This window comes from Colossoma macropomum, unplaced genomic scaffold, assembly GCF_904425465.1.
Source record: "Colossoma macropomum unplaced genomic scaffold, Colossoma_macropomum, whole genome shotgun sequence".
NCBI classification, from domain to species: domain Eukaryota; kingdom Metazoa; phylum Chordata; class Actinopteri; order Characiformes; family Serrasalmidae; genus Colossoma; species Colossoma macropomum.
In genome coordinates, this window is record NW_023494797.1 from 16,986,924 (window position 1) to 17,044,512 (window position 57,589).

At 38.2% G+C, this 57,589-nt stretch overlaps 3 protein-coding genes across 4 annotated transcripts; 1 reads left to right on the top strand and 2 right to left on the bottom strand.

Moving 5' to 3' along the window:
- Positions 1-460: 460 nt before the first annotated feature.
- On the bottom strand, positions 461-20,719 carry LOC118817614 (pancreatic secretory granule membrane major glycoprotein GP2-like). Of its 2 annotated transcripts, none has more exons than XM_036584443.1 (12): positions 20,476-20,719; positions 18,675-18,768; positions 17,717-18,240; positions 12,752-13,019; positions 11,441-11,527; positions 9,065-9,373; positions 7,986-8,191; positions 7,438-7,589; positions 6,013-6,261; positions 5,677-5,836; positions 776-842; positions 461-608 (listed from the first exon to the last, which is right to left on the bottom strand). In XM_036584443.1, exons 2-12 carry the CDS (start codon positions 18,736-18,738, stop codon positions 589-591), a joined length of 2,106 nt encoding a protein of 701 aa, XP_036440336.1. In that variant the 5' UTR covers positions 18,739-18,768; positions 20,476-20,719; the 3' UTR covers positions 461-588. The 2 variants fall into 2 exon arrangements, with proteins under 2 accessions (XP_036440336.1, XP_036440335.1); XM_036584442.1 differs by lacking the exon at positions 20,476-20,719 and adding an exon at positions 18,964-19,009.
- Positions 20,720-29,948: 9,229 nt separating this feature from the next.
- On the top strand, positions 29,949-35,216 carry ciao2b (cytosolic iron-sulfur assembly component 2B). Its single transcript, XM_036584445.1, has 5 exons — positions 29,949-30,260; positions 31,271-31,350; positions 31,489-31,614; positions 31,968-32,013; positions 33,827-35,216. The coding sequence occupies exons 1-5, from the start codon at positions 30,131-30,133 to the stop codon at positions 33,925-33,927; spliced, it is 483 nt and encodes a 160-aa protein (XP_036440338.1). The 5' UTR covers positions 29,949-30,130; the 3' UTR covers positions 33,928-35,216.
- Positions 35,217-36,835: 1,619 nt separating this feature from the next.
- Positions 36,836-45,609, bottom strand: LOC118817616 (B-cadherin-like). The gene is made up of 11 exons (XM_036584446.1): positions 45,396-45,609; positions 44,586-44,667; positions 41,443-41,552; positions 41,200-41,355; positions 40,929-41,073; positions 40,645-40,817; positions 39,456-39,593; positions 39,077-39,262; positions 38,720-38,964; positions 37,509-37,651; positions 36,836-37,425 (listed from the first exon to the last, which is right to left on the bottom strand). The coding sequence occupies exons 1-11, from the start codon at positions 45,444-45,446 to the stop codon at positions 37,223-37,225; spliced, it is 1,632 nt and encodes a 543-aa protein (XP_036440339.1). The 5' UTR covers positions 45,447-45,609; the 3' UTR covers positions 36,836-37,222.
- Positions 45,610-57,589: the final 11,980 nt, after the last annotated feature.

Below are 57,589 nucleotides of genomic sequence, written 5' to 3' on the forward strand. Positions count from 1 at the left end.
ACTAACTGCGATACCCTTGAAGGTGAATTCCATCATTTTTTTTTTATTTCTGTATAATTCAGTGGTTTAGATGTAAACAAATTTATTCAGAGTGGTTTGTGTGAAATGGTTCATAGAGAAACTTACCGACTCTTTACAGTGGTGGCTATAGGAACCGGGGTCGCTATATTTCACATTTGTTGCTTTTGTCTCCCCCTAGTGACCAACAGACATACCTACAGTCTCTTATTGCACAGTGTCGGTGTTTGGTAAAATTATTGTTAGACAATGACATCAGGCAGTGAATTCATAACCATCTCATGTAATAACTTTCTGTGAGGGAGCTTTCTAGAGGTGGAGGTCTGGTTCCTATCACCACCACTGTGAACAATTCCGACTCTTAAGTTTCTCTAGAACAGAGCATTTCACACCAAACGTTATATACATTTTCACCATTTAATAATGCAGAACGTATGAAAAATCAGTGGAATTCTACTTTAATGAGTTACAGTTGCATCTCTCCAGAAAATTCAGCATGATTTATGTCATATAATCATGTGCTGAGCTCATGACTGTTGAACATTTGAAGGCGGTCTGATGTAAATCACATTAGTGTCCTTCTTTGGTCCCTGAAAGAAAAAAAATGACAAAAATGATATCGGTGCTCAACTCTCAAAAATAGGCCCTAACAAGCTAAACACTGTACCTATCTGTCCATCAAAGAAATGCCACTGAAACACTTAGATCAAAGCAGGACGTTGTCACTGAGGAGGAAATGTAATTTTCCTTGACTTACATGAAATTGGTCCAATGGTGAGAGATCTGTGGCTGGAGATGGAACGAGATGTTCTGGTCTGACACTTCTGAGGAGAGAGAGAGGACAGGATGGTCTATCATCAGCAGAGGAAAACAAGAAGTGATGACAAGCTCTTATAATGGAACACCTGTCTGACCACATGCAGGGTCAATTAAAGGAGAAAACATGCTGTAGTACGGAGCCCTGCTGGTGACATCCCATATAAATAAAAATAATGCGTGGCCACACCTTATTAACATGTGGGAATGAGATCCTAATGTGTGGCCACAACTTAGTAAGGCATGGGAATGAGATAATTAAGTTGTGCCCACCACTTAGTAAGGCGTGGGAACGACATCATGCCTTACTAAGTCGTGGCCACGCATTATTTTTATTTGTACAAGACGGGGCCACCAGCAGGGCTCTGTACTTTAAGCCAATTATGGTAAAATTATTGACGTCAGGCAGTGAACTCATAACCATTTCATGTAATAACTTTCTGTGAGGGAGCTTTTAGAGTGGACATCTGGTTCCTATCACCACCACTGTGAACAATTCTGACTCTTAAGTTTCTCTAGAACGGGGCGTTTCACACCAAACCACTCTGAATGACTTTGTTTACATATTATTTTAAAAAAAAATTCTGCTCAAATAAATGGTGGAAACAAGGTCAGAGTGGTGTGAAATGCTCTGTTCTAGTAAAACACCTCATATGTACATCTCCTGAGCTCCTTTCACGCTGGCTGTTTTTTATTATTATTCTTCATTCTATATTCTATTTATTGTATTTTATTTTAATTTTCCCTTAGTTCAACACTTGTTAATAGCCTGTGTGCTGTCTGATCTGTTTAGTATGTTACATGTCATACATGCACTTGCCAAGACAAATCCCTTGTATGTGTAACATACAAATTAAGCGATTCTGATTCAGATTGTGAAACTGAGTCAGAATTGTTCACAGTGGTGGTGATAGGAACCAAACATCTGAAGAGTTCCAAGGGCCATTTATCTTATATTTTTCTTGTATTTTATTATTTTCCCCACTGAGGTCCACTTATAATGTTTGTGTAGGTTCACATACCAAAAACAGTCATAATGTATTTTATATGACCATTTGACAACTTCACCTTACCCCTTAGAATTAAACAGGCTGTTTTGTTACTGTGCCTTTAAGCCTAACACATGGAAACGAGCTCTCTTCTGATTGTCTGCCCTTTGGAAGCAGTCAGGGCTGAAACACTCCTTATAACTTCAATTATAAATAGTGTTTCAAACCAAATGTGTTGGTTTTTGTGACATGACAACAACAGTGAATTCAAAATGGGGTATTTTTGCAGCTTAGTATGCACAGTAGGGATGATTTGGACTGGGGAACAAATGGTGTGTTTTGAAATATTAATGTACTACATTAACCCCTTAAAATCCCAGAATTATTACACACTAAGGCTTATTATTCATTAATTACAGGGACTTCAACGCAAACTGGCTGAACTGGTCTTAGATTATATAAGTGTGTAATAAAACTTTGGGCCTGTGAGGAAAAAAGCAAGGAAAATTCAGGTTTTCATGATATGGCCCTTTCAAATACATTAATCTTTACACAATAGGCACCAAATAAAACACATTTCTTTCGATTTATCACTATTTTACCTTTATCAACATCACATATACAACTCAGAAAACTCGTGTAGGTTCACTGGTGGTTTTGGATAGTGAATAAAATGGCTGTATTTGTGTTGTAGTCATGGCAACCCATGGTTCCTACCAAACCACTCTGAATGACTTTATTTATATCTCAGTGAATGGATTATTAAATTTTGAAAAAAGACCATTTACTTTAATAAGCAAATGGTCAGCATGCAGTAGTAGGTGCACTTCCTCCTTTGGACTGCTTATAACTAAACACATGATGAATAATATACACTATAGCTACCCCAGCTCAAGAACTTTAATCAGTGGGTCAGTTTGATAAGCCGTCTGTCCAGCTTTTGTTGCCTTTGTTGTATCAGCCGTGTAATGTTACTCTACATTACGCAATACTTGACTTGCTTTCTGAAAGCCTTTGATTTGTACTGTCCTCCAAAGCAGACATCATTCAAGATGGTATGTGCTGAAAGTTTGCACAAAACTGCAAAAGGTCTAACATGTTTTAAATATTTACTGAGGTTATCTGAACATCAGAACTTTGGTTTTGACCAACAAACCCTGCGTTTCATCAACTGTGTGTTCAGAGAGAGAGAGTGTGACATCATGTTGGATATGATGTATTGTTATGTACAATTATATGAATTTATCTGCTTTTCCATTTCTTCTCTTTAACATGTGCTGCTCTCACAGTACATACTACCTACGTTTGTACACTCTCCACTCACTCTGCACACCGATCAGGCATAACATTCTGACCACCTCCTTGTTTCTATGCTCATTGTCCATTTTATCAGCTCCACTTACTATATAGGTGCACTTTGTAGTTCTACAGTTACAGACTGTAGTCCATCTGTTACTCTGCATACTTTGTTAGCCCCCTTTTACCCTGTTCTTCAGTGCTCAGGACCCCCACGGACCCTCACAGAGCAGGTACTATTTGGGTGGTGGATCATTCCCAGTGTGTGTTGCACTGGTCCGAGTGGATCAGACACAGCAGTGCTGCTGGAACTTTTAAACACTGTGTCCACTCACTGTCCACTCTATTAGACACTCCTACCTTGTCAGTCCACCTTGTAGATGTAAAGTCAGAGACGATAGCTCATCTGCTGCTGTACAGTTTGTGTTGGTCATCCTCTATTCCTTCATCAGTGGTCACAGGACGCTGCCCACAGGACGCTGTTGGCTGGATATTTCTGGTTGGTGGACTATTCTCAGTCCAGCAGTGACACTGAGGTGTTTAAAAACTCCAGCAGCACTGCTGTGTCTGATCCACTCAGACCAGCACAACACACACTAACACACCACCACCACGTCAGTGTCACTGCAGTGCTGAGAATGATCCACCGCCTAAATAGTACCTGCTCTGTGAGGGTCCATGGGGGTCCTGAGCACTGAAGAACAGGGTGAAAGGGGGCTAACAAAGTATGCAGAGAGACAGATGGACTACAGTCTGTAGAAACAAGGAGGTGGTCATAATTTTATGCCTGATCGATATAAATATGTTTATTATATTTATACTTGCATATCTATATATTTTACCACTCCTTTACCGTCCTTCTGCATTTTATATGTAAATAATACTGTATTTTGCACTTCTGGTTAGATGCTGACTGCTTTTCATTGGCTCTGTACCTGTACTCCGCACAATTACAATGAAGTAGAATCTAATCTAATCTAATCTAATCTAATCTTTTGTTTGGAACAACGCTAACATTGCTAACAATCATTAGAAGTCAGCAGTCACCAAAATCTTTTCTGCACATAAACTTATCTTAACCCACTCAAAGTGCACCCAGCTCTTCATTAAGGTTTTGCAGACTTACTGATATGGTTTAGGACACAGTATGACTTACTGTGAGCTATAAAAATAAATAAATAAAAACCTTCATGGTGTAGCAGATTTTTTGCACTAAATGACAGAAATCGTGCACGTAATCCAGTGTCTATGTGACTGTTTCACATGCGTGCACACAGAGGGGAGTCAGATTGTGCAGGGGAGTGAAAATTCAACCCCTGTAGTCTAAAACGACTGCCCACAGCGTCCAGCTACCCAGTGACGTTAGGTCCAGCTCACAGTAAGTCACACTGTGTCCTAAACCAGCAAGTCTGCACCACCTTAATGAAAAGCTGGATGCAGCGTAGATTTGGGTGACTATTGACTTCTAGTGTTGGTTAGCATCTTTAGCCTCGTAGCTCCAGCGCTAAACTAAAGAAGCAACATTTGGACACTAAACATGTCTTGGCTGATCAACTACATCTATCCCTTTTGGGAATGCACATGGTGACCAGTGCTTTTCTGTGGAGATTATACAAGCTGTGTGTGCACAACTGAACACCTGTATCAGCAGTGGGTGCAGCTAAATAGCTGAATTCACTTATTAGACGGGCCGTCTGGGTCCACATGGTGTATGTATGAAAAGGATCCTTAATCAACTGAGTTGTAAGTGATCCTAGATGTTTTGCAGTAAACCTGGGCTACAATGATTAGAGAGATCAGCAAGATATTTACGCCTTTAAAGGGCAATTCCACCCATTTTTTAAAAAGAAATTCTGCATAATTAAATGGTTTAGATGTAAACAAGGTCATTGAGTGGTTTAGTGAGAAATGCTCAGTTCGAGAGAAACTTACTGAGTCAGAATTGTTCACAGTGGTGGTAAATAAAATGACTATTTGTGTTGTAGACATTGTGACCCCTGGTTCCTATCACCACCACTGTAAAGACATCTGAGTCAGTTAGTCTCTCTACAGTAAACAATTTCACATCAAACTGCTTTAAATTACTTTATATATACATACATACATCATCTAAACCGCTTAACCGTCTGGGTCGCGGTGGGGTGCTGGAGCCTATCCCAGCTGTCATTGGGCGGAAGGCAGGATACACCCTGGACAGGTCGCCAGTCCATCGCAGGGCAGACATACACAGTCACACACTCACTCACACCTAGGGGCAATTTTTAGCATGTCCAATCGGCCTGACTGCATGTTTTTGGACTGTGGGAGGAAACCGGAGTACCCGGAGGAAACCCACGCAGACATGGGGAGAACATGCAACCTCCACACAGAAATGACCCTGGTCACCCGGCCGGGAATCGAACCCAGGCCATTCTTGTTGTGAGGCGACAGTGCTACCCAGAACACCAGTCTAACGTGATAAGAATGGAATAATATGCTCTGATGTCCTTTTCCTGCCACATTCTAATCTAGTTGGAGCCTAACTGGATTAGTGCATTAGTGAAGTATCTGACCATACCGTGCTGCAGGACTCAGTGGTGCGGTCACACAGGCTGAGACGGCAGTGGAGGAACATGTCGTTATAGTTTCCTTCATAGAGGAAGAGCAGAGCAGTGAAGCGTGCTTGCAGAGACACCCCATTCTCAATCACCAGCACATCACGCGGGTCACTGGGACAACTGAAAAAACATGAATATTTTAAAATATTTAAAAAAAAAATGCCAGTAAAGCTGGTCTGTCCTGAGAACCAACAGACTAAAAGCTGTACTACAACAGATATCAAAGATATTATAATCAGATTATGAAATCCAGACTGTATGTAGTCTGTTATGACCCAATACTAAACAGGGCTTACCGGTTCTGAATAAGCAGATATCTCTCTGAGTTATCAGGGTTAGGCGTGTCTGTAATGGAGCACTCGTCCACAATCACAGCAAAGCGAGAAGCCTCCACCTCCTCTACGTTCACTCCCACATAGAGCGGAGCACCAACCGGCAGGACCACAGGCCCAGGGGGGTACACAGCCGTGAAGTTAGCATTTCGGTACAGGGACATAGAGGCACGGGCACCAGGGCCAACACCAACCAGACCCATCTCCTGCATTCTGCATAGCACAGAGCATAAGAGAATGTATTTTAATGGCACTGTACATTCACTGGCCACTTTATTTGAAACGTCTACCTTGTATTTCCACTGCTTGGCCACTTTATTACAAACACTTACTTTGTACTTCCACTCACTGACCACTGTATTAGAAACACCAACCTTGCACTATGAGTCTATGACACTATGACTGGCCACTTTATTAGAAACACCTACCTTGTACTTCGACTCACGGGCCACTTTATTAGAAACATAAATCTTACAGATTCACAACAAAGGTGTACAATTACAGAAACCTATACAATGCTGGGTTGAGAGTGGATCCCCACTCAAAAAAATCCAGCCAAGAGCTGCTCTGTGGTCAGAAACTGACCACTGGTGAAAGGCTACAGGAAGCCTAACACAAACTGTACATCAACAGATCTAACTGTGTACATCTAACTGCGCACCAACAAGGTAGAGCCACAAGGGAGGGGCTCTAATAAAGTTATGAAAATAAGCACTTAAAGGGGAATTCCACCATTTTTTCGTTGCTAAATGAAGTCACTCAGAGTCGTCTGGTGTGAATTCGTTCATTGTAGAGAAAATTACAGACTCAGCTTTCTTTACAGTGGTGGTCATAGGATGTCCTTAACACAAATTTAGCCATTTTATTTGCTATCCAAAACCACCAGGACTCCACATGTGTCTTCTGAGTGTTTATATGTAATGTTGATGATGGTCTAATAGTGATATATTGGAAATGAACTGGTCATTCAGAGTGGTTTGGTGTGAAATGCTCTGTTTTAGAGAAACTGCGATGTTGTTCGCAGTGGTGGTGATGGGAACCAGCTGTCTAAAGAGTTTAATGCCTCTAAAAACTCCCTCTCAGAAAGTTATTAAATTAAATGGTTATGAATACACTGCCTGCTGCCTGAGACATTGTTTTATAATAGTTTTGAGATAATCTTTTTGGCTAAAACATGAACAGTAAATTTCTGTACTACAAACTATTTCACATCAAAACACTCTGAATCACTTTATTAACATCTTGACGATGGAATTTCCCTTCTAGTATTTAACACAGTGAGACATATATGGGTTAAAATATTCAAAAGATAAATAGCTAAATTAACTTAGTATTAGAAAATAATATCACAGCACAAACTAATGGAGAGAAGGTGGGAAATGGACGTACGAGAGGTAGGGTCTCACTGCGATGTCCATGCTAATGCGGGAGTCCAGGGGGTAAACACAGGAGAAGGGAAAGCCCGTGGGCAGTGAGAATACGCTGTTGTTTGCAGGGTAGAGGAACAGGGTGTTGGAGTAGACAGCGTGTGTACTGTTGATCTGTGGAAGGAAAACAATAAAAAAATTGTTTCATCTTATAGTCAAGAAAACACATGCACATTCTGTTGCTCTCAGTTTGGTTGCAGTTGTTGCTGCAAAGGGTAACACAACCAGTTAAGTTTAGGGGGTCAATTGCTTTTTATTTCTTCGTTCAATAAATGAAATTCTCATGTCTTGTGCTACATTTTGTATGATGATCTGGAACCATTTAATGGGACAAATATGCAAAGACAGAGGAAATCAGGAAATCAAATTCTTTTTCACAGCACTGTATCTGGTAGTTTTCCTGCTCTCACACCTAATTCGACTCATCGGGTAATTATTAATCTCATTGTGACCGCAGTCAGATGTGTCAGAGGGGGGCAAACAGAGAGAAAAGGAAGCCGGAGTTCTGACCTTCAGCACGTTTCCGCACACGGCTGCTCGGCTCTGCACCTCGTACCACACGGTGCCGTTCACCAGCCGCTGGGCCATGCAGGTGGGGTCCGCCAGGTGACCCGAGGTCATGTTGAGAGCATTGGGGCCTCTGTGGACAGCTGGCACACCAATTCTCATCATGGTCCTGTTACAAACCAGCTGAGGGACAACAGCCGTAGGCGGCTCTGAGAAGGAAACAGCAGAGGGAAGTATTAATGTTGAGTAGTTCTCAGATCTGTAATGTGACGCGCAAAGCGGAGCATAAACAAACACGGGGTAACATTAAATGGAAGTTCATAAATAGGTTCATCTTGTATCCGCATGGTATCTTCATCTGTGAATTTCGACTGCAATATGACAGTTTTCCAGATGCACCTGTTTTTTTAATTGTAAGTGTTTTCAGTTACTGGGTTGTGTGTATGAGTCATAGAATTTACTTTTGTTTTACTTACCCTCTGGTAAAATTGTAGTTATTCTGTAATATATATATATATCATATATCATAGAAGTAACTCACAGTGAGAGCTAGCCAGGCTAAAGTACAGCCTCCACACAGTGGCGTTAGTTTAACATAGTGTTACAAATTATACTCAACAATAATAGAAAACAATGAGAGATGTCTGATAAATTAAAAACAGTTAACTTTTTGAAAGTTTATGCATGGATTGATCAAAAAGGTGCTATACATACTATAATCCTACAATTATATGTAAAATATAGTTATATAATATAACATACATCCACATAAATATATATATATATATATGTATATATATATATATATATATATATATATATATATGTGTGTGTGTGTGTGTGTGTGTGTGTGTGTATGTGTGTGTGTGTGTATATATTTATATATGTATGTGACATATATATATAGAATGTGACAAATGGAATTTGTAGAAAAACAAAGGATCAGAAGTTTTGCAGCGTTATATAGTGGACCTATAAGGTAGACAGAGCTCATAAAGTGGACAGTGAGTGCAGATTAGATATAGTCTATGTTATGTTAGATTGTTATGCTAGATTATACACAGAGTAAACAAACTGTTTACCTTCACAGATCACTCCAGCGTCCTCATAGTGACCGCAGTTGTGATTCTCAAAGCCGTTGTGTTTGCACTGGACCAGGTAGGCCTCTGTGCCTTGGCACTGCGTGTTGTCCATCCAGATGGGGCCACTCCCGGGACCGAAGCGCCCGTTGACAGGAGCAGCCAGAGCCTTCCCGCACCCCAGCTGCCGACACACCACCGCTGCAGCGTTCATGTTCCAGTCATCATCACAGATCGTGCCCCAGCGACCGCTGTGGTACAGCTCCACCCTGCCCTCACACCTGTTACTGCCTCCGGACAGACGGACAGGGTCTGAAGACAGGGAGGTTCAGAAAGGTCAGTACTGTATTTAAAATAATGTAGTTAAAGAAGTGCTGGGCAACAGGCCTGCACAATTTAGCGATTTACTTTCTGATTCAACTTGTAATGACCCGCTACGGGGAACTCTGGGGAACTGACTCTGGAAGTGTGGCTATGCAGATGGCCACATGCAAAGGCTCATGGTAAGCATGCAACTATTTGTGTTGTTTAACTGTTGTCTGTTAGTTTAAGTTATATGTAGGTGTTATTTGTGATATTCTGTGTCGGGGTATTTGTGTTGGGGGTTGGTCACCGTTAGGGTAAAGCATGTGGCTAATGGTGCCTTCCCTCATTGTTCTAGTGCTCTGTATGTGCCTTTCTGCTGCTGGGTTTGATAAAGAGCATTTGACAGAACAGAATCATGCCCCCCTCTGTGTCTTACTGTCCGACAAAGTCACAAAGCAGGACAACACCAAACTATTCTGGTCTCTGGGCCACCACAACCAGAGTTGTCCACCTCTGCTTTAAAGGAATAGCTTAGCAAAGACTCAAATTTATGCTAATTTGCATGTGTAGCTTCTCTCTTCACTCCAAATGCAGTTGATCAGTCAACACATGTAGCTAACAAGTAACGGAAGTTTAAAATAACCAAAGCATCATATAAGTCAGTGAACACTCCTGATGTTGCTTAACCCCTTAACGTCCCAGGCTTATTACATACTAAGTAACTATTATTCAGTAACTACGGCGTAATATGACTTTTTAGCTATGTGACGTGCTTCGATACACAAGTCCTATAATATTCTGCATTGTTGTCTTTGAGATAACAAATTATTGTGTGAAAGTAAGTAACTTGTTATCTGAAGATAACAACTTTTGTTATCTCGAGATAACAAGTTACTTATTTTGTGATCTCAAGATAATAACTTTGTTATCTCGAGATAACAAGGTAATTAACACATTACTTCAAGATAACAACTTTGTTATCTTGAGATAACAAGATAATTAACTCGTTCTGTCAAAATAACAATCCAGAAAATTATAACAACCTTATGGTCTCTTTAGACTTCCATAATTTGACCCAACTGACTGAAATATTGTCTTGACAAAGTTGTTATCTTGAGATCACAAGATAGGTTACTTGTTATCTCATGATAATAACTTTTGTTGTCTCAAGATAACAAGATAATTAACTCATTTTCTCAACATAACATTGTTTGGCCCAACTGACTGAAATATTGTCTTGTCTGATTAATTATATTTGAGGTAAGAAATTGATCATTTATTTTCTGAACTGCGGCTTTAAAGGCTTCTTTTATAGACATTCAGTCTGAAAAATGATTCTGCATGATCAGTGTTTCTTAAAAAAATTATATTTTTAAATTCTACACTAGATCTTTCAACATAAATTGTATTTTGACTAAAATGCTTAATTCATTGTCCAGTCAGAGTGAGACTTTACTTAAACTCTTTATATAGAGAATGTAATGTCTGCCTGTTGTGGTTGTTCCTCAGTTGAACTACGCGTTGTTTTCTTCAATAACATTGATGACATATATTTTGATGGAAATGTGTGTGAAGTGAACAGGATTTTTGTCCTTGTAGGTGACTGAGCAAGTCCACATTTTAAATTAATATGGTTAGTATAGTCTTCTATATTAGTGTAGTCACATTTATAAGTTAGTGTAGTTATTGTATTTAAAGGCTGTTGTTTATTGTATCAGTTGTACAGAACTATTTGATATGGAAAAAAAACTACAGCCATCTGTTTTATCTCAGCATGGCCATATTTGTGGAGAGGTATGAGCTGTTTTTCACAGCAGGGGGTTCTCTCCCCTCCACTTTCACCTCTCATTGCTCACTAGCAGCTCAACCCAGAGTCTTAACATTTCACACACAGAGAAAGGGTGGTGTCCTAGTTCATCTGATAACAGAGTTACAGGAAGAAATGTTTTATTTGTTAATATTAATGAAAAATATCCAAGTCGATTCCTGGATTTGTAAATGATTAAATGTGAGACTAAATATTATCTTGTGTTGTTCACAGTACAGGAACTTTGGGATGTGCTAAAAGCTCACCTTGAGTCTGGCATGTCCAGGTGATCTTGTCAGCGCTCACACAGGAAGTTCCCTCTCTGCATGTTGCACACACCTTGGTGTTGGCATCTAACCAAAGACAACAACAAGGACTTGGTGAACTTGAGCGGCTCATGAATGTAAACATTTACTCTTTTTTAATCATTATTTATTCAGGATACAGCTGCTGAGAATGTGTAACTTGGTGTTAAGGGCAGGAACCTCAGAGCTGTCAATGCATACGGTTCAGATTAGGTTTGAACCACCAGCCCACTGACCCCCAAACAGCCAAACAGATCATTACTGAGTATGTGCACTACTGTACAAAATGTACTTTTCACATAAATAACTTTTGAATATAAAATACTAATGTATCGCAACTGTTGCGACAAAACCTCATATCTGTTTTTTTGTTGTTTTCTGTTTTTGAGAGTTGCTCTTTGCATTGTATTAAAATTGCATGATGAACGGACCAATAGAAATGCTCCAAAATGACTTGGATTAAATTAATTCTCCATTAACTTCCATTAAAAGTTAAGCAAGTTTTTTACTTCTCCTATAAGTTATAGTTACCTTTTTGGAAGTATAAAAAAGTTTTGTTACAGAAACTAAAAATTTCAATAACATATATGAGGTGGACTGGTGGCCTGTCCAGGGTCTTCCGCCCTATGACCGCTGAGATAGGCTCCAGCTCCCCCCCACGACCCAGAAGGATAAGCGACTTGGAAAATGTGCGTGTGCGTGTGTGTGTGTGTGTGTGTATGAGGTGAAAGTTTGTTGTTTAAAATTATCATAATCAAACAAACTGATCTGATAAAACTGTCCGGTTTGTATAACTAGACACGTTTACAAGTTAATTGCTTCTGAGCTATTAATTCAATGATATTATTGTGCTAATAACTATCATAAACAGTAATATATATCTCTACATATACTGTTATAAATATGATGTGATATGTACATTATTTAATATACATGTGCCAGAAATGGTTCTTTGTACGGTGTTATAGAAGAACCACTTTTGGTTATCTAAAGAATCGATGTGAATGGATCTTTGGAAAACCATTTTTGCAATTGAGATGTGTGAAAGTGAAGAAGCTTTTTAAACCAACATCTACATTGTTAAATTGAAATGTGAGGCAGTCTGGATATTAACTTTGTCATAACTCAATGTAATACAGCTTTCTCAGTTATCCTACAGCTCTATTTATTATTCTGGACACATTTCTTCATCTTTCCTACTTACTCGTTTATCTAGTTTTAAATGATTGAGAACATTGACTTTTGAACGGCAGTGTCAGTTCAGAAGCTCACCGGCGGCGTAGGCTAGGAAGCACAGGGGCGGCTTGACAAACTTGTAGACGTAATAGTTTCCTGGACAGGCCTTGACGTGGATGGGGAACTCAAAGTTACAGCAGCCTTCCACCCAGCTCCCGCACACAGTGCCCTGCACCACGCCGTCTGAGTTAACAGGATGGGGGGTCTTCAGCCAGAGAGGGGAGTCGGTGCCACACATCCTGGGCTGGATGCACCTCTCAGGCATCTGCACGCTGACGCCATCCAGATACATCCTGTACCAGCCCTGTAAGCAGAGATGGAGATACCACAGATTTTCTTTCTGCTCCGATACTGAGTAACGCTAAGGCTAGTGGCAGCACAAACTCCAGCACTTGTGATTATTGTAAAAGCACACAATAAAAGGGCTAATCTTTGTGACTGATAAATGCAAACATCAGTAAAAACTTTAAAGTCTTTGCATCAGTACTAACTAAACATTGACCTGTAATTTTAATAATGATTATTAATTATTTTAATAACAATTGAGCAGAAATTGGTGTTCAAAAATGATGCATGTTAAATGACTGAAATATCCTGGTATTAGGCCTGATATCAGAATAGGCCTGGAAAACATCTGATGAAGGATCTGATATTACACCTTTACTTCTTTTTTCAGCATTAAATACAAATTCAGTTTAATTAAAACAAAAGTACACATTACTGCACTCTTCAAAATAAAGATGCCACAAAGGTTTCTTTGTGCAGTGCCACAGAAGAACCACTTTTGGCTTCTCTAATGAATGTTTTGATGGATAGTTTCTTAGAGAGGCATTGTTTTAAAGTTTTTTTAAAGTTTAAAGATCCTCCAAATAGCATAAAGGTTAAAAAGAGGTTCTACAGAGCCCTAAAATTGATAGCTTGAAGGTTATTTAAACCTTTAAAGGATATTTCACAAATATCTTTATCAAATGTGGGTTTTAGGGAACCAAAGTGGTTCTTCTAGGCCAGGGGTCGGCAACATGCAGCTCTTTTACTGCCCTGTTGTGGCTCAACAGCCAAATTAGATTTTTAGTAAAAATAAAATAATCCCGCTTTACAGTAAAATAAAGCTCTGCTGATCATTCAACACAGTTTAACAATAATTGGTCTTAAATGCTGGAGTTAATGTAGAACTGCTAATTCACCCTTTAACCCTGAAGGTTGGCGCACAAACTGCTGATCACCATAGCAACACAAACAACAATCTCGTCTAGCTAGTAGCTAACGAAATGGCAACGAGAGATTTAAGACGAACATCGATAATTTGGATATGAATGAACTTATTTGCATTTATAATCACTCCAGCTGGTTTCCTGATATGTTTAATCTGCAACGAGAAACTGACAAACACTAAAAAGTCATGAAGCTGAAGTCGCTTCTCATTCGCCAGCTTCTTGTTCTAATTTTTCCATTCCACCTTAAATGGTGCCTGAGGCGCCAGAATGTAAGTGCGGCACCATTTAAGGTGGAACGGAAGCTGGCAAATGAGAAGCGACTTCAGCCTCATAAAAAATCTAACATTGAGAGACACTTTACAAGAAACAAGAAACAAGAAAAGTTTCCTGCCAGAGATGTGAGAAAAGCAGTAGTGGCTACTTTTTAGCTACTTCTTGAAAAGTAGTGCACTACTTTTTAGCTACTTTCAAAGCACGATTGTCAGAATGTTTGTGAAGAATCAACAAAACTCAACAAAAACAACTGAATACAAACCAGACAATTTTGTGCAATTGTCTACTGTTAAAAATAAAACTGCTCCAATTTAAACATTTCAGCAAGATATTTACAGACATGACATTTAGAGTCCTTTGTTAAACTTCAGCAACACTTCAACACTTTTATCAGAGACCCTGGCTCTGCGGAGTACTATTAGTAATAGTCTATTATGAAAATGTTCTGTCCACTTTAGCTAAGGCAGGGGTCGGCAACACGCGGCTCTTTTACTGCCCTGTTACGGCTCCACGGCAGAATTAGATTTTTAGGTAAAATAATAATCCTCCTTTGCAGTAAAATAAAGCTCTGCTGATCGTTCAACACAGTTTTAACACTAACGGTCTTAAATGCTGGAGTTAACGTACAACTGCTAACAGGGCCGTAACTAGGATCAGATTTTTGTGAGGTCCATTTTACAGAAATGTTACTTACATCTGATTGTGATTAAAATAACTACCAAATATGAGTATTACAGCCACAATAAGTTTCTCCTTTTTTTTATTCAATCACTGCTCCTTTTTTACTCATCTATAACTGTTATGTACCCTTTTCTTTCATTTGTTCCCTCTTCATCCCTGTGTTTTTCCATAAAGTGCTATTAATGTTCCATGCACTTATTTGACTTCAATTGCCCTGTTTAAGTTTAATTAATCATTTAACTATTTATTTATGTTTAATTTCAGCTAAAAAAATACATTAAACCTACATTAAATCAGGCGATAGTTGATTTTGTTTCATTTACCGCTCTCTATCTATCTTTGCTTGTCTCTTTTGCATCTCTGTACTCACTGATTATTGTAAAAGCACACATTAAACATATATGTTATAAAAGGGCTGTCTGTACCAAAGCCCAGCTAGAGGGAAAGGCGGCTACTCATATAGTTAATGAGACATAATATAGTCTAATGTACCTGCTGACTTCTTAATGTTTGCTTCATGATACTATATCTTCAATATGCTGGTTAACAGTGAACTGTCTCATGTTGCTTGTAGGCTGTTATGAGTAGGTAACACTATATAACTTTAATTTCACATCTAATCTCTAATATAGCTGACTATGGAGCCTGTAGCCTAAACTGAGCAGTTACTGGAGCTGGACTAAAGCATGCTGAGTTGCCACATTACCAGCAGTCCAAGCAAAAAAATTGAATATAGTATTTTCATTTTACAATCTTAATGTGTTGATTGTGCTCATAAACTCTCAGCTAGCTACATTTTTGCCATAGCGATGTTATCTTATAGCATGTGTGCTGCATTCCTGAACATCTCAAGAAGTCAAAGTTACTCTGGTTCTCTGGGCTGTGTAGCATCTCGTACAGAGACAAACAGAGCAGGCAGTTCAGTCTATGGCCAAGCCACAGCTGTACTGAGGTCAGCTGAGAACCTCTCACTGCTCGCTGTTTCGTTTCATCACTTTTTGAATCTCATAAAACCCTGAGACACTTCTGAGGAGCTCGGAGTCTTAACGCTGGTTACGAACGCCACAGGTGCTGATTACTGAAGTAACTGCGGAGAGCAACAATTAATAAGCGGTGATTGGAGGGTTGAGAAAATAACGCGGAGCTTGGCAGATTTTGATTGGCCATAATTCAGTGACAGCGCTCACAGAGAACAAATCAAATTTCATATAAAAATGAGGCATAAGACACCTGTCCCCAGATTTAAGATGAACATCAATAATTTGGAGACGAATGGACTTATTTGCATTTATAATCACTCCAGCTGGGTTCCAGATACAGATTAATCTGCAACGAGAAACTGTCAAACACTAAGATATGAAGTCAGCTTCTCGTTCCACCTTAAATGGTGCAGCAGTAACATACATTATGGCTCCTCATGCACCATTTAAGGTGGAATGGGACAGGTCGAACAAGAAGCTGGTTAATGAGAATCTGACTTCAGCCAAGGAAAAACCTGAACGTTCAGAGACATTTTACATATTTATACATTATATAAGTTTCCTGACTGATGTGCGAGAAAGGTGGCTACAGCTGAGCTACAGCTTAAAGCAGAGCAGAGTAAGGCCCAATCCCATTTCACCCCTCGCCCCTACCACTTAGCCCTTAGCCCTCTGTTTTGCGCGTTCATGTCTAGGGGTAGGGTGTCCCAATTCTTGTTGAGATAGAGCAAAGTATTAGGGCTACATGGCCCTCCAAACGGAGGTTTTTCAGAGGCGACACTCCAAAAAGAGTGATATAAGGGCAAAAAGAAAAACCGGCAAGATGGCTGCGCGAGCGACCAAAGAAACCCACAAACGCGAGAATTTCTTCTGTTACAAAAAATACGATAACCATTATCTTAGTTTAATGTCGTTTCAATGTATTATGGTCCTTTTCTTCGTAATAAGCATAAAAAATCGCTAAAAGTATGCTAATGGCTCGGTAGCTAGCTAACTTTCCCGTTCCACCTTGAATAGTCCAGCAGTTTTGACGCCTGAAGTGCCAGAATGTAAATGCTGCACCATTTAAGGTGGAACGGGAAAATCTGAACAAGAAGCTGGTGAATATCTGACTTCAGCTTCATATCACCAAAGAATGATGGGCGATAGTAAATAATTGTCTTATACCACCTCTTTGAAAGCATAAGCATATGATGCCCAGCGGTGATGTTGCTGAACTTTTCCCTTCTCTCCCATAACTGCAGTCGGGCCGGGTCACCTACAGAGCAGGGCTAGTAGCTGTTAATGAAGCAGTGTTTTTTTGTTTTTTTTTTATGTGAGGGTCCCATTTCGTAGGGCAAGATTTCAACCACTACCCTTTGTAACTCCATTCCAAGGGGTTAGGGTGACACTCGAAAACAAGGGGTGGGGATAAAAAGAAAAAATTGGATTGGGCCTAAGTCAGCGTTTTCGTTTATATGATGTTTTTTTATCCTATACTAGCACATCAGCACACACTGAGACTAATTTACAGCCAAGACGGTAAAATGAATATGAAATGCTTTGGTTGCGACCCCAGAGCTAAGCCTGTAAGGGGTGGTCAGCGCGTGGGGGCGGCGCATGACCGTTTGCTCGAGCTCTCCACGGCTCAGTCAGGATTGCACAGTCACCACCAGCCCAGTTAAAGGCCGCGTTCTGTGGTTCAGATTTTGCGTGGATCGCCTGAGGAAATTGTAGCAAAAACTATCGTTAAAGCTACACAAAAATTTGTAGGCGCTACAGCTATTAGCTACAAAAATATGTAGCTAACTACAAAAAGTAGCGCGCTACTAAGCTACTCCCCCATCCCTGAGTATGGATCAGTCTATTCCTACCTGCCAGTTCACACCCATGTCACAGTGCACTGTGCCATTCGTCTTGAAGTCCGTGGAGCGCCACGCATCTTCCAGGATGGTGTAGTGTTGGCACGGGTCGGCGCATCGGGCAACCCCGTTGACAGTGATGCAGTCCTGGCCCAGGTTACAGACCGCTTGCCCACAGCTGAACTGGACCAGGCGCGGGTTTGAGACTGGGTTGGCGTTAACCTGCGGCAGCAGACAGGTGAATGATCCGGGCGTGTTTGCACACATAAGTGGAGCAACACACGGACTCTGAGGGGCAGAGCACTCATCGATGTCCACGCAGCCCTGCTCAGCTGACCAGCGATAGCCAGCCGGGCAGCAGGAGGCTCTGGCTGCGCTGCAGGTGGTGGTGTTGTAGCAGGACATGCCGTCTCCGGAGAAGCCTTTAGTGCAGGAGCAGTTGGAGGAGTGCTGAGAGGAGGCGGCCTGACCGGCCTTCAGTATGGGAGTGCAGGATGCCCACTTGTGGCACGCATCGCAGGACGTTACCACAGAACCTAAAGAGGACAATACATGGGCACAGAGAGTCAGAACTACCGAACCAGGTAACACAGTGATGAAAAAGAAGTCTAAATATTAAAGGAGAACCTCAGATTCTGCCACTCATACTAATCAGCCACCTTTTGAAGCTCTATTTTAATGGAACAGATTAGCTGGAAATCAAACAAGGATACATTCTTTAAGATGAGGCACATATCTTAATCAGTTCTGCGGCACTCTAGTACTTCATAAGTGGTCAGTTTCGAACCACAGGATCATTGTTGGTTGGATATTTTTGGTTGGCGGACTGTTCTGAATTAGATTAACATACCTGGTCTTTACAGATAGATAGATAGATAGATAGATAGATAGAGAGATAGATAGATAGAGAGAGAGAGAGAGAGAGAGAGAGAGAGAGAGAAAAGATATGTGTTACTAAGCATTTACTAACCTGAGACATAAGAAGTGAAAGCTGTGATGAAAAACAGCCCCAGGATCAGCTGAGATGCCGTCATGATTGTGGTTTTTCGGTTCAGTAGTCACTCCTGCATTAAATGAGAAATAAAACGTCAACAACACAGATAAGAGATTGTTCTTTGAAATTATTAGCATAATCAAACAAGCTAATCTGATAAAACTGCCCTGATTATACAACCAGATATAATCACAAGAGAATTGCTTTTATTATTTCAATGACATTACTGTACCAATTACTATTATGAACATACATACATACATACATCATTTAAACCGCTTATCCTTCTGGGTCGCGGTGGGGTGCTGGAACTATTATGAACAGTAACATATAATTCTAAATACACTGTTATCGATGTGGTGTGATATGTACTTTATTCAAAAAAAGGTGCCAGGAAAAGTTCTTTGCATCGTGTTATAAGAACCATTTTTGCGAATGAGATGTGCTTTTTAAAGCAACCTCCACACTGTAAAAAATAATAAATAAAGAAATAAGAAATAAGAAAGAAAGAAAGAAAGAAAGAAAGACAGAACGAAAAAATGGTGTAATTATTCACTCGCCTGCCCAAAAATTTTGGGAAATGTGATTTAAGTGAACTTCTAATAACAGTTAACACAACAAGAATTATTTATTTAACCCTTTTAACTTAAAATGCCTAGTTTGTTATTTTCAGTGCAGTGGTTGAGATGTAAACAAAGTCATTCAGAGTGGTTTGATGTGAAATGGTTCATTGTAGAGAAACGTACAGACTTCTTCTATACAGATTTCTTTACAGTGGTGGCGACAGGAACCAGGGGTCACAAATATGGCCATTTTATTTACTATACAAAACCACCAGTGCACCTACACATGTGTCTTGAGTTTTTATGTAGAATGTTGATGACGGTAAAATAGAAATAAATATGAAAACATATGTTTATTAATTATTTTTTATTATTTTGCCTCACAACACCCTGCATGTATCTCTCCACCATGAATATAATCAAAAGAAATACCTTGCAGGACAAAATCTTCTCTCAGTAAATATCGTAAAAAGTGTCTTAGGCATCAGGGAGTGTATTGATAACTACTTTCTGTAATAACTTTCTGTGAGGGACTTTTTAGAGGCATTAAACTCTTCAGACGTCTGGTTCCCATCACCACCACTGCAAACAATTCTGACCCAGTAAGTTTCCTCTAGAATGGAGCACTTCACACCAAACCACGCTGAATGACTCTGCTTACATCTTAATGATGTAATTATGCAGATATTTTGAAAAAAAAAAATCAGTGGAATTTCCTTGTTTACTGCAGATAAATAGTTTTAAAAACTTGCTTAGGTACCCAAGACCTTTAAAAAGTACTGTATATCAATCAATCAATACACCTTTATTTCGACTCTTTACATTGAGGGTCACCCTCATTTACAATATAGTCGAGCAAATTTCAAGGGATTGGAAAAAGGTGAAATTAAATTTACCAACTAAAACAAATGAAAATCATCAAGACAAAAAGATGTATTAAAATAAATATGTATAAAAAATAAAACAAAAATAAAAAATAACAGCTTAAAATGAAAGCAAGCATAAAATATAAAATATCAACAAAATATAGAATAAGAACAATTAAAATGAAATAACCAGCACAGATAGTAAGTATATTTTATCAATAATCAAATTATTTACTAGAATAAAACAGTAAAAGAATTAACATCAAATAAAACAGTTGCAATATAATAATAATAATAATAATAATAATAATAATAATAACAATAATAATAATAATGGAAGTGACTTACCCGTCAGTGGAGCTGTCTGTCACCGCTGTGCCAGCCTGCTGTATTTATATGACCACTGAAGCAGGGTGGAGGCTTACTGGACAAAGACTTACTGGACAAAAGGGGTTAATTAGTAATTATTTAAACTGTGATGTAAAGAGGCTCCAGTCATGGTCAGGAAAGTGATCTATATCAGTGCACCTTGTGTCAATATGCAGATGTAAGTCAGTGTTGATGGTCTTAATGCCTTTCCCTCACAGCAATCAGTCCATCAGAGTGGCACAGTCACAGCAAAACGCCTTTCACTCTCGCTCTGCACTGACACATCAGACTAACCTTCTGTCAACACACTTATCCGCAGCTCATTGTGCTGTCGCACACTTTGAGATGGACTCAGACGCCATCCTAGCCAACTTTTTCACCTCTTGGCCCTCTGAAACATTTCTTCCTTTTGAATAATGCCATGGACAATAGCAGAACAAGAGAAGGTGTGGCTGTTTAGAATGATCTGAAGGTTTTAAAACAACTGTTGGGGATCTTGGTGCTAATAATGAATCATGTTAATTATTAATATTCCTGGTCATTCCACAAGACTTAATCCAGGCACAGACATAAAAAGTAATATGAGGTCATGGGCTTTTAAGTAACGTCAATCCAGCTTGTAAGGATTTACTTTTCACATGAGTGCTTTAACAACTTTTTTGCTTCTAACCTATCACCAAATATCGCCAAGATTACATACAAGTAAAAACAAGAGTTTCCCGAACGTGAGCTAAAAAAATGCTTAAAAGCTACAGAGAAAATGGTTCTGCTAACAACCACCTGGAAGACCCGGTAGACCCCAAAACTGCCCCCATCAGATAAACAGCACTTAAAGCTTTCATCTTTGAGAGAGAGGAGAAAATCAAGCTGCTTCAGATCTGAAAACATCCACAGGTGTTTCTGTCCATCCTTCCACTGTGAGAAGACGACTCAGCGCTGTGGGTCTGAAAGGATGTGTAGCTGTTCAAGAAGAACCTCACTGAGAAAAGGAGACGGACACATCAAACAAAGAAGCTAAACGATGGACTGACCACCCCAGAGTCCAGATCTCAACACCACTGAATGTGTTTCGGATTACAGTAACACTTTATTTGGAGTGGTCCTTTGTAGATGATCAATAAACTAAACATATCAGTGAAGTAGCTGTAGTGAAGCGTCTGAATACACTGAAGTAAATATCTTGTAGATGTTCTGTTGATACATTACTTACATCAAGTAGATGTGTTGTTAATGTGACTTCTATTAAGCAAAACCTAACCTTACCAACCTTACCCAACACCTAATCCTAACCCTAACCTTAACCTCAACCCAAAACCTAATCCTAACCCTAACCCTGGCCCTAATCCTAACCCTCATATGTTTTTGACATGTTACTGAGAGTCTGTTGATCGTTTGTTTCATCTAAAAAGGACCACTCAAAATAAAGCGTCATCAGGATTACTTGGATGGTGAGAAGCAGAAAGTGCTAAACCAACTTCTAAGACTGAACTTTGAAGATGGGGAAAATATCCCTGCAGAAAACTGAAATCAGGTCTACCGAAAATAATAGTGTGGATACGGTCTATAGTTAAAATTTTGATATTGTATTTATTTGTTGAGGCTTCTGTGTAATTTTTTCTTTTGATTAGAAATGACATAAATGAAGGATGGTCTCTGACCTTTGCACAGTACTCTAGTTCTATTGTATTATGTATGCATAATACAATATAACTACAGAACTATTATTAATTTTATTATTTATATTTAAGGAGCCATGAAAATGTCAAGATATGACGCTGGGAAGGACACTGCACCAAATTAAATACCCCGTATTCAGAACACAATATAAAATGCGCAGGTCTTTTGTCTCGTATCCCTGTTCTTAATGTGTCTGTGTACTTTTGTATTTTACGTTTTTCACCTCACAATACGCTGCTTTGAGAGAGGTGTGTCTCCTTTTGTCTGGAAGCTTGTGAGAGTGATGAGTTGTTATCGATGTAAGGCCTGACTATAGCAACATGCTGACAGCATGTTGTAAATGGGAGTAAAGGAAGTTCCTGTTGCATTCCAGCGACATGAAAATGCTCCTTAATCTGTACTTGAGATATGAAAGTGAGAAGACTTCCTTGTAATATGTGTCAGTAAATGTGATGCTCATTAACTGTCAGAGATCAACACTCTGGGTTGGGTTCCCAGACATGGATTAAGCCTAGTCTCGGACTAAACTGCAGTGCCAATGGTGAATCTCCATCGGAAGTTTTATTTAGTCTAGGTTTAGGCTTAATCTTGGTCTGGGAAACTGGTCTTTGGTCTTTTTATGCATACTAGACTGTACTGTCAAATTGCTCAGAGGTGCAAATTTGGTCTGATAAGTGTGGGGGATGGGCATCAGGAGGCAGCAGCCACATATAGTAATGTAATCGTAAAAATAAGTGAACAAAGCATGTTTACAATTGCAATTATCCTATTTGATGTTTAATGTCTTGTATGCAAATATTAAAACACTAAAACTATATGTCTGATTTGCATGTTGTGATTTTGTTTTATCAAAATACCTCAGCAGTCATAGATGACAAGTAAGCAGAAATAAGAAAGTATATCAATAAGTGTTATGGCAAAAGTCAACTAATGGTCACAGTACAGTAAATACATGTACACACCCAAAAAATGCATTTGTAACACAGATGGCAGGTTAGTGCTTCTTTCATTTTGTCATTGCTGACTAATAACAAAATGACACAACAATAAATGTTATTTTTAATTAGAGTTTTAAAATGTATGGAAGCGATTGCAAATATCTAGCTGCTCTTTCACAACTCATCCATTCAGCCATATGCAATAGTTTCAACACCCAGAGACAAATTATGTGTTTTGTCGATTTTCTAATCAGTTAAGAAAATTTTTTTCTGTTTCCTCACCTATTTTTCTGTTAATTTCACAATTTTTATTTATTTGCTGAGTTTAACACATTGGAAAAAAATTAACCATAAAATATAAAATATACTATAATCTTTGCACAGGCCACATTTTATGTTTTGTTTATTTCCAATATGTGAAATAAACAGTAATTATGTATTAAAATGTGCAGAAGTGTGTTCTCTGTAGAGGCTGTTTTAACCCTCTACTGCACACATTATGAAAGCAATTTAAAAAATATTCAATTCACTTTTCTTGAATAAAATTATTCTTGATTTATTTTTTCAGACCCTATTATTAAATTGAAAAACATTTAAAAATAAACAAATGAAAAGATGTGTGCAGGGGTCCTTTTGAAGTATGTTGCCTTGAGGCAACATTGTGCGACAATGAGAAGAAATGATATAGAGCTGAGTTCCCTGAAGTGGTGAGATCTGGCTTGTGACTGGCTAAATCCATTCCACTGTCGCACAATGTTGCTTCTAGGCAACAAACTTACTTCTTCAAATTCTCATAACAAAAAAATGTAAACTGAATGTTAAATGTTCCCACTAAGAGATATTATGACTAAGCACATGCTTTTTATTGACATACTCAAACTCTTTCCTTTATTGTTAAGCCTATTGTTGTCTTTAAATATGTATAACGATATTGTAAAGTTAGGAAAATGAGTTTGTTGCCCTGAGGCAACATCGTGCAATAGAGGGTTAACTTATTTTCACATGAAATTTGACCAGAGACGCCCAAAGTTCTGCAAACAACTGTGTGCAGTGGACCTATAGGGTAGGTGGAGCTCATAAAGTGAAGAGTGACTGTAGATTAGATATAGTCCAGGTTATGTTAGATTATAAAGAGTAAACAAACTCTTTACTTTTACAGATCACTCCAGCGTCCTCATAATGACCACAGTTGTGGTTCTTAAAGCTGTTGTGTTTGCACTGGACCATGTAGGCTTCGGCTCCCTGCCAGTGCATGTTGTCCATCCAGATTGGGCCCCTCCCAGGACTGAAGCACACATTGACTGGACCAGTGAGAGCCCACCTGCACCCCAGCTGTACAAAACATGTCAAACGTTTGAACACAACTGTGAGCTATGTACTTTTTCTGAAATCACCCTGCAACCAGCCAAAAATGCAGAATTTTTAAAAATGGAGGGACATGTCCCCCACGCCACAGAAGAAAGTTTTCTAATTGATCTGAATGTTTGGCTAAAAAGTGAGTTTTTTTATATTAACCTATTTAAATCCCAGGCTTTGTAATCCCATGACAGTATTTTGGTCACATGGAGTGACTGAAATGATTAAATTAGTAAAAATCTTTTGCCTAATTTGATACTAAATAAAAGTCTGAGAATTTTATGTAATTCCAAAAAAATAATAGTAAGTAAATTATCAAATTGGTACTGATACACATTCATCCAATATAAAACTATTCCAAATGTTAAATAAAACACAAACTAATTCTGTGGCAGTTTTCCTTATTATAATCAATGTAGTTGTTTCTTGCTTTCTTGCCTGGATATACACTATATAGAAGTTATTCAAGCCTTTAACCCTCTGGGATCCATGAGCTCACCTGTGTGTCAGTTTTGATGTTCCTATATCTGTTTCTGTGTCTTTGTGATGATCCAGCACAGAAATCCAGTTCAAACATTTTCTGAATCTGTAGAGTCGCCCTTTCCATTCCATCTTACCACAAGATCGTACGTGACTCCGGAGTTATGAGCCTATGAAGAGGGGCTGAGGTACACGTCATGTGCCTCTCTCCGTGTGGAACTGGTGGACTTGTGTGTTCATCTACATTTAGTGTGAAACTGACCAATGGACACTCAGGAAATCACTAAAGGACTGACCATCATGCTGGAAACCCTTCATTCTTCATTCAGTCCACATCGGAGACACGTGAAACAGTATGCAGGGAGTTTACAGCTGCTGAAGTTGGTTTTGGAAAGTGGTGATGAAGATATCGGAGCATTTGGATATGAAGCGTATGAGAATCATGTTATATGAGGAACCTTTAAAGGAGAGAATTTAAGAAGATGTGGACAGATAGAGAAATGTCCTCAGGCCCCAGAGGGTTAAGACAGGACATCTCATTTACAAAAATAGCTCTTTACCATCTTAAACTCCACGGAAACCACTGGCCAGCCCATTTTTCACTCCTATAATTCAGGACTTTTACTCGCTTGCACGAATGTAATAAAAGTGACAGTCGGCTGGAGGTTAGGGAACCAGCCTTGTGACCGGAGGGTCGCCAGTTTGATCCCCTCAGCTGACAGTGCGTGACTGAAGTGCCCTTGAGCAAGGCACCTAACCCCCAACTGCTCCCTGGGTGCCATGGATAGGGCTGCCCACTGCTCTGGGCAAGTGTGCTCACTGCTCCCTAGTGTGTGTGTGTTCACTAGTGTGTATGTGGTGTTTCACTGCACGGATGGGTAAAATGCGGAGGTCTAATTCCAATGTGTTCAGACACAGTTGGCTAAAAGGTTAATTTCATTTTCAGTTACCCAGACCTGGATGAAGCCTAAGCCTAGACCATTGGCACTGTAATTTAGTTAAAGACTAGGCTTAATCCAAGTTGGGGAAACTCTGAGTTTATGAGATTAACTATCCATTAAAAAGTGGTTCTTCAATGGCCTTTCTTCTATTGTTCCTCTGAAAAGGGGCCTTCATTTTTAAGAGTGTACTATTTTTGAGTTTTTCTACTTTATTTGATTGACACTCAAACTTTTACTCCACTTTAAACAGCTATATCCTGCTCCAGACAAGAGTCCTAGCTTCTTCACCAACAGTCTTAACAAAGATGGTTCTTCAAGAGTTCTTTAGTAAAAAATGGTTCTATGTAGAACTATGAACACCCAAAGAACCCATTGCATGATTAAAGGGTTCTTTGCATCATGAAAGAGTTCTTTGGATTGATGCAAAATGTGTATGAATGTGCTATAGACAGTTCTATATAGAACATTTTGAAAAGGGTTCTATATAGCACCCACCAGGGTTCTTCTATTGTTACTAGCTTGACACCATAGCAATAAAAGAACCCTATTTGGTGTTATATAGAACCATTTTTCAAAAAAGTTTTATATAGAACTATCTACAGCACATTCTACATCACTCAGAAGAACCTTTTCATGATTTCATGATGCAAAGAACCCTTTAATCATGCAAACAGTTCTTTAAGTGTTCATGGTTCAGAGCTAGCAGAAATGAATGAAGTCAAAGAGTTTGTTTGACCGGAATTATATATATATATATATATATATATATAATATATATATATATATATATATATATATATATATATATATATATAAAATAGATGTATGGGGTGGATTTCTGATTTAAACAGTGACTCAGGCCAACCTCTTACAGCACGTTGCCCCCACTATCTGTGATAAGGTTAATAACACAACATGCTGCACAATGTAAAGGTGTGAGCTGCCGCTCCCTCGTCATTGTGCACAATAACCCACACTTACAGTCCTGGACAAGTGACCATAAATTATACATACATGACACCAATCAATCTTTTTGGGTTGGGTCATTTACTGCAATTAATCAAGCTGACTGAGTAGTTTGACTGAAATTCATTTATGGAAATTTTACTTGTGCTCTGGGAAAGACCAAATTAGCCAACAGGAGCCCTATGAAACCAAAGGCTGCTGGGAAACTTTCATACGCATGAAAAGGTAAAACGTATTAATAATGGTAATTCCTTTTTATCGACTTTTTATGAAGTTTAACCTCCAACCCAAATCTTACTCACCTCATCCAGGTGACCAAGGCCTTCTGAAGATAATAAGTACCTGGATCAGGTGTGTCAGATCAGGGTTAAAGGTACAAGGGCTGCAGATCTTCAGGAGCAGAGCTGATGACTGTAGGCCCACTATATTTTGCAGTGGATGGAACACAGAATAAAAGAAAAACGGTTGTTTTCCTCACAGTAATGCTGTATATTGTGTTATAGTTCTTGAATCTGGTCTCGAGGCCATAAAGTAACGGTCTTGGTCTTGTCTCGGTCTCGGAGTAATGTAGAAATTGCTCTCGAGACCAGCTGAGTGTGATGCCTCCGTCTGAGCTGATTAGAAACTGAGTTTTTTTCTATCTGGTTGAGGATCTAATTGATATTTTCATGGTGGCTGAACAGGGTTTTATATGTTTGCTGATGTTTATTGGTTCCAAAATTCAAACATTCTCTGAGGGCAGATGGTAATGTTTTTTATTTAATGATGAATATGGATGGTAGATGGATGTTGTTTGTATGGTGTTTGGTTTATATTTACTTGACTTTAGGTGGTGATTCTGAATCAGAAGAAAAGACAGAGAAGAACCTCAACATTATCTGCTTCCGAAAGGTACAATGCAAAGTTGGACTAAGACAATAACATAATAATAATTAATAATATATATAGACAAAATATTATTTGTTACATTTAAAAATTAATAATACTACATTGTTATTTATTACTACAGATCATGTATAATGACAAATAAATACATTTCAGTTTTTCTCTTCATTTTATTTTAATATTTTGAAAAATTCTTAATCTGGTCTCAGTCTGGACTTGGACTTTAGTAGTTTAGTCAACAACATTTTTAACTTTTTAACAGCACAAGAATGAGTTGGGACTGTTTCTTTACTTTCTCACCTGGAAGCATCCAAACTGACCGACCTTACATCTTTTTTTTGTTATAAATAAATATTTGACATGCAAATATATTTACAATTTTAATGTATCATCCATCACAATCCAGGAATCTCCGCAAATGATGGCCATGAGTCCAAAACATTCAAAGATGAGCTAAAAATGCTTTTCACTCTCAAATATATGAATTCAAAGTTCTTTATTTTAAGGTATGTTTTTATATACATATTTTTGCATATCTGTGTAAAAAAACATTGAAGTTTCGTTTACTAAATAAAAATTTCTATTAAATTTAAACATTTGCCATGATTAAATGTATCTGTTTCCACATTAGCACTACTTACATCAGCTTAAAATAAAACCATTCATTTTAACAGAAACATAATCATTATCTGCCTCCCCCTCCACACCAATTTATTTAACCATATAAACTCTGTACTGTCACTTACTGTACATAGTTTTATGATTAAATATGAGATTATAAGTTTTTAAAACATGAGCTTTCAAAAGAGCCTGGACCAAAAGCTGGAAAGTTTGGCTTGTATTCTGTATTAAACATTTTGTTAGTTTCTCTGTCCTTGTCCACAACCAATACATAGATATACTTATACATACACTGTACTTGCGTATCAGAATCAGAATGAGAATCGCTTTATTTTGCCAAGTGTGTTACACACGGAACCTGTTGGTGAATGCACACATGTATGACATGTAACCAGTGTGTGAAATACCCTCTGGTATTCGTTCCCATGTTGGCCAGTGTTGGCTGGCTGCTAACTCACTCAACACAGCAGCACTAATGCTTCAATGGCAAAAAAAAAAATGTTTGGTTCAATAGTTCTTCTTCTGGAAATGCTCTTTTCTAGTTTGGTATTCTTTCACACATTAACTGAGATCTTACACATCTGCTCTTTTGCCCTCTAATTGAGAAATTAGTAGCAGTTGACTCTTTCCACCAAACTCTTGGAAAACTGGGTGAGTTTTCAGATTTACAAATATGCTGTGGCATATTGCAGTTTTTCAGAGCTATCCTGGGCATAGTTACAGTTGCTAGGCTATGAAGGACCAACTGGGTGAACCTGTCTGCTACAGCGCCATCCTAAGGCAGAGCAGTGCTGCAGCTCTAGTTAACAACACCAAAGACAGAAGCTCACTGATTATGGGTGAAGCAGCTAAACAATGAGCTTTCACTGAATTTGTATCCGAGTGTCTATTTTTCCCTAATGGACAGCATAACATCATCCTAAGCTATTTTTCAGGGACCCCCCAGAATTTTAATTTTGAGACATTCAGGGAGTCAAAGAGGTTAATTTGGGGGTCCTGTTTCGCACCTTGCATGTAACATACTAAACAGACCAGACAAGCACACAGCCTATTAACAAGCATCTAACTAAGGGACAAAGAAAATAAAAATACAATAAATAGAGTAGAGTAATAAAGGACTAATGTGAAATGAGCTAAAGAGATGTGTGAATATCTGTACACATGCAGATATGAATATCTATAGATATATAGATTTGAATAGACTTATAATAACTACTATTATCGTAATATATCATATTATTATATAATATCATAATATTATTATAATAGTTAATATATGTTACATCATATAACTTATTATTACATAGAATATTACAGAATGACATGAAAGTTTTTACAGTTTTGCTAATGAACATTATGCTACGGAAGAAGTTATACTGTAATTTAAACTCAGTGTTATTCGGCATAACAAAATAACTGTATGACGTGAAGATCTATTTGTAATGTGTGATTGAAAATATGGTGGATAAAAACGTGGTTTCGAGACGAAAATCCTTACGTTATAGTTATTTGACAGGGATGTCTTGAATGAGTCAGGGAGCTTCGGACTTTTATTTTGAAAAGAATTTCTTCAAAACTTCCTATAAGCAGTAGTTGGTGTCGCGGTCTTTGCTGAGCCGATATTCCTCTGTACTTCACTGTAGTTTGTGTAGTTCTTGTAGTTTGTGGTGGTTTTACTCCATAAAGTAAAGCCTCACTGGAGGACGGAGCGCTACCCCAGCGGAGCCCTCAGCGCGGTAAGCCGGTTAGAGAGCGCCAGGTCTGGGCAGCATGTCCGCTACAGCAGCGCGGTTAGAGAACGCCAACCCGCTCATTTTCCAGCGGGCCGGAGAGCGACTCCTCACAGCCGGGGAGGAGGACGAGGACGTGGCCGACCCCATCGACGACAGGGAGATCTTCGATATCCTTTAAAATACAGAATAAAGCGGAGCTGCTTCTGGCGGCGTGACGGTTAACCCGCTTAGCGAAGCCTTTATTATACCAAGCTGGAGTTGGATTCCAATTCCCCAGCTTCTGGTTCGAATTTCCCCGTTCCACCTTAAACGGCGCAGCAGTTACATTCTGGCGCCTGGCCAGAATGTAACTGCAGCTTCATTTAAGGTGGAACGGGAACATTCGACCCAGAAGCTGGCGAATAGGAAGCCAGTTCAGGCCTTGTCTTTATTATAGCTTATGGAGTGCGTTTCCGCCAGCAGCTAGTCAGCTACACACTTAAAAAGGATGGTTCTTCAAGTGTGTTTAGTAAAGGAAATGGTTCTTTTTAGAACCATGATTTCTATATAGAGCCATTTACATGTTTAAGTGGCTTTTTGCATGATGAAATGGTTGTTCAGATTGATATAGTGTGGGTTGTATATGGTTCTGTATAGGACCTGTTTGACAATGGTTCTAAACAGAGCCAAAAAGGGTTCCTCTACTATTACAAGCTTGACATCGTACCAACAGCAGAACCCTTGTGACATTCAAGTTTGTGAATGTGTTTATACACACACACCCACACACACACACACACATGTATGTGTGTATGTGTGTGTGTGTTTGTTTATGTATGTGTGTGTGTATATATATATATATATATAGTATATATATATATATGTATATGTATATGTATGTATGTGTGTGTGTGTGTGTGTGTGTATATGGATTTATGTTTGTATAGTGCAGAGCAGGAGAGTGAGACAGTTTTCTTGCACTGAATCATTTCATGTTTTGCTTCTCTAATACACGTAACTCAACTAATCAGCCCACTATCAAGCTCTTAATGAGGTTAAAGTGAGACTCTTAGGGCCAAATTACACTAAAATGTGCAGTAGAGAGTCCAGGAATAGGATAAGGAAACATCTACCAAATGCAATCAATGTCTTGTCTCTGTAACATAGCTTATTTTTTACACCTTGACCTCATGATCACATCTTATTAGGTCAATCAATGACCCTGAGCACCCTCTGTCCCTTGAGGAGCTGAATGTCGTGGAGCAAATGCGCGTAAATGTGAGTCTATTCAGTTTACAAGATTCCTTTTGACCAGTTATTTTAAAGTAAAAGCCTAAAAGTTGCTTTACATCAATGCTTTTTTAAGTATTCAAAACAAGCATGTTTCCAAAGAAACTAATTTCTTCTGATCTTCAGGTGAATGACCAGGAGAGCACGGTCTCTGTGGAGTTCACGCCCACCATCCCTCACTGCAGCATGGCTACTCTCATAGGGCTGTCAATCAAAGTCAAACTGCTGCGCTCTTTACCAGACAGGTTCAAGGTGTGTTTTGTGTCTGTGCTTTGTTTTTTTGCGTAGTCAGGTTTTGATGTCAGTGTTTTGTTGTTGATATTCTTTTGGATAGGCATTTTAATCAAATTTGATATCCAAATTTTTAAGACATTATTCGAAAAATATTCGAATGACCCTCCACCGCCCGGCCGCCATTGAACTAAACAGATAAGAAATTCTTATGGACCATAGAGCTCAGATATCTCATGGTTCTGATGAGAATGAATAATGTTAGAGACGAGCTCATTTGCATATCATAACTATTAGAATATTTGACGATTCTGACTCGTCTCTGCTGTTGTTTTGGTGATATTCTCATCTTCATATGCTGTCTATGCTTTCAGATTGATGTCCACATCACGCCAGGCACACATGCCTCAGAGGATGCAGGTAAGCTGTCACTGTCTTGTCAGTCTAGTAACTAATGAACCAACAATTAGTATAAAAATGTTTCTGCTTTAAGTTTTATGCTCTTTTAGACTGTACCCCCACTCCTACCCTGACATGTATTCCTCTTAGTAACAGTTTAAACCACTGGTGGTTGTAAATAGTTAACTTTAACAAGGCTACTTGTTATAAATAAATGTTTAAATATGTTTGGTCTTGAAATTTCAGGGTTTTCCAAAGTACAATAAGCTACTAAGGAGCATTTAAAGGAGAAATCCAAAGGTTCTGCATAATTCAAAGTCATCCAGGGTAGTTTGGTATGAAATGCTCTGTTCTAGAGAAACTTCAAGAGTCAAAATTGTTCACAGTGGTGGAGATAGGAACCAGACATCTGAAGCATTTAAAGGGCACATATCATGGCACACCAACATTACCTCACTAAATAAGAGTGAATAAGTGTGTAAGCATTGCCAGTTTTGCTAAAACTTATACTTCACTCCCCAGTCTGTACAGCCCATATAAAAAAAGCTAAGCTGAATTCAGTGTTTTTGTAATGTGATATGAATCTTCCTATTCAGCCTACAACAGTCAAGCCCTGCCCATTCACACTGAAGTTATAAGCAGTATTGCAGCTCCAGGCTGTTTATTGAATGAGGTGCAATACAAGCAGCCAGTCAGCTCTGATGTATTTATATTTTTTAGTCCTAAAGACATCAGCCTGTTTATTTCACAGGATAGAGAGAGGTTGGAAAATGGTCATGTAAAAATGTATGAGTGTTGATATATAAACCCTAGGTGCGTACCCATTCTTTAACCGAGACCAAAACTGTGATAAAAATGTTTACGGTCTTGTGTTGTGGTTCCAGGAGACAAAACCCCCACCCCTACCCCCACTAAGCCCGCTGCCAGAGCAGCCTGTTGAGCTCTTGTTACGTTACTAATATAACAAAACTCATTTTTCATTTCATTGTTAGCTCTATAATTAGTACTGGGTGATTTACTGGATGAAATTCTTTTTAAGGTATTAGTTTTGTCATTACTGTTTAACATAACGTTTACATAAATGCAGATAAAGCAACGTACAAATAGAATATAACTGGTTGATTCCATCACCTCTCATGTAGTTAGCTGCATCCAGAGTTAGTCCAGTTTATTTTCAGAGGGGCAGACATCAGTTTGTAATGAGTTAATAAGTGGGCCTCCTGGTGTTTGCTGTTAGCCATTAGCCTAGCATGGAGACTAGCCGGCTATACGAACAATAAGCTGGTGAATAAGAAGCTGACTTCAGTTTCGTCTTGTTTTTGCTACACTCAGAGAAGCCACTGTGGGCTTTACATACACTCCCCTTTATCTCGTTAGGATTAGAAAGCAATATTGGCATCTGTCTGTGTATTGTTCATTTCCATTTGTACTATTCCACCCAATAAAATTATTGCAATTTTACTTAAGTTGTTAAATATGATTCTTATTAAAAGTGAAGGGACATTCAGAATAAAATGCCACTGTTAATCTAAAAAAAGGTTAGTGTATTTATGTGTATAAATACACTATACCTTGATATATACTGAAACTGTATGTAATCTTAATTATACCATGATATAAATTTGTGTGACCTCTGGTTCTCATAACCATATCGGAGTAAATTTTTTCTATAGTGCATCATTTGACATCAACCCACTCTGAATCGCAAAGATTGAATTATGCAGAAATGTTGAAAAATGATGGAATTCCCCTTTGTTCACTACTATATTTCAGAGCAGAATTCACTTGGCTGGCATCGTTTGACTTTGCTGTCTTCTCACTCTCTCTTTTTCAGTCAATAAGCAGTTAGCGGATAAGGAGAGAGTGGCTGCAGCGCTGGAAAACTCACAGCTGCTGGAAGTGGTCAACCAGTGCCTTTCTACCAGACCCGTGTGACCTGACCAGTTCATTGTCCAGCCATCCTTCTGTGGGAGAAACTCTGAGCCCTCTTGACTGCAGTTTGTTACATTCATGCTCTTCTCTAGACTGACGCACCTGCTACACTGCACATTCAGCTTTTTTGAAGAAAGTATTTTGTGTCAGTGTTCCTGATGCAGTTCCTTCAAGAGGTTGTTCTCTCTACACTGTATCATGAGCACCGTTTGACAAACAGTCACAGAACTCGTAAGGAGCAAAAGAAGGAACAGTAACACATAGCTGATAACATGTTTGCACTTGCTTGAGTAACGCTTTGCTGCTTTTTTGTATGTATAAAATCATATACAGTGCAATCCAGAATACTTAAAGGGGAACTCCACCGATTTTCCAAAATTTCTGCAACGCAAATATAGCCATTTTATTTTCTATCCAAACTCACCAGTAAATCCACATGTTTCTTCTGAGTTTTTATATGTAATGTTAATGATATATTTTCTTTTGATATTTTGCCTTAAAGTGCCCTGCATGTCCTGTCCACCATGAATAAATTTTGAAAAATATATTTTGGGCCAAAACCATTTTAAGATAATCAGGAGACAGTCTCTGCAAAAGGCAGCGTATTCAAAACCATTTCATGTAATAACTTTCTTTAAGGGAGCTTTTAGAAGCATTAAACTCTTCAGATGTCTGGTTCCATTCACCACCACTGTGACTTTAACAGTCTCGTTTAAATAATGCAAAAATTGTGAAAAATTGATGGAATTCCTTGTAAGACAGAGTACGAAATGGAGGATACAGTAACAGTGTCAGGATGTCCTTCCACAGCTAAAAGTCTGAAACAGATGTTTTATTTGTTGGTACATCATCTGCACAGTTTCATAAGGTGTGTTTGCCTATGCTGTCTGTAGATCCTGTACACTTTACACATCAGCAGAATTTCGAAAATAAATGAGCTAAACAGAAGCAAATATGCATTTCTCTAATACAGTTTTGTCTCAAAAATCAAAAGTGTCAAAAAGTTTGAATTGAGCAGCTCATAGAACAACCATGCTGGGTATGTATAATAATGAAACTCTATTATTTAATTGCTTGAAATGAGATCTGATCATTAATAGAGCTACAGAAGGACTAAAAGGCCACTAGGTGTCACCCAATGTTAGGCCACGTTTGAAGTGAACGTGTTTGACATGCCTGTATGTAAGAACCTAAATAAACACAAAGCACATTTTCCTTGTTCTTAGGAATGCATAGTTTATTTTGCCATGTTGTTAAAGCTTCCTTTTGTGAAAATAAAATTGCTAAAACCATTTGTTTGGACAAAATAAAAGTCTTGATGAACTATTTCATAAAGATTGACAGGGCCCAGAAGTCTCAGGAAGCTGCGTGTAGTCTTACAGTCAAATTATGTTTTGTTTTTGTTCCCCACTAAGTGAAAATAAGAAAACACATTCTCTACAGAGAACACACTTTGTGTGTGAGTGTCAGTGTATTTGAGGTGCCTCATGAGGATAATTTACAATTTTTTTTATGTTCCTGCTAGAAAAAATAGCATAGACTGGCATAACTGGTCACAGCTAAAGCCATCATGTGTTTTTGATGTTGGTTAACCAGCGTGACTGTGCTGAGTGACCAGATGGACCACCATTAGACCAGCATGCTGGTCAGTGCCATTTTTATTCAGCAGGGTTGACAATATCCTGGTTTGTTGTGCTTATAAATTATAATCCTTACCCCCAACTAGAATCTCCTAAGGGTCCGCATAACTGTTGACTTTTCGTGTTACTGTGTTTGTGGTTTTAAAATGTAGCATTAGTAATTTCCTGCTTCTCTTATCGTCAGGACGTTAATCCGTCCACAGTTGGGTCTAAACAGAAAAGATTTGGTAATTTCAGCTTTGCACTTATTTGTAGTCATCAGTGCAGACATCAGAGATCATGCTCTTTTCTCAGACCCTGCATTTCATACTGTGCTAATCTGTCTTATCCTTGATGCCTCCTGAGATAAACTCTGAGTGTAGTTTTGTGCTTTAAAGAACTAAACTCATGTCAGAATGTATTATTCCACCTTTTGAAACATCTATTAAGAAAAATCCTTTTTTTGCAAGCTACCATGCTTGAAATGGCCAATTAAGTATTTTTTTTAACCCTTTTTTGGTGGCCTGTCGGTGGAAATCAACCCATTCGATATTTCTATTAATATAGTCAAATAAAGTAGTTGTATTTGAAATATAGTTACAGTTTAATTACAATATATTTTAAACATCTAATTAAAAAGTTTTGGGATTAGCTCCACTGGCTGGCTCAACCAGGCTGTCGCTTTTCTCCTGATAAGATCAGTTCATCTCACTGCCTGGTTCAGCAGGACTCACACTAAACTCCCTCTATTCTGTGTGAAATGCACTAAAGCTGGTGCACTGCTGTCTTTTGAATTCTCCTGTTTAGTTTTACAGTTTAGAGTTGATAATCACATTCAGAAACAAGAACACTCTTCGCACTTAAGCAGCTGTTGAAGAGCTCCACCCTCTTAAATTAGAAATAAGTGAACATCAAACAACTTCTTTTGATTTATGCTCTTTGTTATTTTCAAAGTACATCAAAAGTGATACAAACATACATTCAGCTTGGTGAGAAATGAGCGGTCTAAGCTTACATGTGTATTATTGCATACAAACACAGGTTTTTTGTATACATCATCATTTTAGATATTTACTATTATTATTATTATTATTATTATTATTTATGTAAATTAAATGTCTTTGACAAGGTGATTTTAGTAAATGAACTGAATTTTCATTTATTAATAATTCAAATATAAGTTGATTTGTACAAATAATACATTTCTACATATTTAAACATCTGTCTGATTTATAATTTCAGCGGTGTTGTCTGTAAATAAACTAAAGGATTAACGCAATGTCAATTTACTAGCGTATTAGAAAAACATAATTTGTGAATTTTGCAAATAAATGTTCAGAACAGGTTTGAAAAAATGCAGCATAGTGAAATTAGCTACAGAGTATTCGTATCAAAAACATACACTGTTATAAAACAGTGCTGAGAAGTAGGTTTCCTTATAATTTATAAGACAATATTTTTAATCTGATGAATTTAACAGACTGGAAACATTGTCATTTTTATTTTTTCCCCAATACGTTAAATAAAAAGCTGTGCGCTACACTGCCATATACATTTCACCCCAGTCTTAGCTAAACAATATTTACATTTATGTAGACTCTACATCTCAGAAATCTATAACTGGATACATTCAATTTTATCCATGCTTATTTTTGATTATGTTAGTCTCATCTTGTCTCCTAAGGGTTCCTGCTGTCTCCTCGGAGTTCCACTCTGTACGGAGCAGCGAAGCCAGGCCCGTCTTTATCCGTCACAGACAACAGAACTAGAGCTGACTGCTTATTGCACACTCTGATCATCTTCTCTTCAATAGTGGGAGCGTTATCATTCACATCCTCCAACTCAATCGCAAGAGTTCCTGTACCGGTAGCTGGAACTGGATCTGCAGTCATGAACATGTAAAAGCCTGTTAGGAGAAGCTACACCTCAGTCTCCTTCAAATAAAGCACAAGGAGAAGGAGTTACCGTCATCCATGGCTAATATCAGAGCTTTGTATTTATAATTTTTCACAAAAGGAGACTCTCTGTCCATGGGGCTCCTCACTTTGACCAGTCCGGTCTCTCCATCAACTCTCAGCCATCCAGCAGGATCAGAACCTACACGGTACCTGCAGTTTGATCAGAGGGAAAACAAAAGAAATCAGAGTCAAGATGTTGGAAACACATTAAACAATAAAAAAAATCCAAAAAGAATCTACAAGTTGAAAATGGTTATCAATTAGAGAAAAACATTGATAGCTAAACATAAACACACATTATGAAGCAAAGCAAAAACTTTCACTGTCATGTTTATGTAAAATATCTTGTTTTCATCGCTTTCAAATCAAAACTTAAAACACACCTGTTCTGTTCACTCATTGCTTTCTTTTTTTCCCCCACAAAAACTTCCCTCTTTTTTTGATTCATCTGCTCTTTTTTGTGCACTTACTGCCAATTCAACTCTTTTTTTCTTCCAATCTCAAAACCAACCAGTTCCAGCTGAGTCACTGACATTATCTTCCCCTTTAAACGGACACTAACATTTTCTAATACTATTTAAACTCATCCTACCCCCTAAAAATGATGTTTTTTCAAAGGTCCTTTGGTAAAGAAAATGGTTCTGTGTAGAACCATGAACACTCAAAGACCCCTTTGCATGATTAAAGGGCTCTTTGCATCATGAAAATGTTCTTCAGATTGATAGAGAACGTGCTGTAATAGCTCTATATAGACCTTTTTTTTCAAACTGGTTCTATATGACACCAAAAAACGTTCTGCTATTTTTACAATGTCAAGCTTGTTAGAATACAAGAACCCATTTTGGTTCTATTGGAACAATTTTCAAAAAGGTTGTATATAGAACCATATACAGCACATACTCTGTTCTATATATATAAATGTTATAACTTTAATACTGACACTGCAGATATACAAGTGGTGGACAGCTTGGAGCACTTATTAAAAAGAAAAGGTATAGAATTGAAGAAATACAACACAGACTGGAACTCCGGCAGAACTCATATGAAGGAGCTTAGAAAGATCTTCAAATGTACTGATGTGACACTACAAATAAAGATTAGAACGGTGCCATTATGTGTCCATGTGAAAGATGGACAATAAAACAGAGGGTCAGGGAACAATATAGGCCTTTGACCTACCTAATCCCTTTGGATAATATTATTTTTACAGGTTCTTACGTCACTTTCTGAGTCCTCGCTGTGTCTGGATCAGTTGCAGTGTACATTATTAGTTCACTACCAACCGCCACGTCTTCACGTTTGGAAATGATTTTCTCCTCTGGGTCAAACACTGGAGCGTCGTTCACATCAAGAACATTCACAGTGACCGTGGCAGTGGAAGTGGTCAGGGGTTTGGCAAATGGAACATCGTTCTCCACAACCACCAACAGAGTGAACTTGCTGTTCTGCTCAAAGTCCAATGGCTAAATGGACAACAAAGAAAACCCAAAAAAGAAAATGAACGGAGGTATTTAATAAAAAAACAACAACACTAACAGCAGATTAGACTGACAAACCAGTCAGAAATTGAATTACCTTAACAGTAGTGATGATGCCCTCCTGTTTGTCTGGTCCTGTGTTAACGGCGAAAAATCCACCATTGTTACCACTAATGATCCTGAACTTGGCTGTCCAGGCAGGAGACTGAGGTTCATCTTCATCAGTCACTGGCAGCTTCACCACCACAGCTCCAACTTCATTTTCTGGGACAGACACACTGTACTGAACGACAAACAGTGTTTACATAAATACAGTAACACAATCAGTAACCACTTTCACTGATTTTAAAAACAATATATATTTGAGAATGACTTTCTGGACTAGATCTCCTCAAAGCAGATTTCAACTTTCACAAATAAAATCCTTTTGCAAACTGTGGGAAAATGTAGACAACAGATTAATCCATAACTGTTACCTGCCTTACCAGCGTCTTTTCAAACTGGGGCGCGTGGTCGTTGCTGTCTGTTATAGTAATAACTGCTGTTCCAGTGCCTACGCGTCCTTTACCCTGCATATCTCCAGCAGTAATCTTCAATGTGTATTCAGGATATTTCTGTAAGAGATGAGGTTTAAGATTCCACATCAATTTAACAATCATAAATTTTGTTTAGTTTGCGGTATATTTGTGATTTGTTTTTGTTCTTCTTCCCACTGGCAAAGGAGTTTTTTCCAGTGTTGACTGAGAACTGGCCAAGTGACTTTGACATAGCGCTGTTGTCGGAAGAAAACCTTGTATCTCCAAAATGGTAACTTCACAGGAGAAGGAAAAAGCCTACTTTTAATGTAAGTCAATGGAACCAGAATTTTTTCCAAGTCATTTTGGGCCGTTTGTTTTGGTCTATTCATGATGAAATTTACAATCAATGTAAAGGGCAAAAAGTATTTTCAAATTATGTCACAAACTGAAAAACGACAAAAATGGAGATACGAGATTCCAGTTTAAATTAGAGGTTAACTGCACACATATGCACCATCTGTTTAGGGAAAGGTCCTGTGTTATTCTTTGGGAACGACAGAATCACCTGCTCCCTCTTGCTCCTCCTCAATCCTCCTGGAGATTCAATGAACTTCAAAGCTGGAACAGTCTGGTACGGCTCTTTTTTTAAAATAAAAATGCAATACACAAATATATGCCCATCAACATGGCTGAGCGCCTTTGCATCATGGTAGAGGAGTTTGATTAGCCTGCGAGCTGGGACACTTTTCACCGCAGTAGTGGGGTTTGACTGAACCATTAGGCAGAGACTTTAAACCATCACAGTGGAGTTTGACTAGGCTGCAAGCTGGGGACTTGGAATGGGACATGGGAGCAGAGTTTGTCCCCCAAGCTAGGATACTTTTCATGGAGAAATAATCCCTCTAGCAGGTTCTCAGACGACCTCGGAGTCTCATCCCAGTCGGCTGAGCCTCTCAGACAACCTCGGGGTCTCGTCCCAGACGGCTGAGCCATCCTAATCAGATGCCCGAACCACCTCAACTCTTCGCAAAGTGGAGGAGTAGTGGCTCTACTTTGAGCTCCTCATCCTGTCAAGTAGAGTGTAGCCTGCCCTGCTGTGAAGACAGCTCATTATTATTATCATAATTATTATTGTTATTATTATCACCTCTCTGTCCAGTCCTACAGCATTCACTCGAATCGCTCCAGTTACAGGATTAATGACGAACATGACTGGATCTGGCTGTTGTGGATTCTGACTGATGATGGAGTATCTGACATCAGCATTGTCAGTGTTGGGGTCATCTGTGTCAGCAGCTGTGACCGTCATGAACTCAAATCCTTCAGACAGAGAGTAATGAAGACTATTAAATGTTGCAAAACAGAGAATCAGCATTGAAAGCCATAATAATTATTTGCCTTATCAAACACATACACAACTAATATAGCTACCTATTGCTGAAGCTACTGGAACACTGCCAAGGAAAGGATCTTGGGTGAAGACAGGCGTGTTATCATTCATATCAATTACATAGACAATAATCTCCATGGGATCTTCCTGATCCTCACCATCAACTGCAATAGCATGAGCTTGAAGCTGGAGAATGCAGAGAAATACAAACCATGTTAAATAGAGGCAGGACAGATTCTCCTTATGTTATAATATTTTTTAGTGTGTTCATAGTAACATGATAACTCTGACAGCAGAACCAAAGTCTCTTACCACATATTTATCTTTGGCCTCTCTGTCTAGTGTCCTTGTTACATAGAGCGAGCCATCGTTTCTTTTTACAGTGAAAAGTCCTTTTGGATCCTGGTCAGCTCCTTCACCAGTGATGCTGTACACCACCTTAACTTCCTTAGCATAACTGGACTTGATCTGGACACAGATGAGACTATTTAGTACAAATTAACATTGGTACCTATTGAAGGATTTCAGCTTAAATTAGAGGTCAAGTGCACATACTTTAATCAAGTGTTTGGGGAAAGGTCCTCTGTCATTCTCTTGGATGTTTATTGGTGGAATCACCCACTCTCTCTTTCTCCTCCTCAACACTGCTGAAGGTGCTGGAAACTCTGGAAGAACGGGAACAGTCTTGGGAGGCTCTTTTTAATAAAAATGCACTACATAAACCTCTGTCCATCAACATAAAACCAACTGAAATAAAGCCAACGTTTTCAATGCCTCTGCTGAACGGCTTAAATTTGGATTGAAAATGGTGGGGGGGTGGGTTGAGGACCTTCTCTGAGGCATGCAAGGAAAAAAATGATCTAACATCAACTAGGATCACTTAAACTAGACACACCCAGGCCTGATTGGTCTGTGTATCTTTTGATCATTCAATTTTCATTTCAAAACCAGCATTGAAAAAATGAAAAATGGGTCAGTTCTCATTTTTGGTTCTATTATTGTGACTTGAAAAAATAAGAAACAGCTTTGCTTTAAAGTTTCACAAACTAATCAAAAAATCAAATAACAAACAAACAATGAAGGAATAAAGAGTTGCATTTTATTTATCCAAATACAAAAATTATATCGCCTTAACCGGAAATAGACGTGCAGAGTGCACGCATGGTGTCAGAAACTCAGAAATCACAGGGTTGTGCAGAACTGACTCTCTTTCACGTGCACCTGCAAATTGACACTACAGATTACACTCGCGATTTTGGTTGTTTCTGTGTGTAAATAATGGTTAACCCTCACTTTTCATTCACAACAAACAGCACAACTGGACCTAAAGCCCAGTGGTGGACAGTACCGAAGTGAATGTAATTCGTTACTGTACTTAAGTAGTTTTTGTGTATCTGTACTTTACTGAAGTTTTTCCATTTTGGGTGACTTTTTACTTTCACTCCACAACATTTCAAAGTCAAATATCTCACTTTTTACTCCACTACATTATGAGAAATCTGATGTTCCTTTTGGTTTATGTGTGTATAAAAACATAACATGACAAAACGAAAGAAGCGCAAGAACACCAATCAGGGCACAGCGCACCTTGTTTTGAGCTTGTTTTGACCTGTTGGTCATACCGACCCAGTGCAGCACACGGTTCAACGTCAATGTAGCAGCATAAAATTTTGGGAGAGTCTATTCAACATAAATGATGGAACTAACCTAACTTTGTGTAAATAGACCACAATATAGAAATATGTACATATGCAGTTGTGACTGACGTGTCTTTTTTCTGAATTTATACAAACACTTTCATTTTATAGTAAATTTGTTTTGGCTAGTTTATGTTTATGAACAGAGACCTACAGATGCAGTTTAGTAAAGGAAAACTCATTTGTGAACCTGTGATTAAAGTTTTTATTAAACTTAAACTTGTAACTAAGTTGCAAATAAATCTTAAACTGAAACTTTGCTTGTTTGCAAGAAGTTATTTCATGGCCACTCAGTTCTACCTGGAAACTGTTTGCCTTCAGTGTTTTGTGCTTATGATAATTTTAATAGACATCAGCGTCACTAATTAATGACATTCTATTAAAAGACTGGTTTACCAAGAGTGACACTGGAGTATTTTCACCTAAAATGAGCTGATAAAGCAGTCTTGTTACAAAAATAATAATAGGACATTAGAGTCATAATTAATCTTTTAGTACTTTTACTTTTGATACTTAAGTACATTTGAAGGCAAACACTTTTGTACTTTTACTCAAGTGGAGGTCTAAAGGGAGGAACTTCTACTTTTACTGGAGTGATATTTTACCTTGGGTCTCTCTACTTTAACTCAGGTACATGGTTTGTGTACTTCGTCCACCACTGCTAAAGCCCAACACAGAGTCTCGCAGTGATTTCTGATTTCTGAGCTCCTGCGACCATAAATGCCACATTTATTTCCAGTTCAGATAGAAAATTTAAAATTTGGCTAAATAAAATAAAAAACCCTTTATTCCATTGTTGTTTGTTTTTGTTTTATAATTAGTTTGTGAAATTGTAAAATTAAGCTATTTCTTGATTTGTCCACTGATAATAACACAACCAAAACCCAAGAGAATTGACCCATTTTCCCATTTTTCAATGCTGGATTTGAAAGAAAATCGAATGACCAAAAGATACACAGACCCTGATTACTGCAGGCCCTTTTGAATCTAAACATCACTTAAAAGGGACGTTTTCAACAGTGTGAATTAGGCTAAAAGATCTCAATGAGCTGCACTCTACGCCACAATCAAAAGATTTTCTGGAAGAGAAAAGAAACCTTTTGAAATATTTCTGGAAAGGGGAACGTAGGCATTTCTAAAGCTCTGTGACTCCAGCGAACTACAGTGTGAGCCATTATCTCCAAATAAAGAAGGACTTGAAACAGTGGTGAAACTTCACAGAAATGGAATAAAAAAGAAAAGAAGAAAAGAATAAAAGAATGAAAGAATGCCCCCCAATGTGACAGGATTAAATCAATTCTGCAAAGAAGAGTGGGCCACAATTCCTCCACAGCAATGTGAAAGGCTGATCTCCAGTCACAGAAGGCATTTGGTTGCAGTTGTTCCTGCTAAAAGATGTAGTAAAGTTTATTTTTTCACATGGGTGCTGTAGGTGCTGCAAAACTATTTCCTTCAGTACATGAAAGGAGCTTCTTGTTTGTTTTGTGTTTCCTCAAGTTTTGAATCCATCAAGTGTGACGAATATTGCAACAACAGAGGGAACCAGTAAGGTGCAAATACTTTTTGCAGCACTGTTGTAGCATTACATATCAGTCTTAGATTACTTATCAATATTTCACATTTATTGAAAGTTTATGCAACACGTTAGTATATAAACAAACATCACATGAACTGAGGGTAAATATGAAATGAGGGTAAATAGCAAAATTAATGAAAATGACTAAGCTTTCCTGCCCCACTTCTTCCTCCCACTCTGGTATGGTAGCATTTATTATATTAGTAAAACCAATGTTGTCGCCATGTTTTATTACCAAATAATTATCAACATTTACTATTGAGAGGCTTACATGGCCTCTGTTTCTCTTCAGGTTTTGGTGTACGGACTTTAAAACATCCTTAATGTTACTTTAGTCACTCTTACATGGTTTTTCTGATGTTAATGCAGGAAATATGAGCTGAAACAGTGTGAGGTAAACACAAAATAAGGTAAAATCTTTATACCAGCTGCTGCCACTGCTGCTTCTTCAGGGTCAGGTCCCTTGTGGTTCTGCCATGCTGACAATTCCACCCCGTTGGCTAATATCTGGCATGAGGTACAAGATTTGTGTACAAATACATTATTAAAAATCCTTAAATGCATGAAGTAGAAGCTCCACAACCCATTTCACAAATCCAGGGCAATTCTATCGATTTAATTTCATTACTGTGCCTGGGCTTTAGGAATTTTACATAATATGTAGTGAGTAAAGCTCCCCACTTAGCAACTACTACAACATTTAATGTTTTGAATAATTATTTTATTGATCATAAATCTTTATGGTATTTATTACCATACCTATGCTGTAAGAGGGTAATGCCATATTTTACCTGTGGTAAAGTTTCCCCCAGAACCTACTACAATCTTAATGCATTAAAAGGTTTCTTAAATATTATTAACTATTATTAATTATATTATTAACTATTATTAATTATGAATTTTGATTTGATCACTGTGTCCATGCTACAAGACTTTTCTCCAATATTTCACTTGTAGTAAGTCACCCATGCATGTAGGAAAGTTAATTTGCTGATTTGTAGCCATTTGTAGCCAACTAAATGATTACTCTATAAATATAACAATAAATATATGACTGTATAATAATTTTAATGTATTATTGTATGGAGGCTTCTTCAGGGTCAGGTCCCTTGTGTTTCGGCCATGGTGACGAGTTGGTCCCGCTGGCCAACATCTGGCATTAAGTTTTTTATAGAAATGTATCATTTAAAAAAACCCATCTCCCAAATCAGGGAGAATTTTATCTATTTACTCACCTGGAGCAAAGCCAGAAGGAGAATCACGATCATGTTGTACTCTGTATGCATCCAGAACTGAGGAGTAGGTGAGATTTCAGAAACATCAGGAAGCTGCCCAAAGCTTTAGGCTGTATGGTTTGGTCTGAGAGCTGCTATCTGTATCTGAAACCTTTTTTTTTTTTGTTGATACCACTTGTTTCCAACCACAGCTGTCTGCCGAGTAAAGCTATCTGTGATAAGGACTGCAGTTTTGCAAATGCAGCACACCCGCAGAAACTGTATAAAGTAAATAGCAATTTCTTGCAAATACTTTGATCATATTACAACCTAATTTCTAAAAATGTTGGGACGCTTTGCAAAATGTAAATAAAAACAAAATTCAATGATGTGCAAATCATTTAAACCCTATATTTAATTGAAAATAGTACAAAGACAACATATCAGATGTTGAAACTGAGAAATTTTTATTGTTTTTTGAAAAATATATGCCCGTTTTGAATTTGATGCCAACAACACGTTCCGAAAAAGTTGAGACAGGGGCATGTTTACTACTGTGCTGAATTATCTTTTCTTTTAACAACACTCTGCAAATGTTTGGGAACCAAGGACACCAACTGCTGTTGTTTTGAAAGTCTTTGTCGTATTTTTCATTTCATAATGCGCCACATGTTGTCAGTGGTGACAGGTTTGGACTGCAGGCAGACCAGTTTAGCACCCGGACTCTTTCAATATGGAGCAATACTGCTGTAATACATGCATATGAATGTGATTTGGCCTTGTCTTGCTGAAATAAGCAAGGCCTTCCATGAAAAAGACGTTGTCTGGATGGCAGCATATGTTGCCAAAACATTTATAAATCGTTCAGCATTAATGTTGCCTTCACAGATGTGCACGTCACCCATGCCTTGTGCACTAATGCCCCCCTAAACCATCATGAATACTGGCTTTTTAACTGTGCACTGATAACAAGCTGAGTGGTCTTTAGCCCGGAAGACACACTGTCCATGATTTCCAAAAAGAACTTCAAATGTTAATTCGTCGGACCACAGGACACTTTTCCACTTCCCCTCTATCCATTTTAAATAAGATCGGGCCCAGAGAAGGTGGCAGTGTTTCTGGATCCTCTTTATATATGGTTTCTTCATGCATTTCGAAGTTTTAACTTAGATTTGTGGATGCAGAAAATAACTGTTTTCACAGACAGTGGTTTTTAGAAGTGTTTCTGAGTCCATGCAGTGAGATTTCCACTATAGAATCATGTCTGGTTTTAAAGCAGTGTGGTCTGAGGGCCAAAAGATCATGGCCAGCAAATATTGGTATTTAGACTTGTCCCTTGCATACAGAGATTTCTCCAGATTCTCTGAATCTTTTAATGATATTATGTACTGTAGATGATGAAAAGCAGAAGTTCTTTGCTATTTTACGTTGAGAAACTTTATTCTTGATCATGCAGTCTTTCACAAAGTGGTGAACCCCTCCTCATCTTTACTTCTGAAAGACTCAGCCTCTCTGAGATGCTCTTTTTATACCTCTACTGACCTGTTGTCAATTACCAGCCTTTTGTTGCCCCTTCCTAACTTTTGTGGAACGTGTTGTTGGCATATATTTTCCAAAAAACAATAAAATTTCTAGTTTCAGCATTTGATTTGTTGTATTTGTACTATTTTCAATCAAATATAGGGTTTAAATGATTTGCACATCATTGCATTTTGTTTTTATTTACATTTTGCACCTCCTCCCAACTTTTTTGGAAATGGGATTTAAAAAACTGACATTTTCTGCTAATGGTCAGAAAAAATATATTTCTTTGTAAAAGACGGGAAATTATGTTTTAAAATGATTTGTTCTTCACAGATCCATAACAGATTTTAGATGCCTGATTATCTGTTATGAAGTAGATACATCAGTACAGTTATAGATGGTTGTTAGAAACAAACACAGATTTCAGCACCCTGAGTGATGTATGAACTACACTGTGTCTGAATCATAAAGTTGTTGTAGAACATTGAAACAAGCAGCGAATAACCCTTTACAAAAACCTGTAATATAGCAGATACATAGCATGGTTAATATTCCTTGTTATATTTCCTACAATCAAATCCACAGATGCCCCCATCTTTGAGAAAATGGGACTCCTAACAACCACCTGGAAGACCTGGTAGACACCAAAACTGCCCCCATCAGATAAACAGCACTTAAAGCTTTCATCGTCGAGAGAGAGGAGAAAATCAAGCTGCTTCAGATCTGAAAACATCCACAGGTGTTTCTGTCCATCCTTCCACTGTGAGGAGACGACTCAGCGCTGTGGGTCTGAAAGGATGTGTAGCTGTCAAGAAGAACCTCACTGAGAAAAGGAGACGGACACATCAAAGAAAGAAGCTGAACAATGGACTGACCACCCCAGAGTCCAGACCTCAACACCACTGAATGTGTTTGATTACTTTAGAAAATGATCAACCAGCTTCTTAGACTGAACTTTGGAGGTGTGTCTGCAGATTCTTTGAGGAACTGAAAGTGAGACTCCTGAAAAGAATGGAAGCTGTAATAAAGGTAAAGAGTGACTCACTGAACACTGAAAAAATCATATTTATTTGTTGAGGCTTCTGTGCAATAAAAGCAGTGTAATATAATGTATATCCAGAACAGTCATATTTTATCAAATCTCAAGGCAGTTAACTGATCAAGATCATTAAATAAGGCAGCTAAGGTGAGTTTGCGTAGTTGTCTGTGTGAATGTTTGTGTCACTTTAATGGGGAACATAATGTTTCAAGAATTTACTTCTTGTTTCCATCTTAAACTTAACAATGAAACAAGAGTAGCGCTGTAGTTTTAGGCTCCTGAAATCATTAGGCCTTCTCTGAGGGCATAGAAGGCCCTGAGGGTTTCTCTCTGTGGCAAAGATCATATGCTTGATTAGAATTTAGCTCTGAGTAGGGCTGAGCAACAGGCTGACATAATCAGATATCAGTGACGATGTAACCCAACAAAGTGTCCGGACGTCTGTGCTTCAAAGGCAATAATCACCATACTGAGAAAGAGAACTGATAGAGGACTAATAAGTGATTTAATTTTAAACAGCTCAATATTAATCAATATTAATATAATGTTTTATTCCCTTTTATTGTTAAAACTGTCTATTTTTACATTACATTAAAGAGCTATTAGGCTACAGTTAAGCAGAATCACTGAGTACAACTTAAACTACAAGTTATTAAACAAAATACAGGGCAAGCACATAACCACTACATGCAACACAGCAACATGTAGACTAGCCAACCATGAACTGAAACAAGGGCTTGATATAGGCTACACGCAATAGGGAACACCTGGGAGAGGGAGGAGACAGGGAATACAAACAGGTGAGAATCCTAATAGGGAAGGTGGGGAAAAAGGGCGGAGCAAAGGAAATAAAACAAAAACAAAAGCACATGGCTAAAGAGCTCGTGGCCACAACACAGGGAAAGAAACAGGCACACTCAGGGGGACGGTGGGCAAACTGTGACAGTACTGTGCCTCGTTCATAGCTGCTTTAGGCTGAATAGGTGTGTATACATAGATGTGTTGGTTTTTGTGACAGCACAAAAAGAACAGGCTATTTTTGCTGTTTCCACATTTAAACTGTATGGACTGGAGAGTGAACTAGGGGCAGGCGGCATGGTGGTGCAGTGGATAGCTCTGTTGCCTCAAAGCAAGAAGGGCCTGGGTTCAATTCCACTATGCGACCAGGGTCCTTTCTGTGAGGAGTTTGTATGTAATCCCCATGTCTGTGTGGGTTTCCTCTGGGTGCTCATGCAGTCAGGCTAATTGGGTACATTAAATTGCCCCTATGTGTGTGTGAATGTATTTGTCTGTGTGTCTGCCCTGCGATGGACTGGTGACCTGTCAAGGGTGTTTCCTGCCTTCTGCCTATTGGCTGCTAGGATAGGCTCCAGCTCCCCCCACCACCCAGAAGGATAAGTGGCTTGGAAAATTTGTGTCTTTAAATAAACAGACGATTAGAAAATTTGTGCAAAATTTGCAATAAGACTCAACAAGTTTGATGAATCATTTCAAATACACAAGTATAATAGTGCTTATCTGAGTACCACTTGGTAGGCCAGCCTTACACCACAGCTGATTTCAGTTCTAGTGTTTATTTTAATGGTAGTCCATCAGGTAATACAAACACTTCAGTACACATACAGATGTCTGTAAACAAAGGACCTTGCAATGTAAGAAAGTTGTTTAGTCTGGGGTTGTAATGTAACATTTCTGTTACATTACATTCTGTTCCAGAAATGATTGGAGATTTTATAGTTGGCCTGCTGAAATAAATAAGTCCCTCCAAAAGGAACTGAGGCGACTCCTGCTGTTCCTACTGCCTATAATATTTTTAGCCTCGTTGTAATATTAATATGCTGATTAAATTAAAAATCAAATATTAAATAACAATTAAGCTTAAAGTAATAAACCATTTTTTTTCATTTTGAATTTTATGATTCCAAACATACTGCATTACTGCTGGTGTGTGTTTCCTCACTCAAAGCTGCAGAAAAATGCTACTTGTGTTCTAATAGCACCCACTGGAAGGGAATTTGAATTATTGTGGATAAAATGAACTGTACATTTCACAAAATGAACATTACAACACAAACTTTTAAACACTCTTCTGTTTTTGTCACAGTTAAAAAAACTTTTTTTCTGCTCATTGACATTTTTACTTTTAAGAAGCATTTGATGTTGTTTTAATCTCAGTGCTAAAAAACAATTGTGCTACAAAATCTGCAACTTTAATAACTTTTATAGCATGACTGCTACATGCTCATTTTTTTATATTTTAAACTGCAGTAATCAAAATATTTGTTATGTACGATACTTTTCAGGCCAGAAAATACAGAAAACATATTTATCCTTTACTGAGTAACTGTTGCTGTAAACCACCTTAATTGCCTTAGAGAGGTCTGTTCAAACTGGGGCGTGTGGTCGTTCCTCTCCGTTACAGTAATAACAGCTTTCATTTATTACCTCATTCCACATTATTTCAACATTCATAAGCCTGACTTCTGCTCTCACCTCTCTGTCTAATCCTACAGAGTTCACTTGAATCGCTCCAGTTACAGGATTAATGACGAACATGACTGGATCTGGCTGTTCTGGATTCTGACTGAGGATGGAGTATCTGACATCACCATTGTCAGTGTGGGGGTCATCTGTATCAGTAGCTGTGACCGTCATGAACTCCACTCCTTCAGATAGAGAGAAATGAAGATCATGAAATGCTAAGCATGGAGTTAATTACAGAATCACCATTAAATCCATGATAAATACCAGCCAATAATCAAACCTAATTTACACGTGTGACATATCTACCTATTGCTGAAGCTTCTGGAACACTGGCATGGAAAGGGTCTTGAGTGAAGTCAGGCTTATTATCATTCATATCAATCACATTGACAATAATTTCCATGGGAGCTTCCTGATCCTCACCATCAACTGCAACAGCATGAGCTTGAAGCTGGAGATCAAAGAAAAGAAAGAAAAATACAAACCTGATAATTGAACAATCCCAGTAATGTGATATACAATTATATCACAGTACAAATGCTCATTTCACTTTGTTATGTTGCTATGAAAACACGAGAGGATGACCAAAATCACGTTCTACTTGAACCTGTTTAACTACCATGAAATATCTGTGTTGTGTTTGATTCTGTTAGGTTGTTCCTGCTCTCGCTTACATTGACCAGCAGACAGATGAATGAAATGATTCTGTTTTGATGCTGCTAATCTACAACTTCACAAATCTGAACAACAAAGAAGAAATGATGTCAGAATAGTGAACAGAGCTGTACACCCTGTACATCCAGTTAACCCGGCCTAAAATTCTCTTTTTGATAAAATATGTAGTTCCTTAAAGGGGAATTCCACCAATTTTTCAAAATTTCTGCATTATTAGCATTATTAAAAGGTTAAGATGTAAACAGAGTTATTCAGAGTGGTTTGGTGTGAAATGTTCCATTTTAGAGAAATGTACTGAGTCAGAGGTGTTCACAGTGGTGGTGATAGGAACCAGACATCAGAATTTAACGCCTCTAAAAACTCCCTCACAGAATTTTATGAACATGAGAAATGTTTTGCCTTAAACTTACTTTTTTTTATTATTAAAATTTAACAAGCATTATGTATATAAACTCAGAAGACATATAGGTTCACTGGTGGTTTTGAATTGCAAATAAAATGTCTATATTTTACCCCTGGTTCCTAAAGAAATCTGAAGTTTCTCTATAATGAGCGATTTCTGACTCTGACAGCAGAACCAAATTCTTACCACATGTATATCTGTGGCCTCTCTGTCTAGCGGCCTTGTTACAGAGAGCCAGCCAGTGTTTTTATTTATGGTGAAAAGTGCTTTTGGGTCCTGGTCAGCTCTTTTACCAGTGATGCTGTACACCATCTTAGTAAAACTGGACTTAATTTGAAAACAGGTGTGATAATAAGAACACAATAAAATTAATACATAGGGATTGTTTTCAACATAAGTGTTAGGTCAGCTGGACACACCTAAAATCATCTGTTTAGGGAAAGGTCCTCTGTCATTCTCTGGGATGTTTATTGGTGGAATGAACCACTCTCTCTTTCTCCTCCTGAACCACTCTGAAGATTCTGGAAACTCCAAATCTGGAATTGTTTATTGTTTATTTGCTGAGTTTAACATATTGTAAGAAGTGAAACATTAAATGTGCACAGGCCACATTTTATGTTTCAATTTTTAAATTTTAATAGTGACTTAGAAATTTGAATATTTTTTCTTTAGTTTACTTGTTATAAATATTTTGTGTTTTAATGTTTGAAATTTCTAAAACTTTCTGTTGCTCCTTTCCAGGTTTAAATAAAACAAGGTCTCATATTTTACATTTTATTAATTTCCTTATATGAAAATGTGTAGAAATGAGTTGTAGAGTAGTGCTTCCCAACCCCGGTCCTGGAGGCCCACTGCCCTGCACTTTTTAGCATTGTCTCTGCTCCCAACACACCTGATCCAACTAATTGACTCATCAGCCAATTATTGAGTTCATATGGGTGCGCCTAAGCAGAGAAAGCACTAAAATGTGCAGTGAGCTTTCATGACCAGGGCTGAGAAACACTGCTGTAGAAGATGTATTAAATTTCACTTTCACAATCAACAAAAACGTCATTTGACCTGGAGCGATTTTTGCATATGACTATATGAAACCATAGTGCTGCAATATTCTTCCAGTTCCAGCTTCATAATCAATTTTCTGTCCGTACTGTAGCAGCTACAGTGAGGCGTATAAGAGCTCTGTGTTGCCATCAGTCATACTGCAATTCAAAAGTTCACAATGTAGAAAAGCATAACACAATAAAAGCTGCATATCAGGAAGTGACAGTGTTGCTTCTTTAGCATCAGGACCCTTGTGGTCATGGAATGGTCAGCCACGAGTGGTGGTCAAGACCTGATGTGATAGTTAAATATAAACATATATGTATATAAAATCATTCTTATTGCAGAAATTCTGTAAGCAGTCTCTGTCTGACTCATGGATTGCTAGTTGTTGAATCCTGATTCTTCACTTCACTGTTCCAGATTAATGTGTGTGGCTGCTGAATCTGCCGGCCAAGCATCTTCAGCACAGCCTTTATTATCGTTGATGAAAGGAGGAGCAGCCTGACAGCTGAGAAAGCTGAAATGCTAATATTTCAAAAGAAGAATTTTCCCCCTATTGTTAAAGTGAACAAAAAAGATTTGCACCAAATATTTTTGTTTACATTACAGATATCTTTTATACTGGAATTGTATTGATTTTATTGTTTAGCCCTATACTGGTGTTTAACAGTTCAACCTAGTTGATAGTTCAACCCAGGTGATATCACATGTTTCAGTTGTAAGTGCCTTAAGTCACCATGTCTATCGTACTGGACATTTCCACTGTACATTTTGTACCGGAAATGCTATTATTTTTATATTACGTAATACTTATGTTATGGTCTACATTGCAACTTGTTTTTGCTTTCATTGAGGTGTAGATTTCCCTGAGTGTTGAGTTAGGTATCATTTCTTTGTTATTCTAAATACTTAAACAAAGTTTTGCACTTAAATTTCATTTTTAATGTTTGAATGTTGCTGACCAATCAAAAATGCTGCTAAACGCTCTTGAAAAAGTTTAAATAAAAGTATTTCATAATTGAGTCATGTTGTGGACAATGTATATTTTTTTCCTTTAGGGGAAGAGAATATTTATTTCACACTTTGAGAATGATGTTATTTAGCAAAGTGCATCCAGACAAATGTATAATTAAAAGCTTACCGATGCCGAAAAAGACAGTATCGGCTTGATGTCAGTATTGGCAGTATAGTCAAAGTTGTGGTACCTATATTGGTGTCGGACATGAGAAAGTAGTATTGAGCCACCCCTAGTAACTGGAAGAGCTGGGAGAATTCCTGAATAGCGGATAAGGAGAGAGTGGCTGCAGTGCTGAAAAAGGAGAGAGTGGCTCCACTGCTGGAAGTGGTCAACCAGTGCCTTTCTAATAGACCCGTGTGACCTGACCAGTTCAGTGTGCAGCCATTTTTCTGTGGGAGGAACTTGGAGCCATTCATGCTCTTCTCTTGACTGACACACCTGCTATTCTGCACATTCAGCTTTATCTGAGGAAAGTATTTTATGTCAGTCTTCCTGATGCAGTTCCTTCAAGAGGTTGTTCTCTCTACACTGTATCATGAGCACCGTTTAACAAACGTTCACAGAACTCATAAGGAGCAAAAGAAGGAACAGTAACACACAGCTGATAACATGTTTGCACTTGCTTGAGTAACTGCTTTGCAGGTTTTTTATATGTATAAAATGTCTCATATAAAGTGCAATCCAGAATGCTTTTAAAGGGAATTCCACCAATTTTCCAAAATTTCTGCAACACAGATATAACCAAAACCACCAGTGAACCTACACATGTCTTCTGAGTTTTCAGATGTAATGTTAATGCTATGTTTTCTTTTGATATTTTGCCTTAAAGTGCACTTCCTGTCACAGTGAGTGAATTTTGAAAAATATGTTTTGGGCCAAAATTATTTTAAGATAATTGAAAAACAGTGTCTCTGCAACAGGCAGAGTATTCGAAACCATGTCATGTAATAACTCACTGTGAGGGAGCTTTCAGAGGCATTAAACTCTTTAGATGTCTGGTTCCCATCATGGCCACTATGATTTTCTTTGACAGTTCTATTTAAATATGCCAAAATTGTGAAAATTTGACGGAATTACTTGTGAGACAGAATATAAAATGTAGCATACAATAGCTGTGTTGGAATGTGCTTCAGAAGCACAGCTACAAGTCTGGAACAGATGTTTTATTTGTTGGTACATCATCTGCACAATTTCATATGTTTTCCTATGCTATCTGTAGATCCTGTACACTTTACACATCAGCAGAATTTAGAAAATACATAAGGAGCTAAACAGAAGCACATATGCATTTCTCTAATACAGTTTTGTCTCAAAAATCAAAAGTGTCAAAAAGTTTGAAATGAGCAGCTCATATAACAACCATGCTGGGTATGTATAATAATAAAATACTATTATTTAAATATTTGAAATGAGGTCTAATCATTAGTAGAACTACAGAAGGACTAAAAGGCCATTAGGTGTCACCTACTGTTAACGTTCTTCGAAGTGAATGTGTTATACATGCCTGAATGTGATTAACTAAATAAACACAAAGCACATTTTCCCGGCTCTTGGGAAGGCATAGCTTATTTAGCCACGTTGTTAGAGCTTCCTTTTGTGAAAACCCAACTGCTAAAAAAACTTTGTTTTGACAAAATAAATGCCTTGATGGACTATTTCATAACGACTGATAGGGCTCAGAAGTCTCAGGATGCTGTGTGTAGTCTTATGCAACGGAACCCTTGGTCAAATTATGTTATGTTTTTTTTTTCCCTTAAGTGAAAATAAGAAAACACATTGTCTACAGTGAACACATCCTTCTGCACATTTTAATAAACATTGATGATTTATTTGCTGAATTTAATATATTGGGGAAAAATAGATATAAAATGCAGCCTGTTAGTTAACTTCTGTAAGGCAATATTTGACCTCCAGTGTGTTTGGTCAGATTCTGTAGAAGAGTGTGACTGCAGGCCTGCTGTGTAATTATTGTACTATGATTATTGTTAGTAATGTAAGTTTGTGTGTGAGTGTCAAGGTACTTGAAGTATCGTATTAAGGCAAAAAAAAAAAAAATGTATATCCATGCTAGAAAAAACAGCTTAGACTGGTATAACTGATCACCACCAAAGCCAACATGTGATGTGTTTTTGATGCTGGTCAAAAAGCATGATTGTGCTGGGTGATCAGCTGGACTATCATATGAGCAGCATAAGCCAGCTTGGACGAGCATGGAATTTATTTACAGCAGTTATGACAATATCCTGGTTAGTTGTGCTTATAAATTATAACCCTTACCCCCCAGCTAGAATGTCTTAAGGGTCCGTGTAACTGTCGTCTTTACATGTCACTGTGTTTGTTGTTGTTAAAATGCATCATTAGTTCAACCCCAATTGCAAAATATAAATAAATGTAAATAAACAGAATGCAATGATTTGCAAATCTCATACACTCATATTACATTAACAACACAACATAGAACACATATCAGATGTTGAAAGTGAGACATTTTACCATTTCATGAAAAACATTAACTCATTTAGAACTTGATGGCAGCAACACATCTAAAAAAAGTTGGGACAGGGCAACAAAGGGCTGGAAAAGTAAATGGTACTACTAATAAACAGCCAGAAGAGCAATTTGCAACTGACTAAAAACATTATAAAATATCATCAAAAGATTCAGAGAATCTGGAGAAATCCCTGTACGCAAGGAACAAGACAGACGGTCAATATTGCATGCTCATGATCTTTGGGCCCTCAGGCGGCACTGCATTAAAAGAGGCATGACTCTGTGCTGGAAATCACTGCATGGGCTCAGGAACACTTCCAGAAATCACACAGTTCGCAGTGCAGTCCACAAATGCAAATTAATGCTGTATAATGCAAAGAAAAAGCCACATATCAACACAATCCAGGAACACTGCCGTCTTCTCTGGATCAAGGCTCATTTAAAATGGACCGAGCCAAATGGAGCCAAACTGTTCTGTGGTCAGATGAATGTAAATTGGAAATTCTTCTTGGATACCGCAGATGCCGTGTCCCGCGGACTCAAGAGGAGAGGGACAATCCAGCTTGTTATCAGCACACAGTTCAAAAGCCTGCATCTCTGATGGTTTGGGGTTGCATTGGTGCCTATGGCGTGGACAGCTTACTCATCTGGAAAGGCTCTATCAATGCTGAACAGTATATAGTGGTTTTAGAACAACAGATGCTCCCATCCAGACTGTGTCTCTTTCAGGGAAGGCCTTTCATATTTCAGCAAGACAATGATAAACCACAAACTGCATCCATCACAATAGCGTGGCTTCGCAGAAGAAGAGTCTGGGTGCTGTACTGGTCTGTCTGCAGTCCAGACCTTTCACCAATAGAAAACATTTGGGACATCATGAAACAATAAAACCGGCAAAGACCCAGGACTGTTCAGCCACTAGAATCCTACATCTGACAAGAATGGGACAACATTCCTCTCCCAAAACTCCAGCAATTGGTCTCCTCACTTCCCAGATGTTATTTTACAGACTGTTGTTAAAAGAGGAGGGGGTTCTACACAATGGTAGACCCTGTCCCAACTTTTTTGAGATGTGCTGCTGCCATCAAGTTCTAAATGAGTTAATGTTTTTCATGAAATGGTAAAATGCCTCAATGTCAACATATGATATTTGTTCTATGTTGTATTGTAAAAAAATATGGGTCTATGAGATTTGCAAATCATCGCGTTACATTTATTTACTTTTACAAAGCGTCCCAACTTTTTTGGAATTGGGGTTGTAATTTCCTGCTTGTCTTATCAGGACATTAACTGCACACAAGCCCACCGTTGAGTCTAACCGGAAAAGATTTGATCATTTCAGCTTTAGACTTTTTTTGTAGTTATCGGAGATCAGATGCTCACTTTTCTCAGACCCTGCATTTCATACTGTGCTAGTCTGTCTTACCCTCAAGGCCTCCCGAGATAAACCCTGAGTGTGGTTTTGTGCTTTAAAGAACTAAACTCATGTCAGAATGCATTATTCTACCATTTTAAGCATCCATTAAGAAAAATCTCAG

Coding starts and splice junctions, on each gene's coding strand:
- LOC118817614 (XM_036584443.1), bottom strand. CDS start 18,738: ATGACGGCATCTCAGCTGATCCTGGGGCTGTTTTTCATCACAGCTTTC. Junction 11,528..12,751: donor CTTCCTAGCCTACGCCGCCG/GTGAGCTTCTGA, acceptor GTCTTTGGTTAG/ATGCCAACACCAAGGTGTGT. Junction 8,192..9,064: donor CGCTGGAGTGATCTGTGAAG/GTAAACAGTTTG, acceptor TTTCCTTCTCAG/AGCCGCCTACGGCTGTTGTC.
- ciao2b (XM_036584445.1), top strand. CDS start 30,131: ATGTCCGCTACAGCAGCGCGGTTAGAGAACGCCAACCCGCTCATTTTC. Junction 31,615..31,967: donor CTTTACCAGACAGGTTCAAG/GTGTGTTTTGTG, acceptor CTATGCTTTCAG/ATTGATGTCCACATCACGCC. Junction 32,014..33,826: donor ACATGCCTCAGAGGATGCAG/GTAAGCTGTCAC, acceptor TCTCTTTTTCAG/TCAATAAGCAGTTAGCGGAT.
- LOC118817616 (XM_036584446.1), bottom strand. CDS start 45,446: ATGCATACAGAGTACAACATGATCGTGATTCTCCTTCTGGCTTTGCTC. Junction 39,263..39,455: donor AAAAGACGCTGGTAAGGCAG/GTAACAGTTATG, acceptor TTTGTCGTTCAG/TACAGTGTGTCTGTCCCAGA. Junction 37,426..37,508: donor GATATTAGCCATGGATGACG/GTAACTCCTTCT, acceptor TCATGACTGCAG/ATCCAGTTCCAGCTACCGGT.